General features: G+C 37.8%; 4 protein-coding genes across 4 annotated transcripts; all 4 read right to left on the bottom strand.

Moving 5' to 3' along the window:
- Positions 1–15,879: 15,879 nt before the first annotated feature.
- Positions 15,880–16,830, bottom strand: LOC123949582 (olfactory receptor 51F2-like). The gene has a single exon (XM_046017117.1). It carries the CDS (start codon positions 16,828–16,830, stop codon positions 15,880–15,882), a length of 951 nt encoding a protein of 316 aa, XP_045873073.1.
- A 6,539-nt stretch (positions 16,831–23,369) lies between these two features.
- LOC123948771 (olfactory receptor 51F2-like) lies at positions 23,370–24,314 on the bottom strand. Its single transcript, XM_046015925.1, has one exon. The coding sequence runs from the start codon at positions 24,312–24,314 to the stop codon at positions 23,370–23,372; it is 945 nt and encodes a 314-aa protein (XP_045871881.1).
- Positions 24,315–38,064: 13,750 nt separating this feature from the next.
- On the bottom strand, positions 38,065–39,036 carry LOC123948769 (olfactory receptor 51F1). The gene has a single exon (XM_046015923.1). It carries the CDS (start codon positions 39,034–39,036, stop codon positions 38,065–38,067), a length of 972 nt encoding a protein of 323 aa, XP_045871879.1.
- Positions 39,037–56,189: 17,153 nt separating this feature from the next.
- LOC123949600 (olfactory receptor 52R1-like) lies at positions 56,190–57,143 on the bottom strand. Its single transcript, XM_046017146.1, has one exon. It carries the CDS (start codon positions 57,132–57,134, stop codon positions 56,190–56,192), a length of 945 nt encoding a protein of 314 aa, XP_045873102.1. The 5' UTR covers positions 57,135–57,143.
- Between the last annotated feature and the right edge of the window lie 3,805 nt (positions 57,144–60,948).

Below are 60,948 nucleotides of genomic sequence, written 5' to 3'. Positions count from 1 at the left end.
ATATGTCATTTGCAAATATCTTCTCCCATTCCATAGGTTGCCTTTTAGTTTTATTGACTGTTTCCCTTGCTGCTAAAAGCTTTTTAACTTGATGAAGTCCCAATAGTTCATTTTTATCCTTATTTTCCTTGCCTTTTTCTTGATTAAAATTGTCCACAATATGGGGATAGAGGAAACATACTTCAGTAACCGAAAAGCTATCTATGAAAAGCCCACAGAGAATATCATTCTCAATGGTGAAAAACTGAGAGCTTTTCCCAAAGGTCAGGAACACAATAGGGATGCCCACTCTCACCACTGTTGTTCAACATAGTAGTAGAAGTCCTAGGCTCATCAATTAGACAACAAAAAGAAATAAAAGGCATTAAAATTTGCAAAGAAGAAGTCAAACTCTCATTCTTTGAGGTGACATGATCCTTTATGTGGAAAACCCAAAAGACTCCACCCCAAAATTACTAGAACTCATACAGCCATTCAGCCATGTGGCAGGATATAAAATCAATGCACAGAAATCAGCTTCATTCTATACATTAACAATGAGACAGAAGAAAGAGAAATTAAGGGATCAATCCCATTTACAGTTGTACCAAAAAACACAAGATACCCAGGAATAAACCAATCCAAAGAGGTAAAGGATCTGTACTCTAAAAATTATAGAACATTTATGAAAGAAATTGAGGGGGACACATAGAGATGGAAAAACATTCCACGCTCATGGATTGGAAGAATGAATTTTGTTAAAATGGCTACCCTACCCAAAGCAATCTACGCATTCATTTCAATCCCTATCAAAATACTACCAGCATTTTTCATGAGCTGGAACAAGCAATTCTGAAATTTATATGGCATCAGAAAAGAGCCCGAATAGCCAAAGGAATATTGAAAAAGAAAACCAAAACTGGGGCATCACAGTGCCAGACTTCAACCTCTATTACAAAGCTGTAATCTTCAAGACAGTATGGTACTGTCACAAAAACAGACATCTAGATAAATGGAACAGAATAGAGAACCCAGAAATTGACCTTCAACTCTGTAGTCAGCTAATCTTTTTTTTTTTTTAGATTTTATTTATTTGACAGACAGAGATCGTAAGCAGGCAGAAAGGCAGGCAGAGAGAGGAAGGAAAGCAGGCTCCCCACTGAGCAGGGAGCCCATGCGGGGCTCGATCCCAGGACCCTGATATCATGACCCGAGCCAAAAGCAGAAGTTTTAAGCCCCTGAGCCACCCAGGCGCTCCTATAGTCAACTAATCTTTAATAAAGCAGAAAAGAATATCCAATGGAATAAAGGACATTCTCTTCAACAAATGGTGTTGGGAAAATTGGACAGCCACACGTAGATAAGTGAAACTAGATCATTTTCTTATACCACACATGAAGATAAACTCAAAAATAGATGAAAGACCTAAATGTGAGGTAGGAATCCATCAAAATCTTAGAGGAGAACACAGGAATCAACCTCTTTGACCTCAGCTGCAGCAACTTCTTGCTAGACACATCTCCAAAGAAAAATAACCCTTATTAACTCAGCACAATCTGTATGATTTTTTCAGAAGTACTAATGTCATGTTTCATGATTAATAAGTGCTTTTGGTTTTGACAAATATAATCTCATGAGTACCAGGAATCAAAGGCAGAGATATTTTAATCTGGTTTGATTTGTGATACCTCATTGGACTTTCTCTTCAAGGAATGTTGAAGTGGGTGTGTTAATATGCTCTAGATAGGAAGACAGAAATCATACCAGTGGTTAACACTGGTAGTGTTTAATCCAAGGAACTTGATAAACAAGTTTAGGTGGACTGAGGGCAACAAAGAGGAGAGTTTGAAGTTATGAAAACCTGAAGCTTGGTGGAAGGTCTTTCTAGAGCTGACACTCAGACCCATAATGAGAAGGTGCTATCCTTCAGGTTGTAGGATACCAGGAGCTGAGAGGATGGATCTCATAGGATCCAAGACCCAAACTGCTGTGAAAGGGGCACTGTCTAGCTGGAGCTCATACCTTAGGAGCACAGGAGGATCTCTCATGGACCTTAGAGTCAGATTTTTTTTTTAAGATTTTATTTTTTTATTTGACAGATAGAGATCACAAGTAGGCAGAGAGAGAGAGAGAGGGGAGGAAGCAGGCTCCCCGCTGAGCAGAGAGCCCGATGCGGGGCTCGATCCCAAGACCCTGGGATCATGACCTGAGCCAAAGGCAGAGGGTTTTTTTTTTTTTCTATAGTGTAATAATACAATATAATGTTAATTAATTGAATTTAAATTTTTTTTTAATTTATTTATTTTTATTTGCTTATTTACAGCATAACAGTGTTCATTGTTTTGGCATCACACCCAGTGCTCCATGCAGTACGTGCCCTCCCTATTACCCACCACCTGGTTCCTCAACCTCCCACCCCACCCCACCCCCTCCCACCGCCCCTTCATAACCCTATGGTTGTTTTTCAGAGTCCATAGTCTCTCATGGTTCATCTCCCCTTCCAGTTTCCATCAACTCCCTCTCCTCTCCATCTCCCCATGTCCTCCATGTTATTTGTTATGCTCCACAAATAAGTGAGACCATATGATACTTGACTCTCTCTGCTTGACTTATTTCGCTCAGCATAATTTCTTCCAGTCCTATCCATGTTGCTACAAAAGTTGGGTATTCGTCCTTTCTGATGGAGGCATAATACTCCATTGTGTATATGGACCACATCTTCCTTATCCATTCATCCGTTGAAGGGCATCTTGGTTCTTTCCACAGTTTGGCGACCGTAGCCATTGCTGCAATAAACATTGGGGTACAAATGGCCCTTCTTTTCACTACATCTGTATCTTTGGGGTAAATACCCAGCAGTGCAATTGCAGGGTCATAGGGAAGCTCTATTTTTAATTTCTTCAGGAATCTCCACACTGTTCTCCAAAGTGGCTGCACTAACTTGCATTCCCACCAACAGTGTAAGAGGGTTCCCCTTTCTCCACATCCTCTCCAGCACACGTTGTTTCCTGTCTTGCTAATTTTGGCCATTCTAACTGGTGTTAGGTGGTATCTCAATGTTGTTTTAATTTGAATCTCCCTGATGGCTAGTGATGATGAACATTTTTTCATGTGTCTGATAGCCATTTGTATGTCTTCGTTGGAGAAGTGTCTGTTCATATCTTCTGCCCATTTTTTGATATGATTATCTGTTTTGTGTGTGTTGAGTTTGAGAAGTTCTTTGTAGATCCTGGATATCAACCTTTTGTCTGTACTGTCATTTACAAATATCTTCTCCCATTCCGTGGGTTGCCTCTTTGTTTTGTTGACTGTTTCCTTTGCTGTGCAGAAGCTTTTGATCTTGATGAAGTCCCAAAAGTTCATTTTTGCTTTTGTTTCCTTGGCCTTTGGAGACTTATCTTGAAAGAAGTTGCTGTGGCTGATATAGAAGAGGTTACTGCCTATGTTCTCCTCTAGGATTCTGATAGATTCCTGTCTCACGTTGAGGTCTTTTATCCATTTCGAGTTTATCTTTGTGAACGGTGTAAGAGAATGGTCGAGTTTCATTCTTCTACATATCGCTGTCCAGTTTTCCCAGCACCATTTATTGAAGAGACTGTCTTTTTTCCATTGAATATTTTTTCCTGTTTTGTCGAAGATTATTTGACCATAGAGTTGAGGGTCCATATCTGGGCTCTCCACTCTGTTCCACTGGTCTATGTGTCTGTTTTTATGCCAGTACCACGCTGTCTTGGTGATCACAGCTTTGTAGTAAAGCTTGAAATCGGGTAACGTGATGCCGAAAGGCAGAGGGTTTAACCCACTGAGCCACCCAGGCGCCCCTAGAGTCAGATTCTTGAAAAGCATCCAACTGGTGTCTGGTTCTGTTTCTTCCAAGGGAGCATGATGAGATTTTTTGCTGGGAGTATGGAAAAATATAAAACTAGAAAATGGAACCAGTGATTTTGGCATTCTTGTGTGGCATTGACAGGAATAGCAAGCAAACATGCTGGGATACTCATCCTTCCAGTAGCTTCCAATTTCCTTTTAGCATATTCTAATGAACAGAAAATAGTAGGGAACCAGCTGGCAAATGATAGTCGTGCTTCCTGATTCCCAGTTTTCTTATCAAAGCAGAGAAGAGAATAGTTATTTTAGAGCTGAGATACAGTATTTTCATAGGCAGCATGGTGGGGTAATATACATGTAACAGTTAATTTTGATATAGTCATGACAGGGGCTGTCTTAGTTGCTCTAATCTGGACTGCTGATCATAATAAAAGTATCTAGTAGTTATAGGCAAGTGCTTCTGTAGTTCACCACATATTTCTGCATATAATCTTCTGGAATGCACCTAGTTGACAATTTCCAGGAAACATTGGACTTGAACTATTTGTTACACCAATTTTAGTATATGTGCTGCCGAAGCGAGCACTATTTGTTACACCAAATGTTCCTATCTGACAAATGTGAAACTTTTTTTTTCCAATAGAGTCAGAATACATCTTCTCAACACATAGGGAACATTTTCTGGGCTCAATCATGTTAGATCACAAAATGAGTCTTAGGAAAATTACCTGTCAGCTTTGTTAGAGATTCTGAGTCAACTCAGATCTTTTGCCCAGATGCTACTGCTGACATTTTGTTTCCTTTTGGGGAGGGAAATTACTCTTAAGATTATATGACTTCTCTCTCTCCCTCTCATTTTTATTTTTCAATGTTTGTGTTTTTGCCTTTTTAAAAATTTTTAATTAGCCTTCACATCCAACATGAGGCTAGAATTTACAACCCTGAGACCAAGAGTGGTATGCTCTACCAACTGAGCTTGCCAAGGGCCCCAAGATTGTTTCCCTTCTCTTGATCCTGCAGAGACAGGCTGGGTGCTGCCAGTCTTTCATCACTTTCTCTAGAATGGTGCTTCTAGTTCAACTCATGTGCTTTCTCCCAATCCTGCAAAGTCCATCCAGTATTCTTCGTGTGCTCACTGGCTATCTGCATAAAGCTTGCACAGCCTATCCATGGGGGTGCATATAGGGAGCTAGTCACAGAGGATGTATAGTGAGGGGTATGTAGTACTGAGAGTGCCCGTGGGTGAGATAAGGGATCTGAGGTGAGGCATCCCCACTAACTTGCGGGAAGTTTTTGCAATGGAATCCACAAAGTGGTTAATAGTATCTGTATTTGCATCCCTTCTGTGAGTTCCAAACCCCAGCTGTAATTCTCCCAACCTCTCCCTGTCCCTAAGTTATGCAGATCACTTCACTATTCTGGGTGGGTTGAGAAAGACATGGACCTCTTTGGGAACATCCTACACAGATGGGAAAGCTGGTGCTCCCTCACTATCCTCTTACTTTCCTCTGAGGAAGAGGTGATCTCTCTTGGCACTGAGTTGTACCATCATGGGGTAGTGTGATGCAGGTAAGGTGAAACTGTTCTTATCCTTTCTGGTGCATCTATCTCCAGATTTTTTGTGCCAGGGGTGTGGTGGAACTTCTCCATTGGACTCCTGGACTCCCACAAAGTTACTCTTGTCTCTGGGTGACTATCAAAATCAGTGTTCTTTGGAGGGAAGGTGATAGGATCCACTATCTTGGATAGATCCACTATCTCCACTATCCACTATTGACATTTATAGTCTTGGCCCAGAGCTTTATTATCTTTCCAGACCTCTTTCATAATAGTCTGAAGAGACCAATAGGGCAGCCTATTGCATCACAATGTCCATTATATTGATGCAGTGATGAAACCATGCTAATCAAGTGGGATGGACATGACGTATACTCCAGAGGGTGGCTGGCAAACCTACAAAGAGGTAGAATCCTGCCACATTGGTTACAGCTATTAGTGGACCAGGGTTCTGGAACATGCTAGGACATCTCTGTCCCCACAAACAGGAAGTTACTATGTCTTGCTTCCAAGCATGAGAAGGATGCATAATGCTTACCAGGCCACTTTGTGTTCTGAGGCATGCACACTGACTGTGCTTCTCTCCCCATCTCTTTCTATACATAATTAGGTGTGGCTTAGCTTACGCTGAGCTTTTCTTGACCGCCAAGAGAATTCTCAGACATTTCTATGTATTTTCTGTTAAAGGGTTAGCTTATTTGTATATATTCTTTCTGAATGGAGATGAAATCTCTAAGTATTCATGGGCCTAAGGACTATGGCTGGTGAAGAAATGAGGCTGTGGTCTGACCTTCCCCTAACATGTGCAGACAGTTGTCAGCAACTTTGCTCTCCCCTCTCCTCCCACCATATTCATGTTTCTGGGGCATAAGGGAAGATACTGTAAGATAGGCTCATGTATAGCCTGATATGGGGATGCTTCCAAAAATATGCTGGATTTAATATTCTGTTACTTAATCTACTGTGTGTTGTGTGTTAGCACAGGTGTGAGTGCACATACATAGGACTATTTTCTGTCAATTCATAGCCACCTGAAGTGTTGTCTTTAGAGATATTTCGTTGTGTAGTCTTCCATATATTGAATATATTCTGTTCATATTTTCATGGCTATTGTTTACATATTATAGACTTACTATATCCAGTATCAAGAGGAAGGGATGACATATCCTATCATGGAAAGGGAGGGACAATACATGACTACCTCTTCATCTGGGCACATGGATTCTCTATTTCTCCTGGATGTTGCCAGAGCGTTAAAGTACAGACATGCCTTGGTAGCAGAACTATTCATATTTATTATTTCTACCCTTAAGCAAATTACTCTGTGGCCCAAAATATGCCACAAAGAAGGCCCGGTTGTGGCCAGTAGGACAGAAGTAAAATGAGTATTTCAATAGAACTTGGAACATCCCTTAAATTAGCTTCCTTAATATATTCTTCTGCATGTATTTAGAATTGCAATTTCATCACTCAGTGTTATTTTAATGTTCTTTCATAGATTCCTGAAATTTACAGATCAATGAATATACTTACATACCAGTATTACTATTAATTTAATCTTTATTCCAAATGTATTTTCTCCTTTTCCTAGAATGAGAATAGTTTGGACATGTGTGCTTTCTCCACCTTCCTTATGTAATCTCCAGTCTTCTTCCTTCTTTTAAATATAATAAGTTTATTATGATACAATTCATATATAGTATAATTTTCTCATTTAATATGTAAACATTTAATTATTTTTAGTATATTCATGGAGTTTTGCAATTATTATTACAGTAAATTTTAGATCACTTTTATAATCTACAAATGGAACATCCTACTTGCAGTCTTCTCTTCATACCTTCCATCCCACTCAGCCCAATGCAACCACCCATCCACTTTTGTATCTGTAGATTTGACATCTTTTATATAAATTGAATCATATACTATTTAGTCTTTTGTTATTGGCTGTTTACAATTAGCATAATGTTTTTAAGATTCATCCATTTTGTCTTTTTAAAAAAAAATTAAATTAATTTAGTTAACATGTAGTGTATTATTAGTTTCAGGGGTAGAATTAAGTGATTCATTAGTTGTAGATAACACCCAGTGCTCATTACATCAAGAGCTCTCCTTAATTCCTACCACCCAGTTACCACACCTCACCACACACCTCCCCTCCAGCAACTTCCAGTTTGTTCCCTATAGTTGAGAGGCTCTTATGGTTTGTCTCCCTCTCTGTTTTTATCTTATATTTTGCCTTCCCTTATGTTCATCTGTTTTGTTTCTTAAATTTCACATATGAATGAAATCATATGGTATTTGTTTTTCTCTGACTGACTTATTTTGCTTAGCATTATACCCTCTTGTTCCATCCACATAGTTGCAAATGGCCAGATTTCATTCTTTCTGATGGCTGAGTAATATTCCATTGTGTATATATTTGGACTTCTTCCATGTTTTGGCTGTTGTGGACATTGCTGCTATAAACACTAGGATGCATGTGCCCCTTTGGATTACTATTTTTGTGTTCTTTGGATAAATATATGATAGTGCAATTGTTGGGTGATTCTATTTTTAAATTTTTGAGGACCCTACCTACTGTCTTCCAGACCTGACTCCTGTACATTGATTTTATATCCCATGACTTTGCTGAATCCTGCATCAGTTCTAGCAATTTTTTTGTGAAATGTTTCTACAAGTTTTCTACGTGGAGTATCATGTCATCCGCGAAGAGTGAGATTTTAACTTCCCTGCTGATTTGGATGCCTTTTATTTCTTTTTATTGTCTGATTGCTGAGGCTAGGGATTTCTAGTACTATGTTGAACAGCAGTGATGAGAGTGGACATGCCTGTTGTGTTTCTGACCTTAGGGGAAAAACTCAATTTTTCCCCATTGAAGATGATATTTTCTGTGGATCTCCTGTATATGGCTTTTATGATGTTGGGGTATTCTCCTTATATTCCTCAATGGTGGAAGGCTTTTAATCAAGAAAGGAAGCTGTATTTTGTAAAATGCTTTTTCTACATATATTGAGAGGAACATATGGTTATTGTGCTGTGTTTTATTGTTGTGGTAAAACACATTGTTTGATTTTATGTATTTTTTTTTTTAGATTTTATTTATTTATTTGACAGAGAGAGAGAAAGAGAGTGAGCGAGTGAGCAGGAACAGGGGGAGGTTTGGAGGAGGAGGGAGAACCAGACTCCCCGCTGAGCAGGGAGCCCAATGTGGGGATCGGTCCCAGGACCCTGAGATCATGACCTGAGCTGAAGGCAGACACTTAACTGCCTGAGCCAGCCAGGTGCCCCTGATTTTATGTATTTTGAATCATGCTTACATCCCAGGAGTAAATCCCACTTGGTCAAGGTGACTAATCCTTTTAATGTATTGTTGGATCCAATTAGCTAGTATCTTGGTGAGACTTTTTGCATCCATATTCGTCAGGCATTTTGGTCTGTAATTCTCCTTCTTGGGGGCGTCTTTGTCTAGTTTTGGGATCAAGGTAATGTGGGCCTCATAAAAGGAGTTTGGAAGTTTTTTTTCCATTTCTATTTTTTGGAACATTTTCAGAAGAATAGGTATTAATTCTTTTTAAATATTTGGCAGATTTCCCCTGGGAAGCTGTCTGGCCCTGGACTCTTGTTTTTTGGGAGATTTTTGATGACTGCTTCAATTTCCTTGCTGGTTATGAGTCTGTTCAGGTTTTCTATTTCTTCCTGTTTCAGTTTTGGTCATTTCAATGTTTCTAGGAATGCATCCATTTCTTTGAGATTGTCTAATTTGTTGACATATAGTTGCTCATGTAATTCTCTTATAATTATATTTCTGCAGTGTTGGCTGCTGTTTCATTCATGATTTCATTTGGGTCCTTTCTCTTTTCTTTTTGAGAAGTTTGGCTTAGAGTTTATCAATCTTATTAATTCTTTCAAAGAACCAGCTCCAAAGTTCATTGGTATGTTCTCTTATTTTTTTGATTCCTGTATCATTGCTTTATCCTCTATTCTTTATTATTTCTCTTCTCCTGCTGGGTTTAGCTTTATTTGCTATTCTTTCCCCAGCTCCTTTAGGTGTAAGTTTGGGTTATGTGTTTGAGGCTTTCCTTCTTTCTTGAGAAAGGCCTTTATTGCTTTATACTTGCCTCTTAGGACTATCTTTGGCACATCCCAAAAGTTTTGAACTGTTGTGTTTTCATATTCATATGCTTCCATATATTTTTTAACTCTTTAATTTCTTGATTGATCCATTCATTCTTTCATAGGATATTCTTTAGCCTGCATGTATTCATAGTCTCTCCAAATTTTTTCTTGAGGTTGACTTCAAGTTTCATAGCATTGTGGTCTGAAAATATGCATAGTATGATCTCAGTCTTTTTATTCTGGTTGAGACCTAATTTGTGACCCAATATGTGATCTATTCCACAGAATGTTCCTTATGCACTTGAGAAGAATGTGTATTCTACTGCTTTAGGATGAGATGCTTTGAATATATCTGTACAGTCCATGTGGTCCCGTGTGTCATTCAAAGCCCTTGTTACCTTGTTGATGTTCTGCTTGGATGATCAGTCTGTTGCTGTAAGTGGGATGTTAAATTCCTCTACTATTATTTTATTATTATCAATGAGTTTCCATAATTTTTTTATTAAGTGGTTTATATATTTGGCTGTTCCCAAGTTAAGGCTATAAATATTTACAATTGCTAGATTTTGTTGGATAACCCCCTTTTTATGATATAGTGTCCTTAGTGTCCTTCTTCAGCTCTTATTACAGTCTTTGGTTTAAAATCTAGTTGTCTGATAAGGATGGCTACTCCAGCTTTTTTTTTTTTTAATGACCATAAGCATGATAAGTGGTTGCCCACCCCTACTTTCAACCTGATTTGTCTTTGGGTCTAAAATAAGCCTCTTGTAGACATCATATCTATGGGTCTTTTTTAGAAGTACATTCTGATACCCTCTGTCTTTTGATTAGAACATTGAGTCCACTTACATTCAGATTAATTATTGAAAGATACGAATTTTGTGCCATTGTATTACCCATAAAGTCACTGTTCCTCTCAGATCTTTGTTACTTTTGGGCTCTCTCTCCATTCAAAGGATTCCTTTCTTGCAGGGCTGGTTTAGTGTTCATGAATTTCTTTAGTTTTGTTTGTTCTGGACACTCTTCATTTCTTCTTCTATTCTTTGTAATTTGCAGTCTTCACTACAATATGTTGAAGTGTTGACCTATTTTTGTTGATTTTTGAAGTGGGTTCTTTGTGCCTTCTAGACTTTTTAAAAATGTATATATTTTTAATACTCTAATTAATTTCCAGTAGTCTTATCATTATTATCATTTTTCTTTTGCTTTATTTAAGACCAGTTTGCTTTTCCCCCCCAGTATTTAAATTGGATGCTTAGGTAATTTATTTGAGATATTTTCTTTTTCAATATAGGCATTATATCTATAAATTTTCCTCTAAGTATTCTTTAGCTTCACCTTATAATTTTGGTATATTGTGTCTTTATTTTCATTCATCTTAATGTATTTACTAATTCCTTCTGTGATTTCTTTTTTTTTTTTAAAGATTTTATTTATTTGAGGTGGGGGAGTCAAGATGGCGGAGAAGTAGCAGGCTGAGACTACATCAGGTAGCAGGAGATCAGCTAGATAGCTTATCAAACCATTGCAAACACCTACAAATCCAACAGGAGATCGAAGAGAAGAAGAACAGCAATTCTAGAAACAGAAAATCAACCACATTCTGAAAGGTAGGAACAGCAGAGAAGTGATTCCAAAGCAATGGGAAGATAGCGGGGGGAGGGGCTGGCTCCCAGCAAGTGGCGGAGCAACGGAACACAAAATCAGGACTTTTAAAAGTCTGCTCCACTGAGGGACATCGCTCCAGAGGCTAAACTGGGGTGAAGTCCATGCGGGGTCAGCATGGCCCCAGGTCCCACAGGGTCACAGAAGGATTGGGGGTGTCGGAGTGTCACAGAGCTTGCAAGTATTAGAATGGGAAAGCCGGCTACAGAGACAGAGCCGAGGAGTGAGCTCTCAGCTTGGCGTTACCTTGAACCAGTCGCAGGCTGGGTGAGCTCAGAGCACAGCTGGAGGTCAGGGAGACAGGAGTGATTGGGCGCTCTTCTCTGGGGGGCACTGAGGAGTGGGGCCCCGAGCTCTTGGCTCCTCTAGCCTGGTGATTGGGAGGCTGCCATTTTCATTCCCGTTCTCCAGAACTCTTCAGAAAGCATTCAGGGAACAAAAGCTCTCAAAAGGGAACCTGAGAGGATTACTTAGCCCGGCCCCTGGTAAGGGCGGTGCAATTCCACCTCAGGCAGAGACATTTGAGAATCACTGCAACAGGCCCCTGCCCCAGAAGATCAACAGGAAATCCAGCCAAGATCAAGTTTACCAATCAAGGAGAGCAGCCGAATTCCAGAGGAGGAGAAAGCAAAGCACGGAACACATGGCTTTCTCCCCATGACTCTTTAGTCTTGCTGTTAATTTAATTTTTTTTTCTTCTGCTAATTTTTTTAACTTTTACCCTTTTCTTTTTTAATGTTTTTTAACTAATTTATCTAATATATATATATTTTTCTTTTTTATATTTTTTCTTTATTTGTTTTCTTATTTATTTATTTTTTCTTTTCTGAACTTCTTTTTATCCCCTTTCTCCCCCCCCCCCATGATTTGGGGTCTCTTCTGATTTGGTTAAAGCGGGTCTTTGCCAACATTTTAGTATTTTATTTGATTCTTCATATACTCTTATCTGGACAAAATGACAAGGCAGAAAAACTCACCACAAAAAAAAGAACAAGAGACAGTACTGTAGGCTAGGGACCTAATCAATACAGACATTGGTAAATGTCAGATCTAGAGTTCAGAATGACGATTCTGAAGGTTCTAGCCAGGCTCAAAAAAGGCATGGAAGATATTAGAGAGACACTCTCTGGAGAGATAAAAGCCCTTTCTGGAAAAATAAAAGAACTAAAATCTAACCAAGTTGAAATAAAAAAAGCTATTAATGAGGTGCAATAAAAAATGGAGGCTCTCATGCTAGGATAAATGAGGCAGAAGAAAGAATTAGTGATATAGAAGACCAAATGACAGAGAATAAAGAAGCTGAGCAAAAGAGGGACAAACAGCTACTGGACCATGAGGGGAGAATTCGAGAGATAAGTGACACTATAAGACAAAACAACATTAGAATAATTGGGATTCCAGAAGAAGAAGAAAGAGAGAGGGGAACAGAAGGTCTATTGGAGAGAATTATTGGAGAGAATTTTCCTATTATGGCAAATGGAACAAGCATCAAAATCCAGGAGGCACAGAGAACTCCTTCAAAATCAATAAGAATAGGTCCACACCCCATCATCTAATAGTAAAATTTACAGTCTTAGCGACAAAGAGAAAATCCTGAAAGCAGCCTGGGATAAGAAGTCTGTAACATACAATGGGAAAAATATTAGATTGGCAGCAGACTTATCCACAGAGACCTGGCAGGCCAGAAAGAGTTGGCATGATATATTCAGAGCACTAAACAAGAAAAACATGCAGCCAAGAATACTCTATCCAGCTAGGCTATCATTGAAAATAGAAGGAGAGATAAAAAGCTTCCAGGACAAACAGAAACTGAAAGAATTTGCAAACACCAAACCAGCTCTACAGGAAATATTGAAAGGGGTCCTCTAAGCAAAGAGAGAGCCTAAAAGTAGTAGATCAGAAAGGAACAGAGACAATATACAGTAACAGCCACCTTACAGGCAATACAATGGCACTAAATTCATATCTCTCAATAGTTACCCTGAATGTTAATGGGCTAAATGCCCCAATCAAAAGACACAGTGTATCAGAATGGATAAAAAAACAAAACCCATCAATATGTTGCCTACCAGAAACTCATTTTAGACCTGAAAACACCTCCAGATTTAAAGTGAGGGGTTGGAAAGCAATGTACTATGCTAATGACATTAGAAGAAAGCTGGGGGGGGGGGCAATCCTTATATCAGATCAATTAGATTTTAAGCCAAAGACTATAATGAGAGATGAGGAAGGACACTATATCATAATCAAAGGGTCTGTCCAATAAGAAGATCTAACAATTTTAAATATCTATGTCCCTAATGTTGGAGCAGCCAACTATATAAACCAATTAATAACAAAATCAAAGAAACACATCGACAATAGTACAATAATAGAAGGGGACTTTAACTCTCCCCTCATTGAATTGGACTGATCATCCAAGCAAAAGGTCAACAAGGAAATAAAGGCCTTAAATGACACACTGGACCAGATGGACATCATAGATATATTCAGAACATTTCATCCCAAAGCAACAAATCCATCAAAACAAATGAAATCTTGCCATTTGCGACGACATGGATGGAACTAGAGGGTATCATGCTTAGTGAAATAAGCCAATTGGAGAAAGACTACTATTATATGATCTCCCTGATATGAGGAATTGGAAGTGCAACATGGGGGGGTTGGGGGGTAGGAGATGAATAGATGAAACAAGATGGGATCTGGAGGGAGACAAACCATAAGTGACTCTTAATCTCACAAAACAAACTGAGGGTTGCTGGGGGGGTTGTCAGGAGAGGGGGGTGGGGTTATGGACACTGGGGAGGGTATGTGCTATGGTGAGTGCTGTGAAGTGTGTAAACCTAGAGATTCACAGACCTGTACCCCTGGGGATAAAAATACATTATATGTTTATAAAAAATTTTTAAAAATAAATAAATAAAAAGGAAAAAATATTTTATTTATTTGACAGAGAGAGACACAGTGAGAGAGGGAACACAAGCTAGGGGTATGGGGGTGGAAGAAGCAGGCTTCCCGCCAAGCAGGGAGCCTAATGTGGGTCTTAATCCAAAGACTCTGGGATCATGATCTGAGCCTAGGGCAGTCACTTAATGATTGAGGCCCCCATGCACCCCACTTTTGTGATTTCTTTTTTGACCCATTGATTAGGAGTATATTGTTTAATTTGCTAATATTTGTGAACTTCCAAATTTTTATTATTGATTTATAATTTAATTCCCTTAGAACCCACTTCTCTTGGAGTTAATCCACTGATTTGCCTACATGGAATGGTGGGATAGCATATGCCTTTTCAGCTTGCCTCTATTATCTTGAGTCCAGTTCCTTATGATAGAGGTAAGGAAAGGCTGATTGAAGCCCCAGTATTCTCTGACTGCCATGCCTGGAATAGAGCTTCTGCCATAGGAGTAATGCTGGGTGCGTGAAAACAATCACTGACCACTTGATTGTACTCACCTGGAATTTTTCTTCCACAATTTGAGCTGAAGTGGGAAAAATGAAGAATATGGTTATCTGCCCTTTCTGGAAGATATCATAGCCTTATGCTAAGAGCTGGTGGGGGATGAGGGTGGGGAGCGGGCTAGGGAACAAAGCCCTATGTTCTTGGCTATACCTATCTGGAGTGGAGTTATCGATAAACTGCACTGTGGAGGAAGGGAGGGGTGAATGCTTGCTCTGATCCAGGTGCCACAGACTCCCACTATTCTTTTTATTTTAATTAACTAATTTTTTAAATAGTAGGCTCCACACCCTGCACAAGTTCAGACCTGAGCTGAGATCAAGAGTTGGACACTAAATTATGCCAGCCAGGTGCCCCAGACTCCTACTGTTCTTACAGTAATTTAATAAATTTTCTTAAATGGTGGTTTTTCTTTTGCTGTATGAACTTAGGGCAATTTTCAGAGAATTTAAATGTTTATACCCATGTCTATATAAATTTTTACTGTTTATGGTTGTTTCCCTAAGGGAGAGTATCCACAAATCTCTCATGCTACCATTCTGAAAGTTGACCTCTCCATTTCTTAACTTTACAATTTAAACAACACATTGTGATGGTTTTCTGATCTTCTCAAGTTAGACTAAATGTTCTTCTTATATTATTATTATTAATATTATTATTAATAAATTATATTAATCCTTTTGCATATATATATCACATAGTATATCAGATTCTGATTGGTTTTTTCCTTATCTACATAGTTCACTATTATGATAATATCTTCTTGTTTGTCTCTGCCATCCTATCATATTGTGCAGTGTTTAACAATAGTAGATAGCAAATGAAAGAATGAATCAATGGTGATTAAAATGTATGTAAGAATAATAGAGAGGAGGGTTTAATTGACAATTAAATGAAACTTAATAATTATTATGTATACTTTAAGAAAACAAAATGAGACAGAAAGATATGAGTTACTGTTTTAAGCACGATTTTGGAGGCTTGGTCTAATGGGCAAAGTGTTCATTTTAGCCATTGTCATTCATGCTTTCCAAATTTTATATCATGATATATAGTACCCATTATATTAGTATATTTTATTGCTTACTTCTAAAGAATAGATTAGTAATCGTTCTATTGAAAATAAAAATAAATTTCTGTCAAACTGCATCTCCTACCCAGATACCTAGATCTTTTGGTTTCAGGCCACTGATAGATGAAAGTATGTTGATCAAATGTTAGGTCTTGGAAGTGATTACTAAGGAGTAGATTTTACTAGAGAGGTATTAGAGTCAGAGCTCAAATTCTTTGGCAAAAAGGACTTTTTTAAGGGCCCTATGGATCTGCTTGGTCTTCACACTATAAATAATAGGATTCATCACTGGTGGAATAAGCAAATACACATTGGCCATAAGAGTGTGTACATAAGGAGGTGCCTTTTTTCCAAACATATGGACAAAGCACAAGCTAATGAGAGGAATGTAAAAGACAGCAACAGCACCTATGTGGGAGATACAAGTGCTGAAGGCTTTATGCCGTTCCTCTGGGGAAGCAATGCTTAGGATGGTCTTAATAATCAGAGTGTAGGAGAGAAGAATAAAGATGGAGTCCAATCCTGCAGTAACTATAAGGGCAGCAAGTCCTAAAACACTGTTGATCTTATTGTCAGAACATGACAGCTGGATTATATCAGGATGGAAACAATAAGAATGATGAAGCACATAGTTTTGGCAGAAGGATGAACGTTTAAGAAGCAGGACCAGAGGCTTTAGGATCACTATCCCCCTGATAAGGATGGCAAACCACACTTTGACAATTCTGGAATCAGTCAGGATGGCAGCATATCTCAGTGGGTTGCAAATGGCAATGAAGCGGTCAAAGGCCATTGCCAATAGCACTGAAGACTCCACAACAGTAAAGAGTTGAATGAAGAATGTCTGGGCAACACAGGCATGGAAACTGATCTGTCTTGCACTGAACCAGAATATGCCCAGTGTAGTGACCAATGTTGAAATACACAAGCCCAAGTCAGTGGTTGAGAGCATAGAGAGGAAATAGTACATAGGTTCATGGAGACTTGACTCAGTGATGATGACGAACAGGATTATACTGTTCCCAGAGAGGGCAGTCATGTAAAGACAGCAGAAGGGGATGGAGATCCAGGTGTGGGCATCTTCAAGTCCTGGAACTCCCATCAGAAAAAACACCAGAGAAGTGGAAGTGATGTTAGGAAAAGACGACATGATTACTTTGAAGGAGTAATTCTTTTAAAATGAAATATCCTAGAGGGAGAAATGAAAATACTATTCAGTAATTTGATTGTGATTTCTAGTAATGGTAATTAGATCAATCAAATTAGAGATTATTCTTAGGACTTTATCTTTTCTTTTTGCTTCTCAGTTAAAATATCTTTCTTTCTTTCTTTCTTTCTTTCTTTCTTTCTTTCTTTCTTTATTTATTTCTTTCTTTCTTTCTTCCCTGTATTGAACTTCCCTCTATGATTCATATTTCCTAATTCACAAAAGAGAATAGGGTTTTCTTTTTTTTTTAATCTCAGCAGTACTTTTTGTCATCTTCCACTTTAATCCAATGCATTTTCTTTCCCTCCTCCCTGTACTTCCTACATAGAGAATTGTAGCAAGATAATCTGAAAATGTCAAGAATTTAATGGGTATGTCAAAGTAATAGTAATTTTTAAAAGTAAGATTTATTATTTAATAAAGACTATACATATTTTTGAGTATTTGTGTTGATACTAGTGCATTATCATGGAACTTTATCATACACTTTAAAGACATGTAATCTTTTCAGGAAATAATTTGTGACATCAGGTCAAAATAGCCTATTCATTATTTCTTGGTCAGTGGATCTTATCCTTTTTGCTAGGGTTGTTTCTAGTCTGGGGTTACATTTACAGTATTGATTTTTTATTTTTTTATCTGTTTTCACTGTAGTGTTGACACATAATTGTTACAGAAGATTTTCCTTAGCATTGTTTTCAGCAGTTAGTCCCTTTCAGAGACAACCGTATTAAACTTCTAGGCTAAGAGTGAACTGTGTGTACAGAGGCCAGATATTAGATCCCTCCATCTGCAGGCTAGTGTTGCTGCAATCATTGCCATCTGTTATTTATGTAGAGTCTTAGAGGAGTGCACTTACAGAGGGTGTCTTCATCAAAGTAAATACACATTTGAGCTTGCAGCTCCACCGTTAGGTATTATCTGAAATGAGACTTATTATTAGGCAGATGAGGTCATGGGTAACTTTTCTTCTCCTTCCTTTCTTCTTTCCCTATGTTGACTTAACTCTTTTATGATCTAATCCCCATAATATACTGGAAAGTATTGCTGGGATGTTCACTAAGCCAATATGGTAGTGCTCTGAATACCCTAAACTGTCTTCTCTTTGGCTTCTCAAAGACTGGTTACTTTCCTCATTGTTCTAGTCATTGGCTGGAATCCCATTGGTCTTTCATGGAATTTGGAGCCACTATGTCTCCAACCACTTGGGGAGAATATATTCCTACAGTTGTGTTAATACATACACAATTTTACCTTCTTAGGTACTGAAACACTCCAGCTCCAAATATTAGTTTGTGATACCTCTTGTGACTGACTACCTGTTGTATTGTTGACTACATATTTTTAAATCTCTAGCTACTATTTCTGTCTAGTCTCAACTTTATTCCTGCTCTCACAGGCTACTGAGATGCCAACATACCTTATATCTGGGGCTGCTCAGTTTGGGTTCATTCACAAAAGCCACATGTTCTTGGTCTTGTCAATTAATGTTGATATTAAGATACTAAATTAGATAATCTCCATTATTTTTTTCTTATTCTGTGTAGTTGCAGTTTAAAAAAATATATAGAAACAAGCGCGTGGGCACTACTTAATATCCTTATGTATTTGAGAGATTATGGAAAGGGCCCCATGCAGAAATTTCAATTGTGTACTGTGGTCATTAAGGAATAGTTACTATGCTGATTATAAGATGATTAATTCCATAATTATTTGACTGAAAAGTGTATTAAGTGGAATGAAATCAATTTCTCAGTTTTCTGGCATCATTCAAAAATAAATATGCAAAAATAAAAATAAAAATCCCTGTGTATCAGGTAATTCTCAAAGATGAGTTAGTTTTAAGGTTTTTTTATATAGAAGGATATTGAAATTATTAGAAAAAAATGCCCTTATGTCTAGAATCATCAGTACAAATTTAAGTAGATTTAATTTCAATAAAATAAATAATCAGAAAGTTAGTATTAAAACCAGTGTCCATTGACAGGACAGTAGCAGCAGTAGAGTTCAAGAAAATACACTGTTTTGGTTTTCAAAGTCTCTTCTAAAACAGCATAGGACATGGCTTTAATTTATAACATTTTAGAGTAATGTAGAATCCTAGAATTTTTAAATTGGAAAGTAGCTGAGAGATATTTTAATTTCTTTCATAGAATGACATTAATTTTATTACATGGTCTTCTTGTGATAAAAGAAACTGCTTAATTTTATTAGTCTTATTCTTATTAAGCTGAATTGAAGGGATGGAATTTTAAAGAAATAAAGAAGAGTTGGAAATGATAAAGTTTAGAATCAACAAGGAGAAGAGAAAACTAAGAACAAACACATGGTTGTGTCAAATGACTGAAATGTTAACTACATTTGAAAAGAACTATATTTGATCTGTGTGCCAAAGAGAAGGCAAACCTAGAGCCAGAAAGAGGAACTTATAAAGCACTAAGAAGTGCTTTAACACATGGAATGATCCAGAAACAGTGGAGGAGTTGAGCTTCCAGTACTACATGTCAAAACAGTCACTTTAAGCATAAATACTGAAAATGCACTCAGTCATTAGGAAAATTTGTACTGCACATCTACTATGAATCAGAAACAGGAAATTAAATGTTAAGCACAATGATGTCTATGACCCTGAAAATTTTTAGTTAACAAGAGACACAGACAAGTAACATGGAATTACATAATGTAAAGAATAAATCTAGAATGCTATGAGAGTACGTAAAGAAAACAGCAAGCTCATGGTGAGGGATAAGGAATGGTTTCCAGTAAATAATGATGTCTAGATTGAGACCTGAATTTTAAGTAGAGTTGGCAAGAGATGGATTTAGGTGTGTGTGTATGTGTGACAGTTTTATGTGTCAACTTGACTGAGCCACATCAAATGTTATTTGAGTCAGTAGTAATCTGAGTAAAGCAGATTACCCACCCCACTGTGGGTGGGCCCCATTCAATTAGTTGAGGGCCTGAATAGAACCAAGCAGAGGAATGAAGAGTTCTCTCTCACTCTGCCTCACTGCTGAGCTGGGACATGAGTCTTCTGCCCCTGGGCTTGGACTTACACCATCAGTGCTCCTAGTTTTCAGACCTTCATATTTGGACTGGTACTACAGCAGTGGCTTTCCTGGATCTCCAGCTTATAGACAGCAGCCTGTGGGACTTCTCGTGCTCTGTAACTGTGTGAACCAATTCCTCATAATAAATCCCTATCTATCTATCTATCTATCTATCATCTGTCTATCTATTATCTATCTATCCATCTATCTATCATCATCTTCCTCATTGGTAAATTGGAGATAATAATATAGCTTCTTGGAAAGGTAGCTATCATTTATGGAATCCCACAATGTGTCAAGCTTTATATGAATTTTGTGTTTTACGTGGAATATCTTAATTATTTTCAAAATCATGTTGTATATAAGATTCCAATTTTTCATCCCAGAAAGGTAAAAATTAGAGAGATTAACAAACTGCAATATTTTCATACAGTGGGAAAGCTAGGATTTGAATTCCATTTATGTAAATTTAAAATTGGTTAAAACTCTGCTGTGCTGAATATCAATACCTCTTGATGTGGTGAAATTTGTAGAGTAACTTAAAAAAAATAAACTTTTGGGCATCTGGGTGGCTCAGTTATTCAGTTAAGCCTCTGCCTTTGGCTCAGGTCATGATCCCAGGATCCTGGGATCCAGTCCTTCATCAGCCTCCCTGATCAGTGGAGAGTCTGCTCTCTCTCCTTCTGCCCCTCCCCTCTGTTCAAGCTCTCTCTCTCTCAGATAAATAAATACATAAAATCTTTAAAAAAATAAAATTTTATGCTGCATATGCATGTGAATTACGAAAATGTCAAGTATTCATGTGATATTTTTTCTACAATAGTCATGCATTATCATTGTTCTTTGGCTACAAATACGCATATAAATGCATATATATTAGGGTTTCCAACACTTGATATTTGATAGATTTATTTTTCACTTCCTGATTTTTGTTGGTTTTTTAAAAACTTATTTCCTTACCAATTGAGAAGAGATGGAAAGGTATTATTTCCTTACATGCTAAATTATTAAGACCACTGGTAAAGTTAATTGTGTATGTTAGATAATGTCTCCTGGAGTCAGGAATTTGAGCTATTGGTACTCCGATTAGGGCTGCACATTTTCATAGCCATTGCTGACATATTTAACCTAAGTTAATTAACTTCAAATGCATCTCTTCATTATCAGTTTGAGTGTCTTGATTTCTAAGAATATTATAGTAACTGTACATCAAAAACTTATGATGTGCTATATGCTGGCTAACTGAACATGTTATAGTCTCTTATTCTGAACGGGCCAGCATCATCCCCACTACAACAAAAAGAACTAAAATCTCATGCCTTACCAATAGCAATTCTCTATTTTTGGATGAATTATTTATCTCTTTGAAATTCAGCATTGGGATTTGGGCATTTGACCCTAGATATCTCATATTTCATATTTTTGCTTAAAGAAATTATATTCTTTTTATGGCAGAATTCTACATTGATGACGCAGATTCAGTTTTGGGGCTATTCAGACTGCCCATCTTTAGTACCATGGACAATACACTTTAGGTATTTTATCTTATCTAAGGAATCCTAACTAGATTTTAAACTGAATACATGCACTGGATGTTTTTATTTTCAGAACTTTACTGTTTATGAGCTTTTTCAGAATTGAGATTCAATACATTGGGAAGAATCTCTAATTTTTGTTTCTAAGCTTTGTGGACAACTCTACAATACCAGGATATTTACAGTAGTAAGTTCTTAAGTCAAAGGCAGTACCACAGCATCTTATGTTTGCATGGTTGCATCTTAGAAATACTTCCTCTAATAAAGCCAAATTTCTTGTTGCAAGATGAGCCCACATAAATCTAACATTAGTGCATATCCACTGTCTTTCTGATGCCCCTGTACTTACATCAAGTGAAGAGGATGAGGAAGAGACAAGGATCTGCAGTATCATTCTCCTCTGAGTGGAGGGTATCTATGAGAAACCCATTCTCAGGAGAATCATTCGCCCCTTAGAAAAATCTATTACTAAGGGATCTTTCTGCAACTGTTTCTTGTTTTGCCTTTGTGCTTCAAAAACACACTGCATGCCTAAATCTGCTTGCTGTCCCATGTGGTTTAATGCACTGCAATTGCTAAAGTGGTTTTGTTTTTAACTTGCTATGAATAATATTGAAATATATGCCAGGAAAATATAAATATTGAAAAAACATGGAAAGTGTATGAATAAGTTTTCACACCTACTTTGGGAAGGAGACCACTGAAATCACTTGATATACTCTGGTATTTTAGATCCAGTTTTTCCACAGAGAGAAAGATTTAAAGATTATTCTCTACCCCCAACGTTCCCTACAGAGATCAAAACAAATACATGTTATGTTGATGATAATAAACAAACAACAGAGAGATACAAGTTATACCGTGTTTAGTTCAGTGGCTTCCCAAACCGGCTGGGTATTAGACATACCCTGGGATCTTGTTATAAATTCAGATTCATAGGCTTCATCCTAGAACTAGTAAAATAAAATATTTGGGAATGGGGCTCAGGAATCTGTGCTTTCATAGATTTGGGGTTTTCAAGAGCAGTTTTAGGTTCATAGCAACAAAAATTCAGTGGAAATTACACAGTTCCTGTATACCCCTCACCCCAACTTATGCACAGCCTTCTCTATCATCAACATCTCTGATCAAAGTGGTGCATTTGTCACAATCAGTGAACTTGTCTTTGGCACCTGGGAAATTTTAATTTTAAATTATGTATAGTAGTAGGTTTTGTGAAACCATTCATGAAAAAAATGGCTTTAATTACTCTTAGTCAAATTGGGCCAATGCAAACTGGGATAAATAAGACTGTGATCTCAAGTTCTAAAATAGTCCTTTGCCAATGTAGTTTGGAAAGACAGAACTTTGATCAACTGTTGGATAACATAAGTTAAAAAAAAAAACAAAAAAATGTGATCATTTGTAAGAAAATGTCTTACACATGCAACATGAACTAAATGACACTTAAACTGTTCAGATGTTCCTTGAGATACAAACTGAGGGTTGCTGGAGGGGAGAGAGGTAGAAGGGACTTTGTTAGAGATAGGAATGGTGTATGAGAAATAAACATGGAAGAGATGCTTTTTGGTTTCTAATTAAATTTTATTTGTGCTGGATATTTGGAAAATTAATTCAAAGTGAATGATGTGTAGTTTTGATAGAAAGAGTAGAGAGATATGAAGTGAGTTAGCCATCTATAGGAATAGGGTAACTGAGAGGTAGTGAGAATCTGACTTAGTATTTTGGTGGTAGAAAAGGTAAGATTGATTACCTTAGGTAAGACTAACAGCATTGTGGAGACATTTGAATCATATGCCACATCGTTCCACGCAACTTTAAAATTGCATGGATTATAACTCCAATTTATGATCAAATTTTACTGACTTTGAAATAGGTCTTCATGGGTCAGTAATTGTTATATATGAGTTCCCTTAGAACACACAAGTTTGAGCACAGCTCTTTGAATCTGCTTTGTTTTCACACTGTAGATGATGGGATTCATTACAGGGGGAATGAGCAAGTAAATATTAGCAATCAGTGTAGGCACATATGGTGGAGAATGTTTTCCAAATCTGTGAACAAAAGACAGGCTGATTAAAGGGATGTAGAATATGGCCACAGCCGTGATATGAGAAATGCAGGTGCTGAAAGCCTTTTTTCTCTCCTCTGGGGATGCAATATTGAGAACTGAGCGAATGATCAGGACATAGGAAAGCAGGATAAAAATAGAGTCCACTCCAGCAGTAGAGATGATTGCAGTTAGTCCAAATGCACTGTTGATCTTCGTGTCTGAACACGAGATTTTCATTACATCAGGGTGGAAGCAGTAGGAATGACGGAGCACATGGCTTCGGCAGAACGATAGACGCTTGAGAAGCAAGACTAGTGGTGTCAGAATGACAGTCCCCCTGGTAATGACTGCTAAACCAATCTGTGCAATCCTTGCATGAGTTAGAATGGTGGCATATCTCAATGGGTTGGAAATGGCCACAAAACGATCAAAAGCCATAGCCAAGAGCACTGAAGATTCCATGAAAGTGAAGAGGTGAATGAAGAACATTTGTGATAAGCAGGCATTAAAGATGATCTCCCGGGCATTGAGCCAGAATATTCCTAGTACCGTCACCAGTGTAGAGATGCATAAGCCAATGTCAGTGGTGGACAGCATGGAAAGGAAATAGTACATGGGCTCATGGAGGCTTGGTTCAGTGAAGACTACGAACAGGATCAGGGTATTCCCACAAAGAGCAGTTAAATAGAGGCAACAGAAGGGGATTGAGATCCAGGCATGGGCCCATTCAAGTCCAGGGACCCCAGTCAAGAAGAAAGTAGGGAAAGTAGAATTATGGAAAATTTGCATTATGATCTGTAGGAGCTGAATTCTCTTGTCAAATCTTGATTTTCTAAATTTAGAATTTTAAAATTACTTTTAAACTTTAATACACATTTAATAAAGTGCTCAAAACTTTAGAGTACAGCTTAATGAGTACTTACTTAAGGTATCTGTATGCACTCATATAACTACTTTCAGGATAACTGATAGAACATTACCAGCAACCCAGAAGACTTCCCAATGCCTCATCCTCAGCAATATCCTCTCCTATTGTAACCATTATTTTCACTTCTGTTACCATAATGACTTTTTTCCGTTCTTGATCTTGATATAAATAGAATCATGCAGTATGTTCTCCTTGCATCTGGCTCCTTTCACTCAATATTATGTCTGTGGGATTCATCACTGAAATAAGATATTTAATTAAGTTCAATTTAATTTCATACTCAAGTAAATTTTCTTGTTGTTTATCACTTACTAATTTGTACTCATCAAATATTTTTGTTACTTTTTTTTATCATTCAGCTAGACTATAAGTTTACACTTATTGATATGATCTCATGAGAATAAGAGTTTATTTTCAGCTAAACTTTGCTTAGTATAATTCTTTCCTCATAGAAGATACTCAATATGTTTTTGCTAATTTCTATTTTATTTGCCCTCCCTGAAATACTCTAATGATGAGTAGGAATAAGCCCCAGGAAATAATTTTGCCTTGCAGTTTTAGAATTATTAAACCCATATTCTAAGTGAAAATTTACTTTAACTTAGCAGAGAGCATCTTTTTTTAGGGTATCCTAAGAATCCACCTTAGATAATATCAGTTCATCCTGTCTCATGACATATGTTTACTAGAGGGAGCTGAGGGAAGATGCTTCAGTTCCAGGAATCTGAAGCTTGATACTCTTCTTAATTTGTAAACTAAAATACTGCCTTGTTTACCATTATGGAACCTGCCCATGTCAATGAGAAAAATGATGATCTTCTTTTATAGCATGTATGCCCTGGTCTTTAATCTGACTTTTGATTTCTTATAGAGTTATTTAGATATATATTATGTGAATAATAAGAAGATGTTCCAGACAATTATCTAAGTGTTTTACATAGATTACTTCGTTTGAGCCTAAACCTAAGGGAGAAGTATTTTTATTTGTTACAGATGCAGAAGGTGAAGTTCAGAAGTTTGGATTAATAGCTAAAGCTCATAAAATATGAAAGAATTGATGTTGGGAATCAGAGAAAATAAGACTTTAGACCTGTGCTATTAACAACTACACTGCACTTTTCAGTAATAATAATAATAATCATGATATAATTCTAGTTCAATAATAATATAATACCCTATCAATAAATAGGGTTAATAGGCAAATGTGTTAGAGATATCTATGTTTGCAAATCTCCTAATTATTTAATGTTCCTATGGATGAGATTCAAAACAATTTTGTCAGACTACATATGTATTATATGATATGTAAATAAACTAAGGAGACTTAATTTTAGCAAATTTTAAGTCCTTAAGCATATTATCAGAGGCTATAATTTAAGTTAATCCGTTGGATGTTATTATTTAAATTAAGCCATGGTGGAGTGCCTGGGTGGCTCAGTTGGTTAACTCTTGGTTTCAGCTCAGATCATGATCTCAGGAACATGTGATCAAGCCCTGCATCCAGCTCCGGGCTCAGCATGGAATCTGCTTGAGTTTCTCTCTCCCTCTACCCTGACATTCATGCTCTCTCTTTCTCTCTAAAATAAATAAATAAATCTTAAAAAAAAAAAAAAAAGAACTAGGATATCCATTGTTCCTTTAGAAGCCATCCCTGATAATTTCTATTAAATTCTACAAATTCTATTATGCCTATTTAAATACAATTTTATGATCTAATTGATTTCATAACTTCCTTATGGATATAGATTAAAAACTAGTTTGATTATTTCAATGAACAAAATGTCTATTTCTGCATTCTTTTAATTCCATAGGCATTTTATAAACAATGTTTTTACTCATTTATTTTCTTAATTTAACATACTTTCCTTTATCCCAGGCTAAATCCCCTATATATTAGATCCATGTATCTAATTCTGATTTTTCTGCTTAAATATCTCAGCGTCAACTCAAGCACAACATGATTGCTTCTGAATTAGTCCTCAGAGCCCCCACAACTTATATGTTCTGTTTTCCTCATTTTGATAGTAACTCTGTAGATCTGTAGATCTGTGGTGACTTGATGTATCAGGTTGCCTGATCCAGAAATCTGAACCATTTGTTGATCATTAATTTCTGTTTGTACTGCAACTGTTCATAATTCATACAGCATATTTCTCTTGGAATTTTCTAAGATTTAAATAGGCTTCCATTTTTAAAGTAACTCTAACTAGTATTACCTGAGATAGTTTCTCCTAACTTTCTATTACATTTTCCAAAAAGATAAAGGATGGGGCGCCTGGGTGGCTCAGTGGTTTAGGCCGCTGCCTTCGGCTCAGGTCATGATCTCAGGGTCCTGGGATCGAGTCCCGCATCGGGCTCTCTGCTCGGCAGGGAGCCTGCTTCCCTCTCACTCTCTCTGCCTGCCTCTCTGCCTACTTGTATCTCTCTCTGTCAAATAAATAAATAAAATCTTTAAAAAAAAAAAAAAAAAACAAAAAGATAAAGGATAGAAGGAACAGACCAAAGAAGTACTAATGCTAAAACTGATAGCCTACATCAAAGATATCTGGAGGATGATTAACTCCTAACTAAGGAATATGGAGATCAATTGAGTTGGACTCAAGTTAGGGACACAACTGGGGGCCTGGGGACATTAAGAAGTATAAGGCAAAACCAGAAAGAAAGGCACAGGAGACACAGCTGCCAAAGGCACCGTAATGGAAAGTACTTGGACTCTGAAGGCACTAGACTTCTGGATTTTGAGCTATGTCATTTTAGATAAGGCATTTAATCTCTCTGGGCTCATTATCTGTTCTCTAAAATGAGTATAATACCCCTTATCTTCAGGATTATGAACACTACGTAAATCAAAGTATGAGTGTTTATTATCATATTCATCAAACAATTAGAGTTTGCCTATCAGAAGTGAGATTGAAAACATTTTTAATTTCTCCTTTTTTGGAAATATTTATGATAATTATGTAGTATTGGAAAACCAGTAAAAATATTTTTGCTTTAATATAAAAATGAACTATGTGAAGTGCCTGAAAAAAAAACTATATGACAGCACTTGAGTAATCAAGGAGAAGGTAAAACACCTCTATTCTTTTAGGAAGGAGAATTGAAAGTCTTATTTTCGGGATTACTAGTCATTTCATATAAAGAAAGGTCTGGAATTATATCCTGCTGCTGAGGAAAATTAGTTACCATCACATGATGGTCTGTCAAAATGATGAATAACAACACAATCTTTCTAGAAAGGCAAAATGCTATTCCCATCATTGAAAATGTCATAGGCTCAATTAATTAATTTACTTATCCATTCACAGAGAACAATTTGAGAGAGTCCTTTATTATATCTTTCTGAACTTAGTAACATCTGTGGTATGTTACAAAGTTAACCACCTGCATGGAGGGGAAACAGTTGCTGCACCCTATGAACATGCTGACCTGGGAGGCACTTCCATTTCCATGTCTGGGGTCTGGGCTGAAATATGCACTAGGTGAAGGATCAGAAGACCAGTGAGAGGAGAGCCCTAGTATTCTTGGTGAGAAGAAGAATTAATATTGAGCCAGGTTCTTTGCCACATATCTCTACCTGTTATTGCTTTAATTGAATAGCACCATTAATAGGCTGTGACTAACATTCTCACTATTTGGTGAGAAGGCTTTGGTACAGAGTGAAGGTTCCCTTAGACAGACATAATAGGACCAGTGTGTGAAGCCAGGTCTGTTTGACTCTCTAGGTATGCTCATTTCACTGTACCACATTGCTCCTGGTGTTCAGAAAAAATTAAAAAGAAACAAGTCAGATTGCTGCAGTCTTAAGAAACTGAATGGAATAAAAGTGCTGCAGTAAGTGTAAACCCAATTAGAAATATAAATAAAACAATAGAGAGGATGTACCAGTGATTTTGGTTTTGGTCATTATATGTGTCAGAAAATATAGACATAGAAGCAGCACAATTTTTCTATGATTAGCTAAACAAATGAGAACACAATGTCTTTACGGAATTTGGAATTTCTGATTATGGATCAGGTTCTTGGAAATGAACCATACAGTGGAGAGTAAGTATAATCAATGGCTCTGAGGGTTTGGAGACCAGAGACTAGAGATGGGGAGAGTAGGTAGGGAGAGTCTTACCTTTCAAGATGTGGAGAATAGAGAGGATACAAATAAGGTGTTGAAGGGAGTAACGCCAGAGACTAAGTGAATTACTGTCTTTAACTTCACTTCCAAGAAATTCTTCCTTGTGTTTATCTAAGCTAAATCACTCACGATGGATGCATTGTATTATAGACACAATCAAGGACTGGTTCTTACCTGAGCTGGGGCTTGATTGGCCTTTATAGACAGGGAGGAGAACTTCTCTTACCCTTATTTAGAGTGGAGTATATGAAGGTCACCTACTTACCTCTATTTATGGAAAATTTTTATAAAGAATGGTGATGGTGTAGTCATTTACCCATATGGGATAAATACACCCTTGGGGGATTTCAGTGCCATTCTATTATGCTTCACCTCTCTGGCGCCAGGAAATGTCAAGGTGGAGAATAAAAAAAAATGTTGACATGGTAACTCTGTGTTTATGTTTTTTAATTAAAAATGAAATTGAATAATTACTTTGAACATGGATACAACATTTAAGATGAGGATCCAGTATTCTTGATTTTTATTCTATGTGTTTCTTGTAAATAATCTATTATACAGATTTTTGTGCACAACTAAATAAAATAACAAATACTTTGAAAGTATCTCCAGGTAGTAACATAGTGCCAAGTACTCAGAACATATGAATGAAATATTTGTTAAAACGAGCAAATATTTGTTAAACTGATGCCTACAATTCAGAAGCAAACAGTAAAATAAAATGACAAAGCCAAGGGGTTCCATGAAGATTACCCTTTCATCAGAACAAAGATTTGTCAGCATAGCCCATCAAATGGGAGCAACTCCATTTGAGGAGAAGAAGGAGATTGGCTCTTTTTCAGGGATTATGTTAATTAATGTCTGTTTTCCAAGTCATTTCAGGTACACTATCTTATTTGGTCTTAGTTGTTCAGGCTAAAACAAATATTTTCAATTTATCTGACATATACTTATAAACAAAGTACTTGACACAAAATCAATGGTCAATAGTGTTTGTCAAATTAATTTATCCCTCACTCTTGCAGATCTATTTCACAGTCTAGAAAAAGGAATCATAAATAAGAAAAATAGAAGCCATTTTATTAAACTCTAGTTTGGTTGATGATTAGGCTAATTAGGTAATAAAGTTGGTTAAATATAGGAATCATAAAAGTAATTTTAACCTACATTGAACATTTTATTTTAACCTGACACTTGTATGTATAATTTATTTATCATAGTTTTATGTGGAATTAGGACCTTTCAATGCAGTTCTGCAAATTGCAATTCTATAATTATCTTTGTAAACTGTATCTTTAATATACTATATAAAATTTCCTTTATAATAACTATGATGGTGAAGGAAAAACAAGTAGCCCACAGGGCACTTGTTGAGGGGAAATGAAGACTTGCTAATTGGAGAAAGAGCTGAGTGTTCAACTGGCTGCTAGCATCAGGCAATGTTTTACAGAGGGAATATATATTGCTGTGAAATTTAGCAAGTTTATTCAGTAGAACTTTCGTGGAAAATTTTTTTGAACCCTTTAATGAGGTTTGATTGATATATAAAAAGCTATATATATTTAATGTTTATAATTTGATGGATTTGGGAGTAAGCATACAACCATGAACCCATCATCATCATAAAGGCCATATAAATAGTGTCACCTCCAAAGTTTTCTCCCACCCTCTTTCGTATTATTATGTGTGTGTATGTGGTAAAGCACTTATCATAATACCTACCCTCTTAGCAAATTTTAAGTATACAGTACAGTATTATTATATATAGGTTAACAGGTATGTGAAAAGATGCTCAACATTAATAATCATCAAGGAAATGGAAATCAAAATCACAATGAGATATCACTTCACACTTATTAGGATGCCTACTTTAGGGAAAAAAACACAGCAGCAAAACCCAAAAGATAACAAATGTTGGTCAGTTTGTGGAGAAAAGGGAACACTGTACACCATTGGTGGGAATTTAAATTGGTACATTGTAGAAAACAGTATGGCGATTTCTCCAAAAATTTTAAAAAAGAACTAGCATATGATCTGCAATTTCATTTCTGGGTATTTATCCAAAGGAATTGAAATCAGGATCTCAAAGTGAGATTTGCTCTTAAAACTCTACTACTTGCTTCTCTCAAATGCTTCAGCCATTTGCCTGCCATCTTGGATGAGTTTTTTTCCCTGCTTTTCCACTTTTCAAAAAATGTACCAAAAATTATGAGAATAAAGATTTCTGTGAATAATTATGATAGAGCAAATCTCACTTTGAGATCTACTGCCCTGCTACCCAGGAGTAGAACATAATGTTTTCTTGGCTGGTGGAATTTAGGTACAACTGGAACAACAAGAGAAGCTATTGCAGATTATTTTAAGCAATGTTGCAATTCTATTATAAAATCAATATGATTTCTGCATAGAAGGTAAATTAGAATGCAAGAGAGATTGAAGGTAGGGACACCTGGTAGAGTATGCCTGTAGTGCAGGCAGATTCTGAAGGTACAGAATAGTGGAGTTGGAAATGAGAAAGGTATAGTAAGTGCAGCATCAGAGAAGTTGCATTGTGTTATATATTACCAGTTTCTGTGTGGAAAGACATGTTGTCAGGGGTTGGAGGAGGCTGGTGGTGGTTTTTCAAAGTAAAACTCTTAATCACTTTACGTCCTTCATTATCAAGGATAATTTCATTCATCCATAGAAGGATCAGATTGTAAAAGAAACACAATGAATTTGGTTTTGGAGTTGCTGAATTTGAGGTACTGGTGGGATTTATGGATGATTTTGATAGGAAGATATGGTTATAAATGTTTCATGATAGTATATGCTCATGTTTTATCTATTTTTATGCCTCGTAGGTCTTGAAAAATATTCACTGAATGAATAATGAACAAATTATATTTTGGGGGAAATTAGTTTTGTATAATGGACTTCTTTTCTGTTTGCTTAACAAAACATAGAGCAATGAGTACAAAACTATAGAGTTAAGTTGCTATGGACATTTTATAGTTGTTTTTGCATATTTTCTTCAATTCTTATAAATTGTCCCAGACTAAGAATTATGTTTTCTTAAGGTTTAATGTTGTATAGCATTATTTGTTATTAGTAGCAAAGCAATTAGCATTATATTGAATTCATGAAATAATAGTTGTCAGAATAAGTAATTCTTTAATATAGTAAACATGAAAATTTCATGGAGAATCTTAATGTAGACATGAGGAACATTTTACTGTTTCTGTGTCTAACAAAGTAGATTTTTAATCTTGATTATTTTTTAATCTCTTCTTCAAAATACCTGAATTAGTCTCTGTTCGCCTGCAGGAAAGATATGACATGCTAAGATATGTGTTTACATGTTATAAATTTACATAACTGTCTTGTTGTTTATCTAATCAGTGATTTTGTAATCCTTGTACTTTTGCCTTGAGTTTTGCTAAAGGGAAATTTTTTTTTTAAAGATTTTATTTATTTATTTGACAGAGAGAAATCACAAGAGAGGCAGGCAGAGAGAGAGGAAGGGAAGCAGACTCTCCGCTGAGCAGAGAGCCCGATGTGGGACTTGATCCCAGGACCCTGAGACCATGACCTGAGCTGAAGGCAGCGGCTTAACCCACTGAGCCACCCAGGAGCCCTAAAGGGAAATTTTCAAATTGAAAATATTCTTCTATTTAGTCAATCATTTATTTCTTAGGATACTGGCCATTGTCTTAAAGATATTTGTCATTAATCAAATGTTCTTAATACACTCTTTTGGATAAGGAGCAGATACATGAGTGGTGTTGGGTGGTTCTTTGGTAAAACAGTTCCCCTTTCCTGATAGACCCAAAGATAGAAGTGAGCCCAATATACTGGTCTCATACACATGAACCTGATTGAGCAACACCAGAGACTTAGATACTTTACCCAAGAAGAGTTAATCAGATGTTTTTCTCATGAGAATTTTTTATCTTTATATTTTTATTTTTTATTTTTAAAGATTTTATTTATTTGACAGAGAGAGAGAGAAAGAGACAGTGAGAGATGGAACACAAGCAAGGGGAATGGGAGAAGGAGAAGTGGGCTTCCGGCTGAGCAGAGAGCCCAATGCGAGACTTGATCCCAGGACCCTGGGATCATGACCTGAGCCGAAGGCAGACATTTAATGACTTAGCCACTCTAGCACCCCTATATTTTTATTTTTTAGAGAGAGAGTGCACACAAATAGGGGTGAGCAAGAGGCAGAGGGATAGAGAGAGAATTTTAAGCACTTCTGTGCCCAGCACAGGGCCTGATGTGCGGCTTGATCTTAGGACCATGAGATCATGACCTGAGTCGAAATCAAGAGTAAGATGCTTAACTGACTGAGCTACCCAGTCCCCTCTCATGAGAATTTTTAGCACTGTTTTTCAAAATAATTTATATTATAGAAAAGCTACAAAAACAATACCAAAATTTTCATATCCTTCACCTTGATACTCCATTTCTTGAATATTTGAAACCTTGAGGGAAGCCCATGAACCTGAGAATAAGGCAGACTGTTGAGCTTCTTTCTAGCGTCCCAGGGCTGCTCTGGCTTCTCCGTCATAAGGTTAGGTTGTTTGGCTCCTCCTTGTATTGCCTACATACTTTCCTCTTAATTTGATAGATATGCTTATTATTTAAATGTGCCCTTCACATCTCTCATTATCTCATGGTCCTAGTTTGGAGCTCTTAATATATCATCACATTCCACAGAGGTCATATTTCCATGAGCTGTTTTCAGCCAGTAACTGAATATGGCAGGGAATCTAAGGCAGGCCCATTCCTAGAAGACACAGAATTCCTCTAACAGATGATGTTGACTTGGGGATACCCAATGACCTTGACTAATTCTGTTTAGAACTGCCTGACAGTCTCAGATGATTCTTCTACCAAAAGTTATTTTTTGTTTACTTTCTCCTCAACTCAAGGTGAACCTTACCTCAAAGTATGACAGTTCTTTGCATCTCCTTTTTATCCATTCTTGTCTCCTTTTTGTAATGTTACCTAGCCCCTCATTGGCTGTTTGTCTATTTTGCCCCAGAGATGTCATGCTCTATTAAACAACTCCACAAGTGCTTGCACTTTTTTTAAAAAAAAGATTTTATTTATTTATTTATTTGACACAGAGAGAGAGATCACAAGTAGGTAGAGAGCAGGCAGAGTGAGAGTGGAAGCAGGCTCACTGCTGAGCAGAGAGCCTGATGATGTGGGGCTTGATCCCAGAACCCTGAGATCATGACCTAAGCCGAAGGCAGAGGCTTAACCCACTGAGCCACCCATGTGCCCCAACTGCTTGCACTTTAAGCTCTCTTGCCTGCTTTTGGACCTTGTCAGTATTAATAATAACTGCTACCTTCTGGTTTTTGGTGATTACCTAGATTCTGTTTTGTTCAGACCTCATTATATACAGGGTTATTAATAAGCCTGACTCAGTGACTGCATCTTATATTGTCCCTGGGCAGCTGAGAAGAACCTCTTCTCAGGGATGTTGATATCATTTTTGCAGCTGATTCCTAATGTGCGTAGTGGATACTGTGTCCTCTAGGCTTCTCCTGGAACACAATCTGGGGTAGGTCTTCTGAACTTGTATAATCTGTTCATCCCAGTGTGCTCACTTCCCTCGGCCACTTTATTTTATTGGTTAAAGAATTGTTCATAAAAGAAGCAGAATCATGAATACAACGTGTATTAAAAGAAAAAGTGGAAGGAATGTGGTATTTTCGGGTGGGAAGAAGCATGATTCAATTTGAAGTTAATCTGTTGCATTGAACAAATGGTAAGAACACAGGTCTACTTGGAACACATGGATAATGAAGTAGATAAGCAAGGATTAAAGTTGACAGAACTTGATCCATCCTTCTGAAGGAAACATTTTGAATCCATTTTTTCCATAATTGATCAGATGACAGCTTATTGGATGGATCAATCGAAGAGAGAAACAATGGCAAGGAACACAACAGCTGTACATGAAAGAAAGAATCAGGACATATACAGTGTATGGAAAAACATAATGAAAATAATCAAATGCCTTCACATGCACAGAACTGTATTTTTTCCTGTCGTTACAGTTTCTTTTATTTCTACATGTAACCAATAGGCAGATCTTCAAGACTCTCTTATGAGTACCTTTTTAAAAAAAAAGATTTATTTATTTATTTGAGTGGGGGAGGGGAGAGAGAGAGAGAAACAAACCCAAGCAGACTAGGTGCTGAGCCTTGGGTGGGGCTCGATCTCGTGAGACTGAGCTGAAACCAAGAGTTGGATGCTCAACCAACTGTGCCATCAAGGCCCCTCATCCTATGAGAATCTTCTTAATGGTTCCCTCTTGAGCTACTGAACTTTATTAGAATGTTAATTTAATAAATTTACCCCAAGCACAGTCTATACACTAAGCCATGCAATTCCCTTTAATGAATTATACTAAGTATCAGGTATAGGTAGTATCCTAGACACTTTGTAAATCAGCAGTACAACTCAAACTAAATAAGGTTATCCAAGATTTTGCTTGCAGCATATAAAGTCTCCAAAATACATTAAAAAAATTCCCTTTTGCCATTACCATGTTCTCTTGCTTAATTTCAGCTAGATCTCCAGAGATATTCAGAGTCTTTTCTTGGGTAGGCTATCAGGAGTAAGCTTTGTAATATTGTAGCCCTTTGAGCCTGTCAATATATAAGTCCCACAACTTTAATATTCTCATGTGTTTTCTCTCTAAAGCTCTATGCAGCTAACAGGCATGAAGAATTACCAAAACAAAAGTCCCCTTTTGTTTCCTGAAAGAAACACACTCAAATTTCTAAACCAAATCTACAAATCAATTCTTTATACGATAGTATTGTTCAAGGAAAAGATGTTCTTTAAGCGACTAATACAAATCTTACCATCTAAATTCACTTAAAAGATGTTTATTAAAAAAAAAAAATTTGGAAGGGGAGGCGAACCATAAGAGACTATGGACTCTGGAAAACAACCTGAGGGTTTTGAAGGGTCAGGGGTGGGAGGTTGGGGGAACAGGTGGTGGGTAATGGGGAGGGCACGTTTTGCATGGAGCACTGGGTGCTGTGCAAAAACAATGAATACTGTTACGCTGAAAAAATAAATAAAATGGAAAAAAAAAGAATCTGATGGATGGAGAAAAGTGAAGAAAAAAGGAAGTTTAGTTTTAGTTTTTTTTTTTTTCTGATCTCTGCATTATTCTTTTTTTTATTTTTAAATTTATTTATTTTTTCAGCATAACAGTATTCATTGTTTTTGCACAACACTCAGTGCTCCATGTAATACATGCCCTCCCTATTACCCACCACCTGGTTCCCCCAACCTCCCACCTTCGCCCTTTCAAAACCCTCAGGTTGTTTTTCAGAGTCCATAGTCTCTTATGGTTCGCCTCTCCTTCCAATTTCCCTCAACTTCCTTCTCCTCTTCATCTCCCAATGTCCTCCATGTCATTTGTTATGCTCCACAAATAAGTGAAAGCATATGATACTTGACTCTCTCTGCTTGACTTATTTCACTCAGCATAATCACTTCCAGTCCCGTCCATGTTGCTACAAAAGTTGGGTATTCATCCTTTTTTTTTTTTTTATAAACATATAATATTTTCATCCCCAGGGGTACAGGTCTGTGAATCACCAGGTTTACACACTTCACAGCACTCACGATAGCACATACCCTCCCCCATGTCCATAACCCTCTCCCTCTTTCCCAACCCCACCTCCCCCCAGCAACCCCCAGTTTGTTTTGTGAGATTAAGAGTCATTTATGGTTATATTCTTCAGTGCTATATCCAGATCAGACCTGTGAATTTAAAACTCAGGGGAGTATTCTTTCACGAAGAGTAAAATGGTGACATAGTATTTCTCACATTGTTCGACAGAGTTGCTTCCAAAATACACTTCTCTATTTACCTTTGGAGATATTTTCAACTTAGATGGCAACACAACAGGTATCATTTGCATTATCAACTTTCACAAGACTTAGTACATTACTTTAATTACTTTATAATTTTTTTTGTCTATGTTACTGCTTCACACACTAGACTTTAAGCTTCTTGAGTACAGGGAATATGTTTCTTCTAACTTTTAATTTCTCTTTCTTCTTACAAAGCCAAGCATAAATTTGGCTCCCAGTCACTGGTATGCTGGTAAACTGAATCTCTGAAAAATAAAAAGTCCTCATTTGTAGTAGTTGTCAGTTCCCAGGTATAAGTGATGATTCGAAACCGCCAATATGACATCGTTGAACACAAGAGTTGAGATGAGTTGCACAATATGGCCACTTGCAAGCTGATGTGTGCTAGCTCCACCACATTGCTGCCTCCAGTGTTTGTGGGATACATAAAACATCTCTCCTATTTGTTACTTTTCCAACTTCAATTAAATTGATGTGACACTCATCAGGTTTCCACCTCCACTTTCCTGTGCATTTTTCTACCATTTTATACAACTGAGTTTTAAGTTTCTGCCTGTCTCTTAAATTGGTATGTTTACCAAAAAATTCTTTTAGTAAGAACCATATCTTAGGTATGGCTGTGTATAACCGCTTACAGGCTGAGCACCATGAATTATTTACCTTCGTTCTTTGTTTGGTTAATATAGCTATAGTAGCTCCTTTGTGTCACTTGTGAAACCTCTGAAATTTTATGGAAAATATGAATGTGTTTATATGTGATTTTTCTGTGGAGAAGGGTTCATAGATTTCATTAGAGTCCATAGGGATAATTATGCTCTAAAAAATGTTAAGAAACCCTGCCTCAAACTTTATCCAGTTCTCTAAAGTTCCCATTTCCTATAATGAATTAGCAAATACCCCTAATCCTTGAAGCTGGGTTACTGACTGCCCAGTACTAGATACCGATCTATGGCTTACATGGCATGACATATCTATTCCTACCTTTTGGACTATTAACTATGAGTGAAGAAAACAAGCTAAAGTATACTCTAGGAAGAACAACACAACTTTTCTAAAGGCATAATGCATGAACTAGAAGATTCAGTTCTTACTTTCGATCTTGTAATATTTTTCCTAGTTTGCTTTTGGCAGAGTATTAAGACACTAGAGAATACTGTGACATCTAACATGCAGAGAGCCTAGATTCAAATCTCAACCCTGAGCCATGTTAGTTGTCTGGTTGATGGCTTACATGTCTGTAGGCCTCAGTTTCTTCATCTCTAAAATGTAATTAATATTATTATATATTTCATTGTACTGTTTGAAGAATAAATGGAATATGTCTTAAAAGCTGCTAGTAGAACAGATAGTATAAAGTAGCCACTAAATGTTAATTTCTTTGAGTATTTTCATTATTTCATTATTAATGTTTCCATGTTTCACTTATTTGACTATAAAATTCTTGGGGTGTAACATACTTTATGACTGAAGACACAAAAATGCTCTACAAACATTTTTTGAATAAAGAAAAAAAATATATCTGATAGACAGTAACCTACCAGTGTTGCTTTTTACAGTAAAAGTCACTTTTTAAGGTTTTTCTTAAGCAATTATCTCTGTTTATTTTGTAAGGAGAAGACTGCATATATAGCCTTGCGAATCTGTTTTGTTTTTACACTATAGATGATCGGGTTGAGCACTGGAGGCAAAAGCAGATAGATATTTGCCATCATCGAATGGACAACTTTGGGGGCTGATGGACCATAGCGATGCACCAAGGACAGGCTCATCATGGGGATATAGAAAACAGCCACTGCTCCAATGTGGGAGACACAGGTGTTAAAAACCTTATGTCGTTCTTCAGGGGAGGCAATACTGAGAACAGAGTAAATGATCAAGATATAAGACAAGACAATGCATGGTGTATCTACTCCTGTAGTCAGGATGAGATCAATTAATCCACAGATGCTGTTGACCCGAGTATCTGAACATGCTAATTTAATCACATCTGGGTGGTAGCAGTAGGAATGGGAAAGGACATTAGCTTTACAGAAATTGAGGGACTTAAGGAGCAAGAGTACGGGTACTATTAATACTACAGTGCGTATTATCATTAACAGGCCCATCTGAATGACTCTAGAATTAGTGAGAATGGTAGCGTACCTCAGAGGATCACAGATGGCCACATAGCGGTCAAAGGCCATAGCCACCAGCACCCCAGATTCTATGAAGGTAAATCCGTGTAGAAAAAACATCTGGATAATGCAGGCATTTAGACTGATTTCAACTGCATCAAACCAGAGCATACCTAATGTTGTTGACATAGTAGAAACAGTCAAACCCAAGTCAGCAGCTGAAAGCATGGAAAGGAAATAGTACATGGGTTCATGGAGACTCTGTTGGGTAATGATGACAAACAGGATCATGCTATTCCCAGAGAGGGCAATGGCATAGAGACAACAAAAAGGGATAGAGATCCACACATGGACAGACTCTAGGCCAGGAATGCCAGTCAGCAAGAAGGTTGGAAATTTAGATGTCAGGTTGCTTAAGATCTCCATCTTTTTCTGGATTTGTAGCATTTGTCCTCACAATTATCACATCCTATAGAAATAACAAATCACATTGTCACACAAAAATATCTAGATATAAAAAAAATCTAGATGAATTTTCTTTTGGTTAGGAGAGCTGTCTAGGTCATGGATTAGTACTTCATCATTGAGAAAACTCTAAAATTATTTTAATTATAAATTATATATACATAATACTCAATATATACATAAAAATTTTTACTCTTAAATTCAAGGAAAATATGTCTAAGTAATCTTATACATTTTAATGATAATTACTTCCTATACTGATAGAATTTTAAGTGCCATTAGATCATAAGATTCTATGAATAGATTATTAATATATAATAAATAATAAAAATCAGTGCATTGAGTTTTGAATATGTTGTATATGAAATGACTATGGGAAACCCACCTAAAGATTTCCATGGATCTTCAGTGTCCACAAAGGTGTGAATTTCCAAGCAAAAATCTCCAGAACGTTTCAGAGTTATCACTGTATACATGCCATTTTAATCCAACAGTGTGGGTGAACCACCCTCAGAGAGTAAGTACATTTATGAGAGAAAACCAATGAAGACAAACTCCACAGAAGTTATTGGAAAGTACTATATACACTAAAGCAAGATGAGGCTAGACAGCTTTACAGGAAGCGGTAAAGCCAGGAGAGATGGTGTTATGACTGGGTGTTACATGAACAACAGTGTGGAATTGCTTAAGTGGTTAGGTTCTCTAAGGATTAAAAATTTCAAATGCTTATACTATATGTGGAAAACCCAAAGACTCCACCCCAAAACTGCTAGAACTCATGCAGGAATTTGGTAAAGTGGCTGGATATAAAATCAATGCACAGAAATCAGTTGCGTTTCTATACACCAACAATGAGATAGAAGAAAGAGAAATTAAGGGGTAGATCCCATTTACAATTGTACCCCCAAACCAAAGATACCTAGGAATAAATCTAACCAAGGAGGGAAAGGATCTGTACTCAGAAAACTGTAGAATAGTCATGAAAGAAATTGGGGGAGACACAAAGAAATGGGAAAACATTCTATGCTCATGGATTGGAAGAACAGATCTTGTTCAAATGCCTATGCTACCAGAGAAATCTACACATTCAATGCAATACCTAAAAAATACCATCAACTTTTCTGTAAGACTGGCATGTTGAAAAACAAAACAAAACAAAACAATGCTGGTGGCATCACAATTCCAGACTTCAAGCTCTATTACAAAGCTGTAATCATCAAGACAGTATGGTACTGACACACAAAAAAACAGACACATAGATCAACTGAACAGAATAGAGAACCTAGAAGTGGACTCTCAACTCTATGGCCAACTAATCTTTGACAAAGCAGGAAAGACTCTTCAATGGCAAAAAGACAGTCCCTTCAACAAATGTTGTTGGGGAAATTGGACAGCCATATGCAGAAGAATGAAACTGGACCATTTCCTTACACCACACACAAAAATAGACTCAAAATGGATGAAATACCTCAGTGTGAGACAGGAATCCATCAACATCCTTTAGGAGAACACAGGCAGCAACCTCTTTGACCTCAGTTGCAGCAACTTCTTGCTAGATGTGTCTCCAAAGGCAGGGAGAACAAAAGCAAAAATGAACAATTGGGACTCTATCAAAATAAAAAGCTTTTGCACAGCAAAGGAAGTAGTCAACAAAACCAGGAGACAACCTACAGAATGAGAGAAGATATTTTCAAATGACAAATCAGTTAAAGGGCTAGTATCTAAAATCTATAAAGAACTTATCAAACTCAACACCCAAAGAATAAATAATTCAATCAAGAAATGGGCAGAAGACATGAACAGCCATTTCTGCAAGAAGACATCCAAATGGCCAATGGACACATGAAAGTGTGCTCAACATCACTTGGAGAAATACAAATAAAAACCACAATGAGATACCACCTCATACCAGTCAGAATGGCTAAAATTAGCAAGTCAGAAATGACAGGTGTTGATGAGCATGTGGAGAAAGGGGAACCTTCCTACATTGTTGGTGGGAAGGCAAGCTCGTGCAGTCACTCTGGAAAACGGTATGGACATTCCTCAAAAAGTTGAAAGTAGAGCTACCCAATGACCCAGCAATGGCACTACTGGGCATTTATCTTGAAGACACAAATGTAGTGATCTGAAGGGGCACCTGTACCCCAATGTTTATAGCAGCAGTTTCCACAATAACCAAACTATTGAAAGAGCCAAGATGTCCATTGACAGATGAATGGATAAAGAAGATGTGGTATATATTTACAATTGAATATTATGCAGTCACCAAAAAAATGAAATCTTGCCATTTGCAATGATGTGGATGGAACTGGAGGGTATTATGCTAAGCAAAATAAGTCAAGCAGAGAAAGACAGTTATATTATCTCACTGATATGTGGAATTTAAGGAACAAGGCAGAGGATCATTGGAGAAGAGAGGAAAAAGGGAAATAAGACAAAACCAGAGAGGGAGACAAACCATAAGAAATTTTTAATCTTAGGAAAGAAACTGAGTGTTGCTGGAGGGGTGGGGGATGGGGTAACTGGGTGATGGACATTGGGGAGGTATGTGTTGTAGTGAGCACTGGGTATTATATAAGGCTGCTGAATCACAGATCTGTACCCCTGAAACAAATAGTACATCATATGTTAATTAATTGAATTTAAATTCAACAGAAATTCTAGAGAATGTAAAATAATCTAAAGTTACAGAAAGAAGATCCTGGGCTACCAGAGGGAAAGTTTGGAGCAAGGTTCAGAGAGGGAGGGTTTATAAAAGGACACAAAGAAGTCTTTATTTTAATTATCATGACTATGGTGGTAGTTTCATAGGTATGTACATATGTCAAAGGTTGTTAAGTGATACACTTTAAATGTGTAATTTATTTTATGTCAATTACACCTCAATAAAGTTATTTCAAAAGAAAAAAAAAAGAAAGAGTAGTGGTTGCCAGGGTCTAGAGATAGAGGGGAAAGGGGAGTGATTGTTAAACAAACTTCTTATCCAGAATGATAGGAACATTTTGTAATTAGACAGTAGTGCTGCACAACCTTGTAAATATATTAAAACTATAAAAAGTGAGTTGAATATTTTTAAGGGTTATGGTTAATTTTATGGTGTATATATTATATCTCAATAAAAAATATTGTCAATTTTAAAAAAATTTTCAAATGCAGCCAAGATCATGGTGGCCCTAGAAAAAACAGTTGAAGTCCAGCAATGAAAGCTGAGAACCTCCTACAGTGGCTTCAGGATGAAGGAACAAATAAGTGGTAGAGGCACAATGCATATCATTTCTGGAAACTCATCAGTGAAGGCAAGGAGAGAAATAGGCCATCACTAAGAAGACCATAGGTGGAAGGAGGATTTTTACAAGACTGGACAGACTTAGAGAAATGCAAAGTTGGAGAAGATAGTGAGAGATTGAAAATATAGAATACCACTGATTAATTGATACAGAAAGTAGTAGGTGACTGAATATAGATAGTATTTGATGAATATGATGGTAATTAGCTATCAAAAAACGAGGATCGTCATTCCACTGACCCTTGAGGGTAACTGGCAAATGGGTATATTGGTGGAAGCTTAAGTGAGGGAATTATAATGCAGTACATACTTAGTGTTCCTTTTTTCCTTTTTAAAAATTGTGGTAAAATCTACCTAATATAAAGTTTACCATCGTAAGCACTTTTATGTGTATAGTTCAGTGGTATTAAACACATTCATAATGTTGAGCAACCATCACCCCCCTACATCTTCATAATTCTTTTCATCTTGAAAAACTGAAACTGTATACATTAAACACTTACTCCTCATTCCCCAGTTATCTCTTTATAGAGTTCTGACTACTCCTAATATCCCACATAAGTGGAATCACACAGTATTTGTCCTTTTGTGACTAGCTTACTTCACTTAGTGTAATATCCCCAAAAGTCATCCATGTCATATCATATGTCATAATTTCCTTCCTTTCTTCCTCCCTCTCACCTTTCCTTCCTTCCTTTTTCTCTCCCTTTCTCCTGATTGTCTGCCCTCCCTCCCTCTTTCCATTCCTTCCTTCCATCCTTCTTCCTTCCTTTCTTCCTCCTTCCCTCCCACCCTTCTTCCCTCCTTCCTTTCTTTCTTCCTCCCTCTCTCCCCCTTCCTCCTTCTCTCTCTCTTTCTTTCTCTTTCTCTTTCATTTCTTCTTCCCTTCCTTTCCTCCCTTCCTTTCCTCCCTTCCCTTCCTGCCTTTCCTTCCTTCTTTCTTTCTTTCTTTCTTTCTTTCTTTCTTTCTTTCTTTCTTTCTTTCTTTCCTTCCTTCCTTCCTTCCTTCCTTCCTTCCTTCCTTTCTTTCTTTTTCTTTCTTTCCTTCTCTCTTTCTCTCTTTTTCTTTCTTTCTCTTTCTCTCTTCTTTCTTTCCTTCTTTCTTTCTTCTTTCTTCTTCCTCTTTCTTATGAATTAAGAGTGGGAAATTTATTGTTATTCAAGGAGTATGAAGTGATGGATGCTGGTTTGAGAACATGATAGAGGCTCTCAGTAAACATTATAAGGAATAAAAGAGGCAGCCAAATATACACAGAAATGTTATAAATGTTATAAAGTAATTCAATTAAAAAGTTAAAAATAATCTTGAAAGCAAAACATTTAAATTGTTAAATTGTTAAAATCAATTCTAGGAAGACTTAAATAATAGCAATATTAGTTATTATAGTATTAGTGTTTTTAATCAAGCTTTTAAAAATATGAGGTATGTTTATTACCTAAGAGTAAATGCCTGTAATTAGCATATATATCATCATTCCCTCTAGGCTAGTTTTCTATAGTTCCTTTTTAAACTCCAGTTCTCAGGTTTTCATTAAATCTGAGAAAAACTATTACAATATTTTCTATAATCTAGTCAGGGTCAGATATCTGTGTGTTACGTGGATCTCTGAAGACAAGGTGAATCCTAATGTTACCATATTTTCTGGAAGTTCATATGAATATTTGTGAACAGGTAACAGTCAAAGCATAAAGTCAACACAATGAACACCTTTCTCTAACTTCTTACCAGCTCTGTGTGGAAAGAGGAGCCTTCCTTGTCTTTACCACTGGAGAGAGAATAAGTTACAGTTTTGGAGCCATGGAGTTTATAGCAAAGTGAAGTTGAGCTGTGGGGCCATTGTTAAAATGTGCATCTCCCTGGGGCCATATACAGAGGAAAGCTGAAATCTCTCTTTCTCTGTCTGTAAATACAAGACAATGCTATAATAATCACAGAAGGATTTTAGCTACTAACCCAAGTGACTAGTGATCCATAGGCATTAAATGCAAAGCAAAAAACCTAAATTATCCATGTAAATGGAAAGTTTAGACATGTTCTGGGCATTGTAGAATAGAGAGATGCATGTTATGGGCTATGTTTTATCAGTACACTGACAAGATAGTAACCAATATTCACTGATATAATAATTATAGTGACAATGAAGAGAGAAATTATGAACTCCAGCCCCTAGTCCTACCTTATCACACTGACACATGGGGAGGATGATATATCCATTCCTCAGTCCATCTCTGTCCAGCCACTCACTAGCTTTTCCCCAAGAAATGGGTCAGCTCCTTATTTATTAATTGGGCCCCATTTAGCTGGTGGCCAGGTCACTGTGGGTGAATGATGAGTGAGTGTATACATGTGTTCTTGCTCTCATAATTGCTATTTTCTTATAGTAATAAGTTCACGGATCTAAGATTCTTGGGGAATTTTGGCCATTGTTGTCAATGTGGATGGTTGCGTAATAGAGGAAGGTTGCTTTTCAGACCTAGCAATTCTAGATTTATGGGAAAAAAGAAGACCCAGATTTGAAAATTATGTTTCTCCTTTATCGAGAAGTCTCACATTGGTGAAGAGAGTCTTGTATTTACCTAGATATCAATAAAACAAATAATCTGTTACCCATTTGGCTATTTTTCTTAAATTTCTATTTTTCCTATGGTTCCTGATTGAGGCTCTTTTTGTCTTTTTTAAAGATTTTATTTATTTATTTGACAGGGAGAGAGCACAAGCAGGGGGAGTGGCAAGCAGAAGGACTGGGAGAAGCAGATTCCTCACTGAGCAAGGAGCCTGAGGTAGGGCTCAATCCCAGGACCATGGATCATGACTTAGCTGAAGGCAGATGCTTAATGAACTGAGCAGCCTAGGAGCCCCCTGGATGAGACTCCTAATGCCAGAAAATGTAAGAGATTCAATTTAAGTATTATAACTCTACCTGGAACCCCTATCAAGTGTCTCACTGATTTTTCTACAACAAAAAAATGAACGATGAGCAAATCATTACACCAAATTTTATAAGTTGGTATAAAATAATTTAAAGTTTACCACTGTTGCCTTCAAAGAGCTTACAATATAACTAGGTTTCCATCCAAATCTTTCTGTGATGGTCAGATTATAAATAATAAATAGTCCCTGATTATCCCTGCCTCCTTGAATACTTGTGTAATCCTTTGCTCTTGAATATGGGTAGGGACTGTGACATGCTTTTAACCAATGGTATAATGGCAGAGGTGATAGGATATTACTTTGATTCCTATATTACCTAAGATTGACTCGAATGAAATGTCAGCATGTTGCTTTGCCATATGGCAAAGAACTGAGGGCCATCTGTAGCCAACAACCAACTAGGAACTAAGTGTGGCCTCCTCCAGCTGATAGCCAGCAGGAAACTGGGTCCCTTAATCTAACAGGTCCCAAGGAACTAATTGAATCCTACTGACAGCCTGGTGATCTTAAATGTATCCCTTTCCCAGTTGAGCCACTTGTGAGACCTTGGCCCTGACCATACATTGATTACTGTCTTGCAGACTTAGCTAAGCTCTACCCAGACTCCTGCCTTACTGAAACTGCGAGATAAAGATTTTGAGTTCTTTGAAGGCAGGACATTTGTGGTAATTTATTGTGCAGCAATAGATAATTTCTGTATAAGGTCTAAAGAACCAGGTGGTGGGTATTATGGAGGGCACGCATTGCATGGAGCACTGGGTGTGGTGCAAAAACAATGAATTCTGTTACACTGAAAAGAAATTTTAAAAAAAATCTGTTTCAATGCTTTTCACTGCTCTGCTGTCTTGGGTTTCCTTATGAGCACTAAAGCACTAACATACAGAGTGACATTTAGTTATGCCCTGAGTGGTATGTCATGACTCTTTATGGAGGTTTTAGGTTATTGAGGAAAAAGATTAATCATCTTACAGTTTATGCATTATATAAAGTACCCAGAACACATCTGGATACATCGTAGGAAGCAAATAATGTCGCATGAATTGGAAATAAGTCTAACGTAAACAGAATAACATACATTCAGCAGACTGAGCATGTGAGTGTACTGCTCAATGATTTATGACATAGAATTGCAGCCCAGGCAATGATATGAAATAGAGGACAGCACGTTTTTTTCTTTTCTTTTTTCTTTCTTTCCTTTTCTTTCTTTTTTTAAAATTAAATTTTATTTTACTTTTTCAGTGTTCTAAGAGTCATTGTTTATGCACCACACCCAGTGGTCCATGCCATACATGCCCTCCTTAATACCCACCACCAGGCTCACCCAATCCCCCATTAATTTGCATCTTCTTTGGGAGTAATCAGGTAGAAGCTCTGATACATTTCATCTTGTTGGGATACCTCGTTTTAGGAAAAGCCTTTCTAAACTTTGTTTCTGTAATGGCAAGCTTAATTTTCTGTAAGAAATACTTGCAAACAATACAAATGACACCATTAGAATGGTGGGTAAAGCAAAGAGATAGGTGCTACTTGTAACTTATTCCCACAACAGAAAGTTCATGGCTGTCCATTGATCAGCAGCAGTTACTGAAGTAAGCATTCTTTTGCCATCACCATGGAATCCCTTTGAGTACTTGTCAAATAACTATGGTTGCTTTGAGCTTTTCTGTTGTCCTATGCCTGGTAGTATATGTTCTTCGGTTTTCTTCTTCTGTAATAGTGCCTTGGCATTCCAGATCCGTCACGTTTCCACGTAAATGTGAGCATAACTTCCACAGGAAAACCTCCTAGGACTTGATTGAGATTGAATAAGATCTGTTGACCCTTTTTGGAAGAACCTATCTATTTAAAACATAGAACCTTGTAATTCCTGAAAGTGATAAATCCCTGTATTTATATATCTGCTATAATTTTTCCAACTGCGTTTAATCATTTTCCTAGTCATGCGTTGCACAAAGTTTATTGATATATTCGGAGTTGTATGACTTTTGATGTTATTTTATTATATGATATCATGTGAGAACTTTCTTTTCTTTTTTTTAAGATTTTATTTATTTATTTGATAGAGAGAGATCACAAGTAGATAGAGAGGCAGGCAGAGAGAGAGAGAGAGAGAGGGAAGCAGGCTCCCTGCTGAGCAGAGAGCCTGATGCGGGACTCGATCCCGGGACCCTGAGATCATGACCTGAGCCGAAGGCAGCGGCTTAACCCACTGAGCCACTCAGGCGCCCAAGAACTTTATTTTCTAATGAATGGTTAATACATAGAAATACAATTGATGTACCTAGGTGGCTAATTCAGTTCAGCATCTGCCTTTGGCTCAGGTCATGAACCCAGGGTCCTGGGAGGGAGCCCAAACTGTACTCCCTGCTAAGGGGGAAGTCTTCCTCCTCTGCACTTCCCCTCATGTTCACACCTGTGTGTTCTCTCTCTCTCTCTCTCTAATAAATAAACGTAATCTTTTGAAAAAAGAAATAAAATATGTGCCCTCCCCAATACCCATCACCTGGGTATTGGGGAGGGCACGTATTGCATGGAGCATTGGGTGTGGTGCAAAAACAATGAATACTGTTATGCTAAAAAGAAATTTTAAAAAATAATAATTAAAAAAAGAAAAAAGAAATACAATTGGTATTTTAATATTGTTCTTATATTCAGTTATGTTGCTTAATACGACTAATCACTAATAATCCTGTATGGACATCAATTATTTTATCTAATGCTATGCCTGTTTGTTCTGTCTGATTATGTAAACACACAATCATGTCATCTGTAAATAATTCGTTTTGTTTTGATTCCTTCACAATGCTATAGTCCTTTACTTTTCTTGCCTTCTTGTACTAAGGACTTTGATGCTAGGTTAAGTAAAATAGCGATAGTGGGCATCATCATCCTATACCCAAACTCAGAGAGAATATTTTCATTATTTTAACATTAGTCATGGTTTTGCTGAGGAAGTTTCTGTCCAGTTTACCCAGTTAACATGAATATCTATTGGAATTCATCCCTTTCATTCAAATTTTACTACAGATTCACATAGTTGTTTCTTTCTATTCTATTAATGGGTGAAATACATTAAATGTATTTCTACATTTAATTTAATTTAATTCTACATTAATGGGTGAAATACATTAAATGTATTCTATAATCTTGGTGGATTATTTTAAATAATATTTTATTTGTTAATTTGTCCTCTATGTTAATGAGAGATTTGATTTCATTTTTTCTTGTTTTGCAGTACTCTTTTAAGGTTTTGGGCCTCACAAAATAGTTAGGAAATGGTCTTTCTTCTCTCACTCTAGAGCCACCATTTAAATCTCTGCCTTAGTGCTCATCTGTTCTCTGTGCGTGTGCATATCTCTGTTCAGATTTCCATGTTTTATATCCCTTTACTAGTCATTTTGGATTAGGGCTCACCAGAATGACCTCATTTGAAGTGGACTACCTCTATAAAAATGGTATCTGCAAATGAAATCACATTATGAGGTACTCCAACATATCTTTTTCAGGGGCATGGGTTTCATAATTAAACCGATAACATGGAATGGTTTTGAAATGGAAGGCACCAGTAGGGACACTGAGCAATGAGAGTGAAGCCATTCTGGGTATATGGTGTGAAAGCAATGGGAGAAGAAGCAGAGCACTGAGATATCCAGGGACAGAATGACACAAATGTGAGAGGCATGTGTGCCAACTACTTTGGGCAGGGCTTCTCCGCAGGGCAGCTACAGCATGGCCCACAGTATCATAACACATGATGTAATAACGACTAATCTATCCAATCCAACCACAGAGGCCGTAAGAGCCCATAGGTATGGTCTGGTGTCAGCATTTGCCAGTTTTAGCAGAGCCACATGCTCAGAGTAGGTCTTAGGGGATGATGTGGCTGAGGCAGAAGGGCAACCAGGACATCATGAAGAAATGGGGGCTCACGCACAGCACGCTTTATGGTATCACAGTTTTTCCCAGTTTAGCTGACAATTATTGGAACAAAATGAACATGGTGGGGGTGGAAAGCAGATTGGCACATCTAATAGGTAAATTCACTTGGCTGCCTCTGACCAACAGAGGGAAAATATGGCTATGCAGACCAGCATAGAGGCAGTTATAGTAGTTCATTTTATGGGCTTGCAACCAATAAAATAGAAAAACTCTTAGGTGAGGTGGAAATAAGAGGACCTGTATCTTGGAAGCTAGCGATACATGATGTGCAGCCACATCAAAGAAGGGAGCTGTTTTTCACAACAGCCACAGCATAGCTGATAGAGATCAGCAAAGAGACCCAGAACTGAGGATGCCTTGGAAAGACACAGGAAGTAGGTGGGAGCCAGTCCGTTGTGGTGGCTCCTGAAGGTAACTGCTGTTGGGGGAAGGGACCTACCCTCTGAAGGGACTAACCAAATCGCTTTTTGAGAAGTCTGGGAACTGTGAGAGCCAAGCGATCAGAAATTGTCTTAAGAAGAACCCATATATCATATGCGATAAATATACCTATTTCTCTGAAACTAAGTTGAAAAATATTGAGTTATAGCCAGCTTCTCCCGATGGTAGTGTTTATAAATCACAGGCCCAGATAAATAGAATGAATAAACATCGCAAACATTAAGATTCCAAATAGAAAGGAGTCACAATAAATGCTGTGTTGATGCTCATCCTTTTCTGCTCAGAAAAGTCAATTACATCTAAAGAAAGAAATAACTTTTTCATAATCCTTATGGGCGTATCTGAAATTCTGACCTTTATACAGATTTAATTAAGATAACTTTGAAAAATGAAGAGAATGGGTAAATGGAAGGAGTTTGTGAGGTTATGATTTATACTGAGTAATAAATATGTATTTGGTTTTTGTCTCCTTTTCTGACACAGAGCTCCTAAAACTCTTGGAATTTCCTAGGTGATAAGAGCCATTAGATGTTTTTTGTGATGTTAATGAGATGACCTTAGGCCCCCACCCAAGGACAGAGGCTGGTTGTCAGAGGAACCAACCTTGGATTAGAGAATTGGAACTTTCAGTTTCACCTAGACCTCCAGGAAGATAGTGAGGTGAGGCAGGAGGTTGAACCTGTTGCCAGGGGCCAATGACTTAAGCAATCAATCATGGGTATGTAAAAATCCCATAAAATCCATAAACATTTTATTTCTCCTTAAAAATCCCAGTAGGAAAAGGTTCCCAGAGATTCTGTGTTGGTGAACAACATACGGAGACTGGGGAGCATAGCATAATGGAGAGGGCATAGACGTTCCATGCCCTTTCCCAATCCCTTGCCCTAGGTATTTCTCCCACCTGGCTGTTCCTGCATTATATCCTTATAATAAACTGATAATGTAAGAAGTAAAAGGTTTCTCTGAGTTCTGTGAGTTGCCCTAGTAAATTAATCAAGCCCAAGAAGTGGGTCGTGGGAACCTCTGATTTATAACCAGTTGCTTAGGAGCAGGGGACAAGAACCTGTTCTTGTGACAGGTGTCTGGAGTGGGGTGGGAGGTCTACTCTTGTAGGATTGAACCCTTAAATTGTGGAATCTAATGCTAGCTCATGAAGGGAACTGTAGGATATACCAGGTTGGGTCCCAAGAATTGCTCTTTTGATGTGGAGTATCCCCATACACATGGGAATTTTGTCTCAGAATATCCATTTGGAGGGAAAGAGACAGACAAAGAAGGAGAGAGACCTAGTTCATCAGAGTCTTGCCCATCTTTCTCCTTGTGTTGCTTGGTAGACTGGGGAGGCGTCTGCCCAACCCATCACAAGGACATTGCAGAACTGGTGGGAGTCAGGGTGTTGGAGAATTGGGGGAGGCTTAGTTTTATTGCAAGAAAAGAATTCAAGGGCTGAGCAGACACAGTGGTTGTTTGGTATTTAAGTGAAGAGTTTATGAAAGAGAGAGCACACTCTGGAGCTGTGAGAGTGGGAAGTTCAAGGGACAGGTGTGCAACTCAGGGTTTTGGTTTCTGTCTTTTATTGACAGTTGTTGAGTAGAAGGTGGAATATTTATTTCTTGGGGAGGAGGTTAGTGTCTTTTCTCCCTTAGTTTGTCAGGGTCTCTGGCCTTCTTTTCTTGGGCTTGCCTGGTTTGATCTTATTTGTTGTGGAGTGCTGCCATGGCAGGCCTCTCACTTTTCCCATAATGGCCATGATTTGCTCTTTGCTGGCCTCTAGGTATCCTTTAAAAGCTTAACTAACTACCCTAGAACTGTCCCCAGACACCATAGATTGGCTCTGAGTTGTTTAAAACCCAGGAGAAACTGACCAGTTTTTGTTCAGTTCTGCCTGGCCTCTCCTAGTCAGCAGGTCACCTTCGGTGTATGCTCCCAAGAGAAGTGAGGCCCTGTGATGATTGCCCATCTCACAAATGGGAAAACCAATTCCTCACTCAAAGTATTCCCTTGATAATTTTGGGAAATGAGTACAGACATGCTGGAGTTACTTACAGATGTGATGTCCTGGACGCACAACCCACTGGTGCCCATTGCACACAGGCTGCAATGAAGGCAATCATCTGTTTCCAGTGATTCAGAATACTGAAGGATACTTCTAATCAATCATGACAGAGCTGCTCGGCTTAAGGGAGCAATTTTCCTTTTGGAGCTGGGATTTTAGTTATCCAGTGAGCTTCTTTTGCTCATTTGTTTCTAACAAGGTTCTCTGATTGCCAGTCTGTCTTGTTCTCTTTGTTATTCCCATCCTCTTAGAAAATATTTGGAACAACATAGTTGCCCAATAGATATTTCTTGAATAGAAATTTAAAATGTCCAAATATTTTATATTTGTTAATAAAAAGAAGTGATTGAGGGATGAGGGGTTTTGTTTTTGTTTTTTTGTGTGTTTGTTTGTTTGTTTTCTTATATATCAAATTTATCTTCTTTGATAAGCAACATCCTCCAGAGTTCAAATGGGAATAATGAAGTGAGGCTTTAGGATAGAAAAGTCTGGTATCCCATTTGGGAGGAATGAGGCTGAAATGGACCTGCTCATGCCATCTTTTGGTCAGCAGTGGAATTTTTGTGATGGTACCAGGCTCACTGTAAACATTTAATCTTTCATCTGTAAGTAGTTTTTTGTAGGGATCCTGGTAGGGGTATATAATAGTGAGCGCCTGTGCTATACTTTTATGGAAATTATTTTCCAAATAGAGAAACAGATGATAAAATAAGTAATTTAAATAATTACACATTGTGTTTAAAGAGGGAGGAAATAAAATATTTGTGTATGAAAGAAAATTATAGGGAGCAAGAACTGGGTGAGCTACATAAGTTAAGAAACACCTCGCTGATAAGAAGGTTATTAATTGAGATGTAAAGGATGTTGAGAGGAACATAGAATGTTCTAGAAAATAACAATTGAGGGATGTGGGAAGATTTAAAGCAAAGCTCTAGACAGATTAGAAGTGGATATGTTTGGAAGAATGCTAGAAGTGCTGAAGCAAAGGAAAAAGGTAACATTTGGTATGGTAATAATACCTCAATGGATATATTGAGAAAATAGAATATACTACTCAGCAATAATAGGAGATGACCTACTTATCTTTTTTTTCTCTTTTAATTAATTTATTTTTTCAGCATAACAGTATTCATTGTTTTTGCACAACACCCAGTGCTTCATGCAAAACGTGCCCTCCCTATTACCCACCACCTGTTCCCCCAACCTCCCACCCATGACCCTTCAAAACCCTCAGGTTGTTTTTCAGAGTCCATAGTCTCTTATGGTTCGCCTCCCCTTCCAATTTTTTTTTTTTTTATAAACAACATGGGGGGTTAGGGAGATAGGAGAAGAATAAATGAAACAAGATGGGATTGGGAGGGAGATAAACCATAAATGACTCTTAATCTCACAAAACAAACTGGGGGTTGCTGGGGGGAGGTGGGGTTGGGAGAGGGGGAGGGAGTTATGGACATTGGGGAGAGTATGTGCTATCGTGAGTGCTGTGAAGTGTGTAAACCTGGCGATTCACAGACCTGTACACCTGGGGATAAAAATACTTATCTTTTTTTAAGATTTATTTATTTGTCAGGGAGAGAGAAAGAGCAGTGAGCACAAGCAGGGAGAGCAGCAGACAGAGGGGGAGGGAGAAGCAGGCTCCCCGCTGAGAAGGACACCCTGTGTGGGGCTTGATCCCAGGACCCTGGGATCATGACCCAAGCCAAAGGCAGCTGCATAACCAACTGAGCCACCCAGAGGTCCTGAGGAAATGACCTGCTTATCTTACATGCCAACAGTAGGGCTCAATCTGAAAAACTACACTGAGTGAAAGACACCAGACTCAATGTATTACTTATTCCTTCATTTATAAATGTGTCAGTGAGACAAAAGTCAATCTATAGCGAAGGATGTCAGAGCAGGGTTTGCCTGGTTGGGATGGAGAGGGGGATGATTGACTCCAGGGAGGCAAGAGAACCTTTGATGTGAGGGCAATGTCCTGTGTCTTAATTAGGATGGTAGCTACAGAGGCATGCATGTTTCAGAACTCTTCAGAGTGTGTGTGAAAATACTTATATTTTTAAAAAAATATTTTATTTATTTATTTGACAGACAGAGATCACAAGTAGGCAGAGAGGCAGGCAGAGAGAGAGAGGAGGAAGTAGACTCTGCTGAGCAGAGAGCCCAAAGCTGGGCTGGATTCCAGGGCACTGGGATCCTGACCTGAGCCAAAGGCAGAGCTTTAACCCACTGAGCTACCCAGGCGCCCAGAAAATATTTACATTTTATTGTCCCAAGTTAAACAGCAACAAAGCTGATTTAAAAAAAAGAAAAAGAGGGACTCACAATCATTAACTGATTTGCTGATAACAGAACACTGCCCCTTTAAGTCTCTAATATTTGGGAATCCTGAAAATGCTCCTTCAGAATACCCATTCATTTCTGGGGAAACTTTTAGGCTCCTTGAGCTGTTTCTGCTGGGAGAAGCAAACATGTTCCCAATTCCTCTTCAAGCACCATCATCTGATGTTGGTTTTAGTAACATTAAAGTCCGATTTCTAGAACCTCCTTCACTATTGGCATTGAGAGGAGAGTGGTGAAGGAGAATGAATACACAAATGCAATAATTGTGATGGATGATTTTACCGTGTTTGTGGTGATGCTATCACATGTATAGGCATATGCCCAAACTCATCAAAATGAATATGTTAAATACATGCACCTTTTTGTATAAGTACACCAAAATAAAGTTGGAAAACTCAGAAAAAATGTGGTTTTCTAAACAGCTTAACATTTTACTTTTTTTAAATTAATTTTTAATTTTTTTATTAACATATAATGTATTATTAGGCTGAAGGATACAGGTCTGTGAATCGCCAGGAACATTTTACTTTTGAAAAGGAAATTGAATATTAACAAATACTCAAACTTTTAATGACTCTCACTACCTTTAACCATACAAATAGCTATGTTCAGAAAAGAATCTCCTTTTCCATTTGTTTTCCTAAACTTCTTCAGTCTGCAATCCATTGTCATCAGGGAATAGGCAATTTCTTGAAGGAAAGAACAATACTCGGCATACCAAACTCTCCCTGTTACCAGTCTCAAAACATGATTCTGGCAGCAATTTTCATGGAGATGTTCAAGCTTTTCTGGAACTTGCTGTATTCTGGAGTCTTTCATCTTCTCAAATTGCCTACTCCGTTCCCCTAGGCTTTGGCACTGAATTAACCTTTTCTGTACACTTCTGTTCTTGTCTGAGTCATTTTTTTCTCATATTAAAATGACATGCTCAATCAAGGGTAATTTTTACAAATATGTGGAAGTGCAAAAAGAAAACTAAAATACCATAAATCTCACTACTCTCAGTTGCTATTGTTGGCATTTAGATGTATTCCAAATCTTTTTAGAATTGGCTTCAGCCTCATGGGCAAATGTACTTTTTATTTTTTCTTTAATATTACATCTTGATAATTTTCCACATCTTTACAATGGTCTTTGCAAATACATTACTTAAATGATACATGATATTTAATCATTCTTCATATAGATCAGTATATGTATTTTCTTGTTTTTGTTTTTATAAATAGTGAATCTATTCCCACAAATTATATTTTTATAGTTTTTATAAAGACTTTCAAAGATGGGAAAAATACATGTACTTTTTAACTGTTTTGGTGAAAAGTTCTAATCTGCTTTTAACAAAGCATAGGAACTTAGACTTCTCCTGGCAGAGTAAAAAATCATTTTCACCGTGGTGGTCTGTGGAAGATTGCATTCTGTACAAATCTTCACTGATTTGAATGGTGGACATATTTTTTCTGTTTTATTGTGATGATGAAGATTGATCAACTTGGTATTTATGAGCAATCACATCTCTCAGAGGGTTAATGTTCTGGGCATTTTGAAAATTGTTCCTTTTGTTCTAGAGGGTTGTTAACCTCTGGGCCTTTTGTTCACAGAGATGACTTTTTTTTATTATTACATTCAGTTAGCCAGCATATAGTTCATTGTAAGTTTTTGTTGTAATGTTCAATGTTTCATTAGTCGCATATAAAGCCCAGTGTTCATCCCAGCAGGTACCGTCCTTAATACTCCTCACCTGGTTACCCCATTCTCCCACCCACTTCCCTTTTAATCCCTCAGTTAATTTCCTGGAGTCCAGAGTCTTTCATGGTTTGTCTCACTCTGATTTCTTCCCGTTCAATTTTCACTCTCTTGTCCTGTGGTCCTCCACTCTATTCCTTATGTTCCACATATGAGTGAAACCATATGATAATTGTGTTTCTTCGCTTGATTTATTTCATGTAGCCCAATCCCCTCCAGTTCCATCCATGTCGGTACAAATGGTTGCTGTTCATCCTTTTTGGTGGCTGAGGAATATTATATTTTATATATGTACCAAATCTTTATCCATTTGTCTCCCAGAGATGACTTTTTGCTAATATGCGTTGATCCCAGATCAGTGGAGCAGTGGAGTTGGTTGTTATGTCGTGACTCCTGGCTCAGGGATCTTTCCCACAACATCCTTGAATAACCCTGTCCCTGATCTGCTTCGTTCTCACTCCATAGATGATGGGGTTGAGCATAGGAGGTACCAGGAGATAGAGATTAGCAAACATGACATGTACCACTCGGGGCACATGATGTCCAAAGCGGTGGGTGAGGAAGGTAAAGAGGGCTGGGATATAAAGAGCCAAGATGACACAGATGTGGGAAGCACATGTGCCAAAAGCCTTGAGCCGGGCCTCCTCAGAGGGCAACCTCAGAACAGTTCTCAAAATCATCACATAGGATATACTGATGACGATTATGTCAAAGACAGCCACAGAGAAGGCCACAAAGAGCCCATATGCACGATTGACTCTAGTATCTGCACACACCAGCTTTAGCACAGCCATGTGCTCACAGTATGACTGGGGAATGACATGGTTGGTGCAGAAGGGCATCCTGGACACCATGAAGCAGAAGGGACTCACCCACAGCAACCCTCTCATCATCACAGCTGCCCCCAGTTTACCCACCACAGCTGGGGTCAGGACAGTAGAGTGGTGGAGTGGGAAGCAGATAGCCACATAACGGTCCAAGGCCATAGCCATGAGCAACCCAGACTCCACAGAAGAAAAGGCGTGGATGAAGAACACCTGGATGAGGCAGGCATGGTATTCAATCTCATGAGCATGAAACCAGAGTATAGCCAGCATTTTAGGTTGGGTGGAAGAGGACAGGGCCAGGTCAGTGACAGCCAGCATGGCTAGGAAGAGGTACATGGGCTCATGCAGAGTGTGGTCAGTTCGGATTATATGAAGAACAATGATATTTCCAACTACAGCCACAAGATACATGGCACAGAGAGGGAAGGCAATCCAAAATTGGTAATTCTCAAGTCCTGGGATCCCGAGTAGGATAAAGGACACAGGATGCAAAGAGCTGTTCCCTGAGGCCAGCATCACGGGATGGTTAACTTATTCTCCATTGTGAAGGTAATCTACTCTCTGTAGATGATAAGAATCAAGAAGTAATTATTAATATTTTAAATATTTTGAAAGTTTCGACTGAAACGTAGGGCTTAATGGTAAACGAAGAATTTCAACTGTTTTAATAAAAAAACTTTGCAACATAAAGTGATGCTCCTCTTTATTCCTCATTCATATTTATGTCATTCAAAATGGGATCAAAACATACTAGCGGCAAGTGTGATTTTTGTTGAAGAATCAATATTTTCCTTGAACGTAGAATCTGCTAAGGGAAACTGTCCTGACAAATAATGTCAGTAATAGTCCTTCTTGCCCTTCTATTCTTCAGAATTAACTGACTTATTTAACTTTTCCCATATGTTCTTTTCAAGCTTTTGTTTAAGCCTCTTAGGCAAATTTTCAGGGTAAGAAGCCAGATTGGAAAACACTTCCACTTAAAGGCTTATAGTGATGTTGAGTTAGATTTGACTCTAGGAGTTACCCGGAAAATCTGGGCTGGAGGATAGTTGACTGCCGATTATACACCTGTAATTAATTCTATTATCTATGGCATATGTCCTCCTAGATTAGGAGCCAGAAAACTCATTTCTGTAAAAGGTCAGATCATACACATTTTAGGTTTTATGTGCTGTACAGTCTGTGTTGCAACTTGTCAGTTTAGGCCCTGTAGCCTGAGAGCAGCCAGTCAGTACAGGAATGTATGAGTGTGACTCCATCCCAATACAATTTTATTGGTAAAAACAGGGTGCAATCTGGATTTTGTCTTCAGGCTACGGTTTTCTAAATCCTGTCCTGATGATGGATTTTCATGAGGTGAGCCCTGAATAGTACACCAACCTAGCAACTCTGTGCTTAACACAGAATAGGGGTTTGACAAATATTTGCTGGATCAAATAACAAATAAATTGTTCACTGGCAATGGACTTTTCAACTAATTAGCCATATCTTAAAATCCTCGGAGAAAACTTTCATTTTTTAAATTTATTTTAAAGATTTTATTTATTTATTTGAGAGAAATTATGTGAGAGAGAGAGAACAAGAAGAGGGAGCTTCAGTGGGAGAGGAAGAAGCAGACTCCACGCTGAGCATGGAGACCAATGTAGGGCTCAATCACAGGACCCAGAAATCATGACCTGAGCCAAAGGCAGCAGCATAACTGACCAACCCACTCAGATGTTCGTGGAGGAACCCTTTAAACACTACTTTGGCTCCATGGCCACAAGAGTGTTATACATATTTCTCATACTAGGGTCTGCTATGCTGGCCAGTGAAAGACCTGAATGTCCTCCTCTGCCTCTACTTTCTTTACATGGAGACCTTGTTGGATCCCTCTGGTGGCTAACACCTACCCAGGATTGATGACACAAATGCTTACCTGGTTCTTGCTAGGCACCATTTCACTATTGCATCTCACTTGACGGAGCCTTTGAGTCTCTGCCTTAACAGAAACACACGGAGAAGAAGAGTATCTTTTTAAATCTCCCATAACAAATCAGCCATTGGGACTAACAAATGTTTCATTCCACCAGACCTAATGGTTCCTAAAAAGGGTTTCCTTGAGATCCCAAAGAAACCTAACCTCTTCCTGATTTTCCCTAGCTTTATAACATTATGAGAGAAACAGGGCTCAGACTTTATAAATTTTGCTCTGCATTGTAAAATTAACTATCCTACCTCTTGCTAAAGGTGTAGGTTTGCTCAAAACAAATACTCCTATGCAGGTGAAAATTCAGACAAACACATTATCTGATGTCCCAGGCTCTACTTTTATCCCTTCCTGCCTGGGTTGTTCTTAGACCTATATGTGCTCTTTGAACCAGAGTCTTCCTTTCCCTCTCCCTTCTGCTTCTGAATGTCACTCTCATTTGTGAGGATGTGGTCACTGAGGCTCATGGAACCTGGAAAACATCCTTAGATCATTCTTGCACTGGGCACTGGTGAAGATGCCAGCTAAATGTACAATTTCTCAAAGTGCACAATAATCTCTTTGATTAATTGTGGAGGACATTGCTATTTTTATAAATATAACACCAGAAGCATTTACACTGTATTGTTTTTAACTCTCATAAAGTTTCTTCCCATGAGCCTTAATGGGGAACTCACCTGATCGCCGTATTCCTTTTGGAGATGAGATTCATCTCCAGTGGCAACCCCGGGCCCAAGTCTGAAGTAGGGGATGGGAGCTCTTGACAGGTGCCTTTCTTTCTTCTCTATATCTACAACTCCATGGAATCTGGTTTCCTCACTCTCAGCAATTCCCTTGCCTCTTTTCCACTTAGATTTACACACTCAGCCTGGGCAGAGTGGAAGGTTACAAGACATGTGGATTGGACAGGGAGTTAATCAATCTTGGATCATTTTGTGAAGTGTGTGAGGTTTTCTGTAATATTTCTGAGGGAGGCACAGGTTATCAACTAGTTCCTGGGTGGAAGGAGTATATGTGCATTCCCTCAAGAGTATGAAGTAAAGAGTAATTTCCCTTCTTGCCCAACATTCCTGTCCCCTCTCCCTGACTTAAAATATATCCTGTCCCTGCTGTCTGTGGCCTAGACTCCTTGTGAGAGTACTAGATACTGAAAGAAGAAATTAAGTCATCGTTTTCAACGTTATAGGAAGGGGGATCGTACACTGAACGTCAGAGTCAATTTTTCTGTTCTCCAAAGTACAATCTACTTGTGAGGGCATGGCATAGTTTTGTGGAAGAAAATATGTTTCCAAGAACAATGTTCTCACACTGATGTGGCTCAGCTTTCATCTGTGAGAGTGTACTTTGAGTCCGGTGCTGAACCACTGGCTCTGTTGGCCTTCAATCACTAATCATCAATTACTTCAATCACTCCACCATTATGTGGAGATCGTTATGTCTATCAGGTTAACTGTGTTGTTTAAGCCTGAAATTGGAAAGGATAAACTGGGCTGAGATCTTGCTAAAGAATTATTGCAGGTATATTTACCGTTTTCTCACGTTGGGGTATCTAAAACCAAGGGATAGAGCAATCATGCTGAAACAGAAGAGGGTTCAGATCCAGTGTCCTTCATGGAGGGATTGTGTGTAGAGACAGCCTTTGTATTTCTCTAGAATTTCCCTGGAGGACAGAGCATGAGCTGTGAATCTTCTCCACGTCACAGATGGAAATCCAGCCATCAGGGATCTCTGGATGTGGAGCCCCCAGTAAGTCAAGTCATTCTATACAGTTTATTGCCTTGTCTTCTAACTTCTTGGAGTTTCTGTGAGTCCTGCTGTTCTCTGAGAAGGGCAGAAGTGACTGGGAGCTGGGAACCAATCACCTTGAGTTCTGCTTCATCTCTGACCCTGAGCATCTCTAACTGGCTCCTGTGATTCAGCTTTTAGCAGAGGCTATAGATTAGGAACTATTTAAAGACTTGCTTAAGCCTGGCCTTTTCCTTCCCCAGGCATTAATTCTCCCCCCTCCTCTTAGGCTGCCTACCCTACCTCAATCTCTGGTTTCCTCTGAGACTAGAGTCTAAAGCTGGAATCATTAACCCCTAACTACCCTCACTTCTCTGTGTACACAAAGGGAAAGGCTGAGGAATTGAGTGCCTGGGCAAGATTGTGAATTGTTGAGAATAATCAGTTGTGAACTTATCTGTATGTATGTATTTTTTGTTAGTCAAGAGTATTTACAAGTCAAGAGATATTTTATATAATGTGGAAGTGTGTTAATACGTTTGTTGGTGTGTGTATCTGAGAGCTATGTTAATGTGTGTAAGGACTGGGTTTTCATGTGAATATGAGTATATGTGTATAACCTTGTGTGCTTGCACA

Source organism: Meles meles, chromosome 8 (assembly GCF_922984935.1).
Source record: "Meles meles chromosome 8, mMelMel3.1 paternal haplotype, whole genome shotgun sequence".
NCBI lineage: Eukaryota > Metazoa > Chordata > Mammalia > Carnivora > Mustelidae > Meles > Meles meles.
The sequence above is the reverse complement of the archived record's forward strand: the minus strand, read 5'-3'. Positions and strand labels throughout refer to the sequence as shown.

Excerpts from the sequence above, each read along its gene's own strand:
- LOC123948769 (XM_046015923.1), bottom strand. The coding sequence starts at position 39,036 with ATGCTACAAATCCAGAAAAAGATGGAGATCTTAAGCAACCTGACATCT.
- LOC123949600 (XM_046017146.1), bottom strand. The coding sequence starts at position 57,134 with ATGCTGGCCTCAGGGAACAGCTCTTTGCATCCTGTGTCCTTTATCCTA.
- LOC123949582 (XM_046017117.1), bottom strand. The coding sequence starts at position 16,830 with ATGTCGTCTTTTCCTAACATCACTTCCACTTCTCTGGTGTTTTTTCTG.
- LOC123948771 (XM_046015925.1), bottom strand. The coding sequence starts at position 24,314 with ATGCAAATTTTCCATAATTCTACTTTCCCTACTTTCTTCTTGACTGGG.